General features: G+C 26.3%; 2 protein-coding genes across 3 annotated transcripts; one reads left to right on the top strand and one right to left on the bottom strand.

Moving 5' to 3' along the window:
• Positions 1-26,290: 26,290 nt before the first annotated feature.
• LOC135925562 (eukaryotic translation initiation factor 1A, X-chromosomal-like) lies at positions 26,291-31,697 on the bottom strand. The gene is made up of 6 exons (XM_065460951.1): positions 31,562-31,697; positions 31,437-31,520; positions 31,292-31,395; positions 31,116-31,248; positions 30,921-31,033; positions 26,291-26,462 (listed from the first exon to the last, which is right to left on the bottom strand). The coding sequence occupies exons 1-6, from the start codon at positions 31,575-31,577 to the stop codon at positions 26,457-26,459; spliced, it is 456 nt and encodes a 151-aa protein (XP_065317023.1). The 5' UTR covers positions 31,578-31,697; the 3' UTR covers positions 26,291-26,456.
• Positions 31,698-57,482: 25,785 nt separating this feature from the next.
• LOC135923802 (heat shock factor protein 1-like) lies at positions 57,483-67,704 on the top strand. 2 transcript variants are annotated; one of them, XM_065458750.1, is made up of 16 exons: positions 57,483-57,681; positions 57,727-57,835; positions 57,886-58,010; positions 58,054-58,172; positions 58,216-58,291; positions 58,337-58,483; positions 58,527-58,551; positions 58,601-58,657; positions 58,701-59,430; positions 59,557-59,662; positions 62,947-62,991; positions 65,198-65,239; positions 65,411-65,462; positions 66,751-67,029; positions 67,156-67,289; positions 67,346-67,704. In XM_065458750.1, the coding sequence occupies exons 1-15, from the start codon at positions 57,577-57,579 to the stop codon at positions 67,251-67,253; spliced, it is 2,115 nt and encodes a 704-aa protein (XP_065314822.1). In that variant the 5' UTR covers positions 57,483-57,576; the 3' UTR covers positions 67,254-67,289; positions 67,346-67,704. The 2 variants fall into 2 exon arrangements, with proteins under 2 accessions (XP_065314822.1, XP_065314821.1); XM_065458749.1 differs by having other exon boundaries at positions 67,342-67,700.
• Positions 67,705-72,089: the final 4,385 nt, after the last annotated feature.

Below are 72,089 nucleotides of genomic sequence, written 5' to 3'. Positions count from 1 at the left end.
TGTTGGGGTTAAGGTTAAGGTTAGGATTAGGGTTAGGGTTAGAGTTAGCGTTAACTTAAATTTGATATTTTTGTTAGTGTTATTTCATATATTATATCTATCCTTAATTACTCTAATTAACAGTACTTCAAGTAATTTTTACTATATTCCCAACATATGATTTTTTTAAGTAATATTTATTATTTTCACCGATTTTACAAAATATAATATGCTCAGACATATTTATTAATTATTTTATCTAAGTGCATAGTATGATTTTGGTAGTAATTATATGTCTTACTAACTCGTAAAATAAATTAAAATAATATTGTGAAAATCAAATAATAATTGTGCAAAATCTTATATGATTTTTCAAAAAAATATAAGGAAAACATATAAAATTTTTATCTTTTTTTAAAATTTATTTTGATTGAAGAAATTTAAAGCATTTATGGTTAGGGTTAAGGTTAGGGTTAGTGTTAGGGTTAGGGTTAAGGTTAGGGTTAAGGTAAGGTTAGGGTTAGGTTAGAGTTAGTGTTAGGGTTAGAGTTAGGGTTAGGGTTAAGGTAGGGTTAGGATTAGGGTTAAGGTTAGCTTTAACAGATATTCTGTTAGTCTATTTCAGTGTTATACCTATCCTTAATGTTAATTAGCGGTACTTCAGGTAGTTACAGTATTCAACATATGAATTTTTAAGTAGTATTTATTATTTTTCCGATTTTAGAGAATATAATATGTTCAGGCATATTTATTAGTTGTTTTATCTAAGTGCATAGTATAATCTTGGTAGTAATTATATGTGTTACTAAGATTGAGTAAAATAATTTTGTGAAAGTCAAATAATAATTGTCCAAAAGCTTATATGATTTTCAAGAAATTAGGAAAACAGATAAAATTTTAGCTTTTTTATATTGATTGAAGAAATTTAGAGCATTTAGGGTAAATGTTTTGGTTAGGGTTAGGATTAGGGTTAGGGTTATGGTTCGCGTTATCTTACAATTAGATATCTTAGTTAGTGCTATTTCATATATTATACCTATCCTTAATTACTCTAATTAACAGTACTTCAAGTAATTTTTACTATATTCCCAACATATGAATTTTTTAAGTAATATTTATTATTTTCTCCGATTTTAGAAAATATAATATGCTCAGACATATTTATTAATTATTTTATCTAAGTGCATAATATGATTTTGGTAGTAATTATATGTCTTACTAACTCGTAAAATTAAATAAAATAATTTTGTGAAAATCAAATAATAATTGTGCAAAATCATCTATATGATTTTTCAAAAAAATATAAGGAAAACAGATAAAATTTTTAACTTTTTTAAAAATTTATTTTGATTGTAGAAATTTAAAGCATTTATGGTTAGGATTAGGATTTAGGTTAAGGTTAGGGTTAGAGTTAGGGTTAGAGTTAGGCTTATGGTTAGCGTTAATCTTAGGGTTAGGGTTAGGGTTAGGATTAGGGTTCGGGTTGGGGTTAGGGTTAGGGTTAGGGTTGGGGTCAGGGTTAGGGTTATAGTTATAGTTAGCGTTAGGGTAAGGCTAGGGTTAGGGTTAAGGTTACGGTTATAGGGTTAACTTAAATTAGCTATTTTTGTTAGTGTCTTTTCATATATTATATCTATCCTTAATTACTCTAATTAACAGTACTTCAATAATTTTTACTATATTATAACATATGATTTTTTAAGTAATATTTATTATTTTCACCGATTATTACAAAATATAATATGCTCAGACATATTTATTAATTATTTTATCTGAGTGCATATTATGATTTTGGTAGTAATTATCTATGTCTTACTAACTCGTAAAATTAAATAAAATTATTTTGTGAAAATCAAATAATAATTGTGCAAAATCATCTATATGATTTTTCAAAAAATATAAATAAAACATATATAAATTTTGGCTTTTTTCAAAATTTATTTTGATTGTAGAAATTTAAAGTATTTATGGTTAGGGTTAGGATTTGGGTTAGGGTTAAGGTTAGAGTTAGGGTTATGGTTAGGGTTAGTGTTAGGGTTAGTGTTAGGGTTAGGGTTAAGGTTAGGATTAGGGTTTAGGTTACGGTTTAGGTTAGGGATAGGGTTAGGTTTGGGGTTAGGGTTAGGCTTAGGGTAAGGGTTATAGTTATAGTTAGCGTTAGGGTAAGGTTAGGGTTAAGGATAAGGTTAAGGTTAGGGTTAGGGTTAAGGGTTAAGGTTAGGATTAGGGTTAGGATTAGTGTTAGCGTTAACTTAAACTAGATATTTTTGTTAGTGTTTTTTCATATATTATATCTATCCTTAATTACTCTAATTAAAAGTACTTCAAGTAAATGATTTTGGTAGTAATTATATGTCTTACTAACTCGTAAAATTAAATAAAATAATTTTGTGAAAATGAAATAATGATTGTGCAAAATCATCTATTATTTTTTAAAAAAATATAAGGAAAACAAATAAAATTTTTATCTTTTTTTAAAATTTATATTGATTGTAGAAATTTAAAGCATTTATGGTTAGGATTAATATTTAGGTTAGGGTTAGAGTTAGGGTTAGAGTTAGGCTTATGGTTAGGGTTAGTGTAAGGGTTAGGGTTAGTGTTATGGTTAAGGTTAGGGTTAGGGTTAGGGTTAAGGTTAGGGTTAGGGTTAGGGTTAGGGATAGAGTTCGGGTTAGTGTTAGCGTTAACTTAAAATAGGGTTAGGGTTAGGGAATGTTAGGGTTAGGGTTAGGGTTAGGGTTAAGGTTAGGGTTAGGGTTAGCGTTAGGAGGGTTAGGGTTAGGGTTAATGTTAAGTTTAGGGTTAAGGTTAGTGTTAGGGTTGGCGTTAGAGTTAGTGTTAAGGTTAGGTTTAGGGTTAGGGTTAGTATTAGGTTTAGGGTTAGATTTAGTGTTAGTATTAGGAGGGTTAGTGTTAAGGTAAGTGTAAGGATTAGGGTTAGGGTTAGCTTTAACAGATATCTATGTTTGTGCTATTTCATATATTATAACTATCCTTAATTACTCTAATTAACAGTACTTCAAGTAATTTTTACTATATTCCCAACATATGAATTTTTTAAGTAATATTTATTATTTTCTCCGATTTTAAAAAATATAATATGCTCAGACATATTTATTAATTATTTTATCTAAGTGCAAAATATGTGGTAGTAATTTACTATGTCTTACTAACTCGTAAAATAAAATAAAATAATTTTGTGAAAATCAAATAATAATTGTGCAAAGTCTTATATGATTTTTCAAAAAAATATAAGGAAAACATATAAAATTTTTATCTTTTTTTAAAATTTAATTTGATTGAAGAAATTTATAGCATTTATGGTTAGGGTTAAGGTTAGGGTTAGGGTAAGGGTTATGGTTAGGGTTAGTGTTAGGGTTAGGGTTAAGGTTAGGGTTAAGGTAAGGGTTAGGGTTAGGGTTAGAGTTAGTGTTAGGGTTAGAGTTAGGGTTAGGGTTAAGGTAAGGGTTAGGATTAGGGTTAAGGTTAGCTTTAACAGATATCTCTGTTAGTCCTATTTCATATATTATACCTATCCTTAATTACTCTAATTAACAGTACTTCAAGTAATTTTTACAATATTCCCAACATATGAATTTTTTAAGTAATATTTATTATTTTCTCCGATTTTAGAGAATATAATATGTTCAGACATATTTATTAATTATTTTATCTAAGTGCATAATATAATTTTGGTAGTAATTATATGTGTTACTAACTCGTAAAATTAAATAAAATAATTTTGTGAAAATCAAATAATAATTGTCCAAAATCTTATATGATTTTTCAAAAAATTATAAGGAAAACAGATAAAAATTTTAGCTTTTTTATATTGATTGAAGAAATTTAAAGCATTTAGGGTAAATGTTTTGGTTAGGGTTAGGATTAGGGTTAGGGTTATGGTTCGCGTTAACTTACAATTGATATCTGTTAGTGCTATTTCATATATTATATCTATCCTTAATTACTCTAATTAATAGTGCTTCAAGTAATTTTTACTATATTCTCAACATATGAATTTTTTAAGATAATATTTATTATTTTCTCTGATTTTAGAAAATATAATATGCTCAGACATATTTATTAATTATTTTATCTAAGTGCATAATATGATTTTGCTAGTAATTATATGTCTTACTAACTCGTAAAATTAAATAAAATTATTTTGTGAAAATCAAATAATAATTGTGAAAAATCTTATATGATTTTTCAAAAAAATATAAGGAAAACAGATAAAATTTTTAACTTTTTTAAAAATTTATTTTGATTGTAGAAATTTAAAGCATTTATGGTTAGGATTAGGATTTAGGTTAAGGTTAGGGTTAGAGTTAGGGTTAGAGTTAGGCTTATGGTTAGGGTTAGTTTTAGGGTTAGGGTTAGGGTTAGGATTAGGGTTCGGGTTGGGGTTAGGGTTAGGGTTGGGGTTGGGGTTAGGGTTAGGGTTATAGTTATAGTTAGCGTTAGGGTAAGGTTAGGGTTAGGGTTAAGGTTACGGTTAGGATTAGGGTTAACTTAAATTAGCTATTTTTGTTAGTGTTTTTTCATATATTATATCTATCCTTAATTACTCTAATTAACAGTACTTCAAGTAATTTTTACTATATTATAAACATATGATTTTTTTAAGTAATATTTATTATTTTCACCGATTTTACAAAATATAATATGCTCAGACATATTTATTATTTATTTTATCTGAGTGCATATTATGATTTTGGTAGTAATTTTATGTCTTACTAACTCGTAAAATTAAATAAAATAATTTTGTGAAAATCAAATAATAATTGTGCAAAATCATCTATTATTTTTCAAAAAAATATAAGGAAAACAAATAAAATTTTTAATTTTTTTTAAAATTTATTTTGATTGTAGAAATTTAAAGCATTTATGGTTAGGATTATGATTTAGGTTAGGGTTAGAGTTAGAGTTAGGGTTAGGGTTATGGTTAAGATTAGTGTTAGGGTTAAGGTTAGGATTAGGGTTTGGGTTAGGGTTAGGGTTAGGGTTAGGGATAGGGTTAGGGTTAGGTTTGGGGTTAGGCTTAGGGTTATGGTTTTTATATAGTTAGCGTTAGGGTAAGGTTATGGTTAGGGTAAGGGTTAGGGTTAGGGTTAGAGTTAAGGTTAAGGTTAAGGTTAGGATTAGGGTTAGGATAAATTATTATCTTGCTAATTTATTATTCTACGATCATTACGCCATTCCTATCCCAGAAATTTTTGAGGAATCCACGAACGTTAGCCTAAAGATTGAAAATCATAATAAAGGACGCCTCAGAAATAACTCTGCACCGTCAGATAATACTAGAGCAATGTCCGAATCAGCGAGAAATCAACTAAAAGCCGACCTAGATGCAGTCAAAGTACGTCTAGAAACCATAGCTACAGAATCAAGCGGAAAAATGGATCTCATGGAATCTAAGATGGAAATGATTTTGAAAGCACTCCAAAAAATGTCGGGAGATAAAGAAGACAAAGCTAGCTCATCGGGCCTGAATAACTTAATAGGCCCGAGCCTCCAAACTAAGCACACGCCGCTAGTCATCTCCACATTAGTATTGCCACAAATCCCACTGGTTGACCTTACAGCAGAATCAATGGAATGTTTACTAACGGAGGATGAGATCAAGGACCTAAGCATCCCGACGGAAACGGACAAACGCAAGCTTATCCGAGTGGCCAAACACTACGTCAACGCAATGCACTTAGCCGAGGTTACGGCAGGTTACCAAGCCAAAGGCAGGGACGCCCACGAATTCCCTTCATTAAAAATAGCTGTAGAGGAACTCAAGGAAGACATGTCACACAAATTCTTACGTGACATAGCGTCCAAGGCCCAAGTATATGCGAAAGCCATCGCCTGGGGTTGGGAACAAACGAAATGGTAATCTCAATCACAAGTATTCAAATTTCTAGGACCCCCACCTGCCATCACGGAGCAGCCCTTTCTCAGGAACCCAGTCGGAATCGGGCGTAGGACTGGGTTCAACCAACCCCGCGTCGCCCAGCAACAACAACAACAATCCCAGCAGGACGAACCAACAATTACCAACCATGGAAATTACCAAATGGAGTACATCCCAAAAACCAAAGACGCCAAACGAGGAAAGAAACCTCCTACGGGTCGGTGATTTCCTGGATTCACTCCCTCCATCTGCGCTGGACTTGGGAGTAGGGGAGGTCTTGGCTCCATGGGTGGATACCTGGATAACGACCATAGGACGAGATGAACTTCGACTATGGATTCGCGACTTTAGGCGCCAGAAGTTTTCACCCGGACATGGAGCAAAGGACAAGACCATGGATGTAGAAGACGAGGATGACTAGCCATCGAACGACGATGATAACGACAACGATTACTTACCAGATGTCCAGCAATTCGATGTTGGAGTCGACCCCATTCTCATGGCCAACCTCTTCGCGAATAGGGTATCGCCCCGCGACCACGCTATCATGCCCCCGCCAGCGCCAGCGGTCGGTAGCGGTTCGATCGGTAAATTCCACAACCTATTAAGATTGATGGGATACGATACCACAGACAATCTGGACGTAAACTTGTCAGCACGCCTCAACCTTGCATCATCCATCCTCAAGCCCCACCCCAGCCAGTCACCGTTCACCAAGAGAATTGCCCTCAGGGGATTTTGCCCAAAACTAGATAACCAAGCCATCGAGGACAATAGAGGATACTTCAAAAATCGTTTTATTAGATTAGCGAACAAATACCTCCCCATCTTGGCCCAACTAGTCGAAGCATCGGTGATCGAGATGACCGACGATACCTTTTGCTCGCCCCTCTTCCTCATCCCGAAGAGTAATGGGACGCCGAGAATCATATCGGACTTTTCAAACGTGTCGCGCAACTTCATTAAGTACCCATTCAAGCTGAAGACCATACCCATGATCGCTCCGATGCTAGCGTCAGCAACAGTGGCGACAAAAATTGACCTCAAATCGGCTTTTTATTCGATCCCACTGGCCCAGAGCAGGAGGAGGTTCTTCGGCTTCGCGACCGTCAATTCGAAATTCCGGTATAAGACCCTCCCGATGGGAGCGGGATTCTCGCCATACGCGCTGCAAAATATCGTGTTAGACCTATGTGCCAAATCGGTAAAAAAGGCTAATTTCTCGGTATATCTCGACGATATCATCATCTTCCACGCGGACGAACAATATGTCTTTAATGACACCATTGCCCTCCTCGATATGATATCGGCATGGGGACTCAGAATCCATGATTCCAAGTCAGTCCTTTCGCCCACCAACAAAATCTCCTACCTAGGCATAAACATAAACTTCACAAATAAGACGGCAAGTGTGGATAAAGATAATCAATCCCGCCTGAAATTTTGCCAGTTGATACTATACAAACATTAGTTACAATCAATGGCAATAGAACGCAACGTCGCCTTAGAAGTTTTAGGAATTCTCAACCACTACACATACTCGATCACTGGACTATCAAGAGTATTCGCACCTTACTACGACACAATGCTCAACCCGGAAGATCCGCCGCCCATCGATTACCTCAAGGCATATCCGAAGGCAGTAGCAGCAATAAATGCACTAATGAAGCCCTTTCCGTTCACCTTCATTATCAATACAATATTGCATGTCGACGCGTCCTCAACCCATATAGGGGTGTCCGACACCTTCACCACAGGATATTCTTTCACGTTCGACGAAGCGAAACACGCCCTAGGAGTCCCAGAGATGATAACACCTCACATCAACCAAAAAGAGCTCCTAGCGATATGGGTGGGATGCAAATACTCACTCAATAAGTTTAAAACCATCCCAGCCATAGTGACAGATAGCCAAGTAGCGTACACTATCATAAAAAAAGGAGGATCCAGATCCCCCGCATGCTAACACTTGGTCACAAGGATCATCCTATCCCTCGGTTTCTATAACTTTGTGCACTTATCAAGAAATCTGACTTGGATACCCTCGGAAAACAATCTAGGGGACTCACCTAGCCGAAAATGGATCCCCAGCGACGAGGCAACGCTATCTTACACGAGTTAGACACAACAGGCTTACCAAGTATGGAAGAAACTATCGGACGTATCCCCTATGCTTCAACCCCGCTCTATACTACTGACGAAGCTGACGCCAGCGAATTTGTAAACAATTTAGCAAACATGGAGCGAGACTTCGACCCGGGTATGTTCGAAAGAACTCTGGATTTATCAATCAACACCGCCTACGAGGAAGAATCTTCTTTCCCAGAGGAACACCACCCCTCCCAATAAGCCTATATTGCATATATGTATTTTTCAATAAATCGCGAATTGTTTTATCTTACCAATGATACATAAATACCCCCGCGATATGAAATACCTTTATTTTAAATCCCTTTTTTCTAATAAATGTAGATATTTTAATCAACATATTGCATCATAATCTCCCTTTCCCATTAAATATATATTTCTTTCTTTTTAACCCTGGAAAACTCTGGGATATGCGGCCAGAAATAAAGTCCCACGCATATATATATACGGCGATCGGGAATATAAATTATTATCTTGCTAATTTATTATTCTACGATCATTACGCCTTTCCTATCCCAGAAATTTTCCAGGGTCATAATACATCTCATACACCAATTTCGCCATTATATATCCACCATTTTTAATATCAATGCGCGATAATTACAATTGTAAAACTAATAATATTATAGATATATAATACATAATAGTTATAAGGAATATATATAAAACAATAAAAAGATTGGTCCGGCGAGACCACGGGGTCCTCTAACACCTTTTGGTGTTGGGGGGCTAGGGTTATGGTTAGGGTTAGTGTTAGGGTTAGGGTTAGGATTAGTGTTTGGGTTAGGGTTAAGGTTAGGGATAGGGATAGGTTTAGGGTTAGGGTTAGGGTTGGAGTTAGGGTTATGGTTATAGTTATAGTTAGCGTTAGGGTAAGGTTAGGGTTAAGGTTAGGGTTAAGGTTAGGGTTAAGGTTAAGGTTAAGGTTAGGATTAAGGTTATGGTTAGTGTTAGCGTTAACTTAAATTAGATATTTTTGTTAGTGTTTTTTCATATATTATATATATCCTTAATTACTTTAATTAACAGTACTTCAAGTAATTAATGATTTTTTTAAGTAATATTTATTATTTTCACATATTTTACAAAATATAATATGCTCAGACATATTTATTAATTATTTTATCTAAGTGCATAATATGATTTTGGTAGTAATTATATGTCTTACTAACTCGTAAAATTAAATTAAATAATTTTGTGAAAATCAAATAATAATTGTGCAAAATCATCTATGATTTTTCAAAAAAATATAAGGAAAATAAATTAAATTTTTATCTTTTTTTAAAATTTATTTTGATTGTAGAAATTTAAAGCATTTATGGTTAGGATTAGGATTTAGGTTAGGGTTAGGGTTAGAGTTAGGGTTAGAGTTAGGCTTATGGTTAGGGTTAGTGTTAGGGTTAGGGTTAGTGTTAGGGTTAAGGTTAGGGTTAGGGTAGGGTTAGGGTTATAGTTAGCGTTACGGTAAGGTTAGGGTTAAGGTTAGGGTTAAGGTTAAGGTTAAGATTAGGGTTAGTGTTAGCGTTAACTTAAATTAGGGTTAGGGTGAGGGTTAAGGTTAGGGTTAGGGTTAGGGTTAATGTTAGGGTTAGGGTTAAGGTTAGGTTTAGGGTTAGGGTTAGGGTTAGATTTAGTGTTAGTGTTAGGAGGGTTAGTGTTAAGGTAAGGGTAAGGATTAGGGTTAGGGTTAGCTTTAACAGATATCTCTGTAAGTGCTATTTCATATATTATAACTATCCTTAATTACTCTAATTAACAGTACTTCAAGTAATTTTTACTATATTCCCAACATATGAATTTTTTAAGTAATATATATTATTTTCTCCGATTTTAGAAAATATAATATGCTCAAACATATTTATTAATTATTTTATCTAAGTGCATTATATGATTTTGCTAATAATTATATGTCTTACTAACTCGTAAAATTAAATAAAATAATTTTGTGAAAATCAAATAATAATTGTGCAAAATCTTATATGATTTTTCAAAAAAACATAAATAAAACAGATAAATATTTTGGCTTTTTTCAAAATTTATTTTGATTGTAGAAATTTAAAGCATTTATGGTTAGGCTTAGATTTGGGTTATGGTTAAGGTTAGAGTTAGGATTAGGGTTACGGTTAAGGTTAAGATTAGGTATAGGGTTAGTGTTAGCGTTAACTTAAATTAGATATTTTTGTTAGTGTTTTTTAATATATTATATCTATCCTTAATTACTCTAATTAACAGTACTTCAAGTAATATATGCTTTTTTAAGTAATATTTATTATTTTCACATATTTTACAAAGGGTTAGGGTTAGGGTTAGAGTTAGAGTTTGGGTTAGGGTTAAGGATAGGGTTAGTTTTAGCGTTAGGGTTAGGGTTATGGTTAGGGTTAGAGTTAGGGTTAGGGTTAGGGTTGGGGTTATGGTTAGAGTAAGGGTTATGGTTAGGGTAAGAGTTAGGGTTAGGGTTAGGGTTAGTGTTAGGGTTAGGGTTATTGTTATGGTTATGGTTAAGGATAGAGTTAGGGTAAGGGTTAGGGTTAGCGTTAGAATTATGGTTAGGGTTAAATTTAGTGTTAGTGTTAGGAGGGTTAGTGTTAAGGTAAGGGATAGGATTAGGGTTAGTCTTAGCGTTAACTTACATTAGATATTCTGTTAGTGCTATTTCATATATTATACCTATCCTTAATTACTCTAATTAACAGTACTTCAAGTAATTTTTACTATATTCCCAACATATGAAATTTTTAAGTAATATTTATTATTTTTTCCGATTTTAAAAAATATAATATGCTCAGACATATTTATTTATTATTTTATCTAAATGCATAATATGATTTTGGTAGTAATTATATGTCTTACTAACTCGTAAAATTAAATTAAATAATTTTGTGAAAATCAAATAATAATTGTGCAAAATCATCTATTATTTTTCAAAAAAATATAAGGAAAACAAATAAAATTTTTATCTTTTTTTAAAATTTATTTTGATTGTAGAAATTTAAAGCATTTATGGTTAGGATTAGGATTTAAGTTAGGGTTGGGGTTAGAGTTAGGGTTAGAGTTAGGCTTATGGTTAGGTTTAGTGTTTTGGTTAGCGTTAGCGTTAGGGTTAAGGTTAGTTTTAGGGTTAAGGTTAGGGTTAGGGTTAGAGTTAGGGTTAGGTTTAGAGATAGGGTTAGGGTTAGGGTTTTAGGGTTAGGGTTAGGGTTATGGTTAGGGTTAGGGTTAAAGATAGGGTTAGGGTTAGGGTTAAGGATAGGGCTAGGGTTAGGATTATGGTTAGGGTTAGATTTAGTGTTATTATGAGGGTTAGTGTTAAGGTAAGGGATAGGATTAGGGTTAGGGTTAGCGTTAAATTACATTAGATATCTCTCTTAGTGCTATTTCATATATTATACCTATCCTTAATTACTCTAATTAACAGTACTTAAAGTAATTTATACTATAATCCCAACATATGAATTTTTTAAGTAATATTTATTATTTTCTCCGATTTTAAAAAATATAATATGTTCAGACATATTTATTAATTATTTTATCTAAGTGCAAAATATGATTTTGGTAGTAATTTACTATGTCTTACTAACTCGTAAAATTAAATAAAATAATAATTGTGCAAAATCTTATATGATTTTTCAAAAAAATATAAGGAAAACAGATAAAAATTTTAGCTTTTTTTAAAATTTATTTTGATTGTAGAAATTTAAAGCATTTATGGTTAGGATTAGGATTTAGGTTAAGGTTAGGTTTAGAGTTAATGTTAGGGTTAGAGTTAGGGTTAGGGTTAGGGTTAGGGTTATGGTTATGGTTTGGGTTAGGGTTAGGGTTAGTGTTAGCGTTAACTTAAATTAGGGTTAGGGTGAGGGTTAAGGTTAGGGTTTGGGTTAGAGTTAGGGTTAGGGTTAATGTTAGGGTTAGCGTTAGGGTTGGCGTTATGGTTAGGGTTAGGGTTAAGGTTAGGTTTAGGGTTAGGGTTAGGGTTAGATTTAGTGTTAGTGTTAGGAGGGTTAGTGTTAAGGTCAGGGTAAGGATTAGGGTTAAGGTTAGGGTTAGCTTTAACAGATATCTCTGTAAGTGCTATTTCATATATTATAACTATCCTTAATTACTCTAATTAACAGTACTTCAAGTAATTTTTACTATATTCCCAACATATGAATTTTTTAAGTAATATTTATTATTTTCTCCGATTTTAAAAAATATAATATCCTCAGACATATTTATTAATTATTTTATCTAAGAGCAAAATATGTGGTAGTAATTTACTATCTCTTACTAACTCGTAAAATAAAATAAAATAATTTTGTTAAAATCAAATAATAATTGTGCAAAATCGTATATGATGTTTCAAAAAAATATAAGGAAAACAGATAAAAATTTTAGCTTTTTTTTAAATTTATTTTGATTGTAGAAATTTAAAGCATTTATAGTTAGGATTAGGATTTAGGTTAGGGTAAGGGTTAGAGTTAGTGTTAGAGTTAGGGTTAGAGTTAGGGTTAGGGTTATAGTTATGGTTTGGGTTAGGGTTAGGGTTACGGTTAGGGTTAGGGTTAGCGTTAGGGTTAGGGTTAGGGTTAGGATTAGGATTAGGATTAGGATTAGGGTTAGATTTAGTGTTAGTGTTAGGGGTTATGTTAGGGTTAGGGTTAGGGTTAGGGTTAGGGTTAGGATTATAGTTAGGGTTAGCGTTAACTTACATTAGATATCTCTGTTAGTGCTATTTCATATATTATATCTATAATTAATTACTCTAATTAACAGTACTTCAAGTAATATATGATTTTTTTAATTAATATTTATTATTTTCACCGATTTTACAAAATATAATATGCTCAGACATATTTATTAATTATTTTATCTAAGTGCATAATATGATTTTGGTAGTAATTATATGTCTTACTAACTCGTAAAATTAAATAAAATAATTTTGTGAAAATCAAATAATAATTGTGCAAAATCATCTATTATTTTTCAAAAAAATATAAGGAAAACAAATAAAATTTTTATCTTTTTTTAAAATTTATTTTGATTGTAGAAATTTAAAGCATTTATTGTTAGGATTAGGATTTAGGTTAGGGTTAGGGTTAGAGTTAGGGTTAGAGTTAGGCTTATGGTTAGGTTTAGTGTTAGGGTTAGGGTTAGCGTTAGAGTTAAGGTAAGTTAGGGTTAAGGTTAGGGTTAGGGTTAGGGTTAGGTTTAGGTTTAGAGATAGGGTTAGGGTTAGGGTTTTAGGGTTAGGGTTAGGGTTATGGTTTGGGTTAGGGTTAAAGTTAGGGTTAGGGTTAGGGTTAAAGATAGGGTTAGGGTTAGGATTATGGTTAGGGTTAGATTTAGTGTTAGTGTTATGAGGGTTAGTGTTAAGGTAAGGGATAGGATTAAGGTTAGGGTTAGCGTTAAATTACATTAGATATCTCTGTTAGTGCTATTTCATATATTATACCTATCCTTAATTACTCTAATTAACAGTACTTAAAGTAATTTATACTATATTCCCAACATATGAATTTTTTAAGTAATATTTATTATTTTCTCCGATTTTAAAAAATATAATATGCTCAGACCTATTTATTAATTATTTTATCTAAGTGCAAAATATGATTTTGGTAGTAATTTACTATGTCTTACTAACTCGTAAAATAAAATAAAATAATTTTGTGAAAAAATATAATAATAATTGTGCAACATCTTATATGATTTTTCAAAAAAATATAAGGAAAACAGATAAAAATTTTAGCTTTTTTTAAAATTTATTTTGATTGTAGAAATTTAAAGCATTTATGGTTAGGATTAGGATTTAGGTTAGGGTTAGGGTTAGAGTTAGGGTTAGGGTTAGGGTTATGGTTAGGGTTACGGTTAGGGTTAGGGTTAGCGTTAGGGTTAGGGTTAGGGTTAGCGTTAGGGTTAGGGTTAGGGTTAGGATTAGGGTTAGGGTTAGATTTAGTGTTAGTGTTAGGGGTTATGGTTAGGGTTAGGGTTAGGGATAGGGTTATGGTTACGGTTGGGGTTAAGGTTAGGGTTATGGTTATAGTTATAGTTAGCGTTAGGGTAAAGTTAGGTTTAGGGTTAGGGTTAGGGTTAAGGTTAAGGTTAAGGTTAGGATTAGGGTTAGGGTTAGTGTTAGCGTTAACTTAAATTAGATTTTTTTGTTAGTGTTTTTTCATATATTATATCTATCCTTAATTACTCTAATTAACAGTACTTCAAGTAATATATGTTTTTTTAAAGTAATATTTATTATTTTCACATATTTTACAAAGGGTTAGGGTTAGAGTTAGGGTTAGGGTTAGGGTTAATGATAGGGTTAGTTTTAGTGTTAGAGTTTGGGTTAGGGTTAGGGTTATGGTTAGGGTTAGGGTTATGGTTAGGGTTAGGGTTAGAGTTAGGGTTAGGGTTAGGGTTAGAGTTAGGGTTAGTGTTAGGGTTAGGGTTAGGGTTAGGGTTAGGGTTAGGGTTAGGGTTAGGGTTAGGGTTAGGGTTAGGGTTAGGGTTAGGGTTAGAATTATGGTTAGGGTTAGATTTAGTGTTAGTGTTAGGAGGGTTAGTGTTAAGGTAAGGGATAGGATTAGGGTTAGTCTTAGCGTTAACATACATTAGATATCTCTGTTAGTGCTATTTCATATATTATACGTATCCTATATTACTCTAATTAACAGTACTTCATGTAATTTTTACTATATTCCCAACATATGAATTTTTTAAGTAATATTTATTATTTTCTCCGATTTTAAAAAATATAATATCCTCAGACATATTTATTAATTATTTTATCTAAGAGCAAAATATGTGGTAGTAATTTACTATCTCTTACTAACTCGTAAAATAAAATAAAATAATTTTGTTAAAATCAAATAATAATTGTGCAAAATCGTATATGATGTTTCAAAAAAATATAAGGAAAACAGATAAAAATTTTAGCTTTTTTTTAAATTTATTTTGATTGTAGAAATTTAAAGCATTTATAGTTAGGATTAGGATTTAGGTTAGGGTAAGGGTTAGAGTTAGGGTTAGAGTTAGGGTTATAGTTATGGTTTGGGTTAGGGTTAGGGTTACGGTTAGGGTTAGGGTTAGCGTTAGGGTTAGGATTAGGATTAGGATTAGGATTAGGGTTAGATTTAGTGTTAGTGTTAGGGGTTATGTTTTGGGTTAGGGTTAGGGTTAGGGATAGGGTTAGGGTTAGCGTTAGGGTTAGGGTTAGGGTTAAAGTTAGGGTTAGGGTTAGGATTAGGGTTAAGATAAGTTTTAGGGTTAAGGTTAGGGTTAGGGTTAGGTTTAGAGATAGGGTTAGGGTTAGAGTTTTAGGGTTAGGGCTAGGGTTAGAGTTATGGTTAGGGTTAGGGTTAGGGTTAGGGTTAGGGTTAGGGTTAGGGTTAGGGTTAGGGTTAGGGATTTAGGGTAAGGGCTAGGGTTAGGGTTATGGTTAGGGTTAGGGTTATGGTTAGGGTTAGGGTTAAAGTTAGGGTTAGGGTTAAGGATAGGGTTAGGGTTAGGATTATGGTTAGGGTTAGATTTAGTGTTAGTGTTATGAGGGTTAGTGTTAAGGTAAGCGTTAGGGTTAAGGTTAGCGTTAACTTACATTAGATATTCTGTTAGTGCTATTTCATATATTATACCTATCCTTAATTACTCTAATTAACAGTACTTCAAGTAATTTTTACTATATTCCCAACATATGAAATTTTTAAGTAATATTTATTATTTTCTCCGATTTTAAAAAATATAATATGCTCAGACATATTTATTTATTATTTTATCTAAGTGCATAATATGATTTTGGTAGTAATTATATGTCTTACTAACTCGTAAAATTAAATTAAATAATTTTGTGAAAATCAAATAATAATTGTGCAAAATCATCTATTATTTTTCAAAAAAATATAAGGAAAACAAATAAAATTTTTATCTTTTTTTAAAATTTATTTTGATTGTAGAAATTTAAAGCATTTATGGTTAGGATTAGGATTTAGGTTAAGGTTAGGTTTAGAGTTAGGGTTAGGGTTAGAGTTAGAGTTATGGTTAGGGTTAGGGTTAGGGTTATGGTTATGGTTTGGGTTAGGGTTAGGGTTAGTGTTAGCGTTAACTTAAATTAGGGTTAGGGTGAGGGTTAAGGTTAGGGTTAGGGTTAGAGTTAGGGTTAGGGTTAATGTTAGGGTTAGCGTTAGGGTTGGCGTTATGGTTAGGGTTAGGGTTAAGGTTAGGTTTAGGGTTAGGGTTAGGGTTAGATTTAGTGTTAGTGTTAGGAGGGTTAGTGTTAAGGTAAGGGTAAGGATTAGGGTTAGGGTTAGGGTTAGCTTTAACAGATATCTCTGTAAGTGCTATTTCATATATTATAACTATCCTTAATTACTCTAATTAACAGTACTTCAAGTAATTTTTACTATATTCCCAACATATGAATTTTTTAAGTAATATATATTATTTTCTCCGATTTTAGAAAATATAATATGCTCAGACATATTTATTAATTAATTTATCTAAGTGCATTATATGATTTTGCTAATAATTATATGTCTTACTAACTCGTAAAATTAAATAAAATAATTTTGTGAAAATCAAATAATAATTGTACAAAATCTTATATGATTTTTCAAAAAAACATAAATAAAACAGATAAATATTTTGGCTTTTTTTTAAATTTATTTTGATTGTAGAAATTTAAAGCATTTATGGTTAGGCTTAGATTTGGGTTAGTCTTAAGGTTAGAGTTAGGATTAGGGTTACGGAAGATACCACAGAAAAGTAACAATTGTCATAATCATTATTTGTAAACTTTTTTGAATTTTTTCAAAGAAAATAGTTAAAAATATATATTGTAAACATGTTATATCGATGGGTCTATTTATCGCTCGGCTGGAAAGTGTCCCTCAGCTAACCACATAATAAATAATTTACTAATAATAAATATAGCTCGGTCGTTTATTTATGTATTATATTTTTAATCATATTACAGTGGGCTTTCAATTTCCTAATATTAATTGAGAATGAATTTATAAATAAAAGAAATTTTAGACAAGTATAAAAATTATCTTTTAGATATTTTAGCTTCAATACTTTTATAAAATTAAACTTACTCATAACATTTTTTAAATTTAAAAAAATATATAAAATAATATTCAATCCGCTAGATGGCGTCTTTATATTTTTAAAATTTTTATCATAAAATATAAAAATAATATTTATCAAATATTTCTAGAATATCGAATATATTTCATCAATATATTATATCAGGACTGTGAATTCTACTACTAAAAAAATGGGTTCGGGTTTGGAGACCAGAAGAATAAAGACTTATATAAATTAGTTAAAATCAGGGACCCGAACAGTTATTTATAACGGTTCAGTTTGGTTACGGTTCAGCATGTAAAGAATTATAATGGTTAGGTTAGGTTACGGTTCTTAAGAAATAATTTATAAAGGTTTGGTTCGGTTCAGGTAATTGTAAAGGTTTATAATGGTTCATTACGGTTAGAAATTTTTTTTACTTTAAGCAATACTAACGTCTAATTTATTTTTATTAAATATAAAAAAAATATAAGATTCAAAATAACTCATCTTTAAACAAATTATTTGAACGCAGAAGTAATATATTTTCTAATATAAATGCACTCATATTTGTTTGTTGTGACGAAAACTCAAATTTAACACCGAAAAGGCCCTTTCTACAAAAACTTGTGTTGCGGGAATCGCCAGTACTATAAGAGCAAGTTTATATAATCCTGGATATTCAAATTTTTTCGATTCCTTAAATATAAAAACTGAACTTATTTGAACCGGTTTAACTTTTTTTTATAAGGGTTCTTTTTCCTCTAAAAAATAATTATATCGGTTCGGTTACGGTTACGGTTACGATTACGGTTCAGATATTTATAACGGTTTATAATGGTTTAACGGTTCGTTACGGTTCACTCCGGCTCCCTAGTTAAAATAACAGAAACATCATTTTAAAAATTTTTTTATTTTAATTAGTATTGCCATAAAAATAATTTATCATCATAATTATAATATATTATATATATATAATAATACTACAATATTTAATGTAAATTTTAATGATGAAAATGATCGTTTAACGCTAACCATATCAGGGATTTGAACCGAACCCGTATCCAGAGAAGAAAACCCGGGTTATTGAAAAAATCTGAACCTGAACCGAACCGGAACCTCGTTTTTCAAATCACCGAACCGAACCTGAGAATTTTATTTGAACCCGGGTTCCATCGGGTTCAGTGTATTGTTTAAAATCATATAATAAGATATTTGTATAATTGTAAATACAAATATTAATAATTTAATTAAAATTTTATAATATCTTCAAATTTCCATAATAAATTTTAAACAACTTTTTAATTTATTCTCAAAGATTGCTATTGGAGTAATAAATTTTTAATTAAATTCATTTATGCCATTTATTTTTAATTTTTAACTTATTGTCAAAGATTAAAATATTATAAATATAAAATAAATATACATAACAAAAAAAAAAGTAAAAAGATCTTATCGCGTAGGTATCGGCCCAATCCGATATTTTTGGAAAACGCTAAATATCGGTGCCGATCTTGGCACAGCCCTATTAATGATTTATGTTTTCCCCATAATTTCGTTAAATGAGCTCTGATAACCTCTTCCTAATCAATGGTTAATAGGAATTTATATCCTGGGTCGAAATATAATGATGCATAAAGAATATTATTATTTAAATAATTATCCTCTTTAAATCTCATATGCCCTAATATTTCATTGGAAAATATCATGGTCTATTTTTTATTATAATACTACATTTTAAATATGAAATCTCTTATAAAGAATATTGTATTTTTTTTAAAAAAAGTTTGAACTCTGACCCCTAAGTTTTAAAATAGGGTTTGGGTTCCGCGAAATGTCGAGTTGATTTTAAATAAAAAATAATAATAATAATTAACGATAGGAAATATGGCTAATTCCCGGAATGAAATAAATGATTTTCAGAAAAACTTAAAATAAAATATATCAATTGAAGCGTCAAACAAGTTTATTTCAAAATAAAATCATTTATGACATATCACCAATTTTTTTCGAATATAGATTCAATGGAGGATGCTATATTAAGGTTAAATTTACTCTTCATATTTTCTTTCTCTATGAAATGATTTATAAATTTTATTATGGTTTTTACTTTTCATTCAAATAAATATACATAGTTTGTTATAGGGCTTTCAACCCTCTTAAAAAAAGGTTCTAGTTTAGGCTACAAAAAATATCTGAACCAGGTTCGGATTCAGGTTCCATGCCCAGAAAAATAAAGACTTGTAAGTTAAAACAGATACATAATTTTACTTTAAACCAATAGGCTCAAAAAAACCACATCAGCGACGTCAAATTAAAGCAGAAAGGACTCGAAAAAATATTTTAATAAATTTTAAATCCCTATTTTTCCCCATTATTCTTCTGCTTATTCTTATATTTCTAGAATATTAAATATATTTCGTCATTATATATAATTTTATTACACTAAATTTATATTTAAATCTTCTCTGCCGAACAAATTATAATTTATGAACTCAATAATTATATTATAAACTTATTATATCAACTTATACTTAAGTTATTAATTTATCTGATTAATAAAAATTGAAAAATTTAATAAAAAAGACTACTAATTTTTTACTAAAATATAGATATTGCTATTTAAAAAAAATCGTAAATATTTTAGTCATCATGATAGAATATGGCAAAATTTATTAAACACATTTTAAAATATTATTTTTATATATTATAATAAAAATTGTAAAAATGCCATCTAGCGGATTGAATATTATTTTATTTACTTCTTTAAATTTAATATTGAAGCTAAAATCAAAATTTTATTTATTTATAAAAACTAATTAATTCTCAATTAATATTAGGAAATTGAAAGCTCACTGTAATATGATTAAAAATATAAAACATAAATAAACGACCGAGCGATATTTAGTAATAAATAATTTATTACGTAATTAGCAGAGCGTATTTAAATAATAAATGATTTATTATGTGGCTAGACGAGCGGTAAATAGACCCACCCGTAAAGATGTACCGTAAAAAGTGACAATTGTCATAATATTTATTTTTAAACTTTTTTGAATTTTTTTAAAGCAAACTGGTAAATATATATATTGCAAACATGTTAAATTAAAATTTCAGTGAAGATACCACAGAAAAGTGACAATTGTCATAATCGTTATTTTTGAACTTTTTTGAATTTTTTTAAAGCAAACTGGTATAAATATTTATTGTAAACATGTTAAGTTAAAATTTCAGTGAAGATGTATCATAGAAAAGTGAAAATTGTCATCATATTTATTGTTAAACTTTTTTGAATTTTTCTAAACAAATTGGTAAATATGTATATTATAAACATGCTAAATTAAAATTTGAGAGAAGATACCACAGAAAAGTGACAATTGTCATAATCATTATTTTTGAACTTTTTTAAAGCAAAATGGTAAAAATATTTATCGTAAACATGTTAAGTTAAAATTTCAATGAAGATGTACCATAGAAAAGTGACAATTGTCATAATTTTTATTTTTAAACTTTTTTGAATTTTTTTAAAGCAAATTGGTAAATATATATATTGTAAACATGTTAAATTAAAATTTCAGTGAAGATACCACATAAAAGTGACAATTGTCATATCGTTATTTTTGAATTTTTTTAAAGAAACTGATAAAAATATTTTCAAATTTTTTTGCTCAAATGATCTGGTTTTTAGCCCACGCCCTTCTATCTAATTGGGCGGACTATCTAAATAATTTTAAAAAGTCTTAACGGAACTTTGAAAAATTTTAGCAATGGGCGGGCTAACAAACATTTAACTTTTATTTGATATTAAAAATTATTAGGTAAACATTAAAAAATATATGCTTCATAAATTTAAACTTGTTGGATTTGATTTGCAATTATAGGGTCGAAGTATTTCGTCCTATAATTAATCATATTATAAATCAGAACAGTTTTATGTGTATAAATAATAGTAAAGGTATTTCTGAAAAGACCTTGGAAAAACTGACACAATTGGCAAATATATTGAGTGTTAAATTACATAACGAATTGTGTTCAGTTGCCTGTGAATTCAAAGATTTAATAGCAGAATTAAATGAAACGGACAATGATATCGGATGTGCAAGTGAGAAGTCTAATGAAAAAGTACAATAAGATAATAACTCAGAATGTGAAATGTGATAATAAATGTTACAATTGTTTAATATGCGTGTATAAAATTAAATGTTACAATTGTTTAATATGCGTGTATAAAATTCTTAAGATCACTAAGTAAAGTACATACGCAAATTTATTTTTGACATATGAATACATTTTAACTTTCTCATTTACACAAGTTAATTGCCAGAGAACATTTAGTAAATTAAAAATTATAAAAAATAGGATGAAAACTAATAAAGACGAAGAAAAATTAGGATCGTTTTCAATGTTAGTTGAATGAGAACTTTTAGTGGAGATTACAATATATATATTTACCAATTTGCTTTAAAAAAATTCAAAAAAGTTTAAAAATAAAAATTATGACAATTGTCACTTTTCTATTGTACATCTTCATTGAAATTTTAACTTAACATGTTTACAATAAATATTTTTACCAGTTTGCTTTAAAAAAATTCAAAGAAGTTCAAAAATAACGATTATGACAATTGTCACTTTTCTGTGGTATCTTCACTGAAATTTTAATTTAACAAGTTTAATATACATATATTTACCAATTTGCTTTAAAAAAATTCAAAAAAGTTTAAAAATAAATGTTATGACAATTGTCACTTTTCTATGATACATCTTCATTGAAATTTTAATATAACATGTTTGTAATAAATATATTTGCTTTGAAAAAATTCAAAAAAGTTTAAAAATACAATTGTCAATTTTCTGTGATATCTTCACTGAAATTTTAATTTAACATGTTTACAATATATATATTTACCAGTTTGCTTTAAAAAAATTCAAAAAAGTTGAAAAATAAATAATATGACAATTGTCACTCTTCTATGGTATATCTTTACTGAAATTTTAACTTAACATGTTTAAAATAAATATTTTTACCTATTTTCTTTGAAAAAATTTTAAAAAGTTCACAAATAAAGATTATGACAATTGTCACTTTTCTGTTACATGTTCGCTTAATTTGTTGTAATATTGTATATTTAAATACTTCTTAAATATTTCGCTTATTCAATTTGTTGTATTTGTATATTTAAATATGTTCATATTATCTTTTTATTCAATTAAATTAACATGTATATAAATACATCTCAAGGCGATTATATATATATATATTGATATATATTTTCATTTTCTAACACCACTTGTTTTCTTTTGTATAACCATATTATAAAATAAAAAGACCACATCAACGTCAATATTATAATAATATAATCAATAAAGACTATCATTTTTCTTCGATTGAATTTAATAAAGTGTCTTTTTTCTGTCTAATTTTTATCCTGTGCGACCATCCTAATAACCGTTCAAGATTAAATCTTCAAGCATACCAATTTCGCTTTCATTATATGGTACATCTTCACTGTAACTTTAATATAAAATGTTTACGGTATATATTTTTATCTATTTACTTTAAAATAACTCAAAAAACTTCAAAAATAACGATTATGACAATTGTCACTTTTCTATGATACACCATAATTTAAATTTTAATTTAACATGTATATTTTTGCCCATTTGATCCAAAAAAATTAAGAAAAACAAAAAATTATTAACGAATATGAGATTGGGTTTATCCTCTGATATCTAAAGTAGTTGAAAGAACTAGACTAACCACGACTATACAGTGGTCAGGTTCGGTTAGGCTCAAAAAATTGATTTAATTAATCGACTAAGCATGTAGATTAAATGGGTCTAAGCTGACTAAATAGATCAACTTAGTCGACTATATGAGTTGTTTTAGTCGACTAAATTAGTCGTAGTTGAAAGAACTCAACAATTAACAACACTAATCACATGCTTCATCAAATTCAGCACTTGTAAGATGCTCCCCACGATATTGGGGGGTCAATAAATATGCAGCATTGTGAGCACATGTATTTAGATCATTTTTTCTCTTTTCAAACATAACTTTAATTTTATTTTCTTCAGATGGAGAAAAATAGAATCATGGCATGATTGTATTATGTGTTTTTCCAAATTTATCATCTCATTTTTTACGTGGGCCAAAGTACATTTATCTCTTTGCACTTTCAACAATGAAGTAGCTAAAGGTTGAATATAGCTATAAATTTTAAATTTTTCGTCCAAAATATTTCTTTTAATATATTATTGGTAATTTTTATGGGACAAATATCTCATACAGATCTTCAACAACTGATGCTTTCTTACATATTTGTATTTGCTCTATACATTTTATTGACGATGCCCATCTTTTTTGGTTTATACCATGTTGATTCTTATTATGGGAAAATACTGTAGCTGGTATGTGTTTATTTTTGAAAAATTTAACAATTTTTTTAATTATTGAAAAGTCTTTCAAAATCGTGAAAGAATAACTGCAATGTATGCGCTGCACAACCATAACATTGTATATGATGATTATAAATAGATTCAGATTTTAGAATTCTCCAGGCTGCTTTCATGTTAGCGGCATTACCTGATTCACATGAATTACATTTATAAATTCCTGGGCAATATAATCTGCCATATGGCGATTTTCCTCAGTATTTAAAAATTTGTAGAATACTGGAACAGGCGTCATCACCATCAAATTAATAATACTCACGTTTCTGATGTTGCTCCAGCCATCTGATACAATTGATAAGTGTGGAGCTTTATCTATTATATCTGCAACTCTCGCCTCCATATCTCCTGACGCTTTGTTTAGAAAATATGCCAGCTGTCTTTGCCTGGGTAAAGTGTAGATAGGACGTATTTTTTTAAAGAATTCTTGGATGTAGGGATTTTCAGTGATGTGGAAAGGTAAATTGCTCGCATATGCAGCCTTTGCAAACAATTGATCGAGCTCACTTTTTTCTTTGGGATTCATTCTATCTATGAAACCGATTATACAAGATTGAGATTTACATTTAGTAGCCTTGGTTGTAGATTGATCAGAGATAATGGAATCAAATGAGTCATTAGACACAATATTGTCAATTTGATAATCATTCTCACTAATTTCACCCAATTCTTCGTTAGAGCTAGAAATATTACAAATTACATTTATGTGATTTTTTGTAGAGGTTGATATTTTGGAATTTGTATAAAAATTTTCTTAAATTATGACAGGACACGTAGTACAGCTGCTTAATAAATGCTTGACCACTCTATCAACGTGGGTAATATAATAAATCTTGCAAAACCTGCATACCGCTTTAACTAATTTACCATAGTGTACTTCTTGAAAATGTTCCAAACTTGATGCTTTGGTTTGACCATAATCCCCTATATATTAGAATTTAACTATAAAATTTTTTGATTATTGTAAAGTTAATCAATCATTTTTACGACCAAAAAATATAATATAATTTATAACTTTTTACCAGAATTGAATAAATTATTTTGTAAATCTGACCAGAACTAAAGAGAAAATTTATTAATTTATTCAAATTTAGACAGTGGAAGTAAAATAAAGGAGAATTCATATGATTAATACTCGACTAAATATTTAATAAAATTTCAATTTATTAAAAAAATAAATCATGACTTATCTAAATTATCATATTTATTTATTTTAGTAATAAAAAAGTTCTGTTTTTATATTATAAAATTTTGATATAAAATTATAATTAAAACGATTCCTTCATGATACAAATATATTTTAAAATAATTTGTAACCATAAGATTGATAAACATGCTTTTAATGCATACTAGTTAATTATATCAAAATATTTATTCTCCAATAATATTTTAGAGTATTTGACGGTCAATTGGCCGACATGCCAACCCTATTCTCAAGTAGAACCTTTTTCCTTTAATATCTACTCGATAGCACTCAAGTAGCATATAATTTCTCCTCTCATATTTTAATTATATATTTTTAATATATTTGGTCTTGGCACTTCAATATATTTTTTGCTACTTAGTGACCATCTTTTTACATTAATATTGGATGAACACTGACAAAGGATGAAATGACGTGCACAAGCTTATTGTCATACCATTTGACAATTATTATATTATCTTTATTTATCAACTTTACATATATAAATTTACTCTCCCCGCTCCCACGACCTTCTTTTTTAAAGTCTCTATCGCATTTTAATTTGCAAACTTTCCAGTTACTTCTAATAGCCCCTACCATAAATATACCGATTTCTTTTAATTTTTTATTGAAAACTATACCACCACTTATCCCTAATTCGGATGGTGTCAGATTAGTTTGCTTTCCCGCATAAATCTTAAAAGCATGTATAGGATCCGGCTAATGCAAAAACTTTGATCCCCATTTATGTGGTTTTGATTTTATATATTGTTTTAAAGGACTCTACCCTTTGAAAATGGTGATATATTCATCAACACATATTTTCTGGATCTTCTATCTCGACTTGAAGATTATTAGATGTTGGAGTTGATGAAGAAGAATCATCGTAAAAAATGTACAAAATATCTTCCACATTGTCTGATTCATCGATGTCGGCTTCCGAAATGTCTCTTGACTGTATTAAAATATTTGGCATCTATAAATTTACAGAATCATTTTAAAAAATAAAATTATAATAAATGTAAAATTATAATTTGCAGAGGACATAGGTCTTATGAAAACGTCAAATTCAAAATTGGTGTCGTTTGATTGGATGTAGAATAGATTTTATGGCAAAATATAATTATAACTATATAAAACCTAAATATAATATAAAATAAATGTTTAAAAATAGTATTCTAAAATCCTAATGACTAATTTTGGCATCATACCCTTTAAGTTGATATAAAAAGAGCATAGTCATTTTTAATAAAATAATATTATACTCTTACCTTTAATAATTAATAAAAATTTAAGAATTATTGAATATCATCCACAGAATTCGTTATAAAATCATATAATTCAGTAAGATAAAATTAAGAATATGATTGGATCAAATTTAAAAATAAAACATTATTAGTTAATAATAAACTAAAAGTCAAATAAAAAATAGTGAAGATTTGAATTATTAAAAAACACTTTTTGTTTTTAGGGTTTTCTTTAAGCAATACTACACATCATTACATAGAGAATATTAATCATCATTTTAACAATATAAATTATTTTATTGAAAGTAAATGAAACATTAATAAATAATATTAAAATATAATTTTGTAATCATCGCATTAAAAATTTTACATCAAATAAGATATATATTTGGATATAACAAATGTGTTTTTTGTCATCATGTTTCAAATTTTAGTTTACAATACACAAAATAAATCATACGTAATTTAACAAACTTTATTTTCCGAATTGGAAACGTTTTTCTTTATATCTTGGATACTATATCTATATAATATTTTTTAAATAGAAAATATAGAAGTCATATAGGTAAGACATTTATTATTATAAAAATAATTGAGAAATTCTCATGAATATAAACACATGTGGCACATGACAAAGTATCTATAATTTGACCTCAGCCTGCACAACTGTTCGATTTTAGTTGGTATAAAATAAATCTTATCTTTATTTATTAGTCTCATTAAAATTAAACAGAAACTATTTGAGGACACCATGTTAAACAATGCTTTGTTATGAAGGTCTGCTAAGACATCCTTTGATTTACAAAATGATTGGGATGCTGTAATCGTGTCACGCTCCGTCGATTACCTACTCGAGCAATGACATACTGCAGTGCACTAACCTTCGTTTATTGGTAATGGATAAATCAGGTCACGAATGGTTAGAAGCTTATCCAGGCATGTTAAAAAATATCTTTTGACAAATAAGGAATTTAGTTATGCTTTGGCTATCAGACTTGGCCTAGACATATCTCTACCCTACTACTGTAAAAGGTATGGGGTAATGAGGCCAATGTTCCTTCTTATCTCGAACCAAGGGATACTTCAGTTATTCTCCCTGCTTGGTGGACATACATTAACCTTCTGGGATATAGGGAAACGCATGTATTAGGACTTCACATGTATAGACATTTTCGCCCTATCCAGACGCGTACGCAGGAATTTGGTCTGGGGGGGGGGGGATAATAAAATTTTTTAAGAAATATTATTGTTAATTAAAAATACTGAGCATAAATTTATTAGGACTAATAATTTTTCTAATACACAATTTTAAATTAATGTGAATTATAAAAAAATTATATATATAAACCGGCATTGAAAAACTATAAAATAAATGTGAATTATAAAATATCAAGTGAATATAACCACGATATGAATCACTTAAATGACCCAAAATTGAAATTTGAATTTTTTGAGCCTTTAAAATATATAAAGTATAAAAAATTTAAATGTTGGAAATATAAATTAATACACAAATAGTTTCTTAGGAATAATTGTATTTTGTATGTTTTGAGCTAATTTTTCAATTATCTATCCTTGCTTGGCGTTAAATGCCTATGAATATTCAAAAGATCCAAATCATTCAATCTACTTTCAGAAGATGTATTTCATAGGTATGTTTTTCAGAGACTTGCAGGTCCGGCCCCCGAGCCGGACAGTATTTTAATTTTTTTAATTATACCCGAGCCGGGCCCGAAATTATTTTAAAAAAAACACCCGGGCTGGGCCTGAAAATTTTTAAAAAAATATATCCGGGCCGGGCTATATATTTTAAAACCAAATATTTGAAATCGCCATTATTAGCTATAAAAATAATTTATTTTTGAAAAATTCGGGTCAGGCCTGAATTCAAAAAGCCGGGCCGTGACTAAAAAATTTTTTTTTTAAAAAAACCAGGGCCGAAAAAATTTTGAAAAAAAAAATCCGGGCCATGCTCTGCAAATAGAACATCTGCAGGGCTCTGTTATTCTTAAAAAGAGAATTCTCATTAGTTTACTAATGGGAAGTATATATATAACCATTTTAATACATTGGAAATGTAAACTAAAATGTGTTTGAAATAATGCAAAGCATCCATAGCATTTTTTGGGATTGTATCAACCATAGTTAATCTTTTAATCATAGTTATTCAGCTAATAAGGTATCATAAGATATTTTAACATCTTCATGATAAAAATCTAAGAAATATTTTTTTTCTTTTCTATCACCATCTGAAAAAGGTTGGAAAGGCTTTTGTGGAAGTAATATCTGCTGATTGGTAAGCACTGCATGATGAATTATCATTCATTTATTTGGGCTATAAATATATCTAAGAGAGGGGGCATTTGTTTTATAATACTTTTCTACTATCCTATATTAATGTTTTGACAATGAGCTTGCTCGCTGCAAGTGGAGGGAAACAAATATTAAACACGTATAACTATGCTTTTGACTCAACAATAACATATAAAATTCTTCATCAACATTACTCTAATTTCCTTGAGTTCTAATGAAATGCTCTCCGCTATTCTCATCTTCTTAATCAAGTCAATGTCATGTTTTTGAAAAGTAGTACATAAAATAGTTGTATAATTAAATAACACATTCTAATAAAAAATTTGGAATAAGTATTGAATCTAATAATTTTCTTGCTTCTGAGGAAATATTTTTTTCAAGCCATTGAGATATTTCAGTAATAGCATTAATAATCGGCTCTTCTAACTCCATAAAAGCTGTTACTGCTTGATGGTGGAGACTCGATCTCGTTGGACAAGCTAGCAATTTCTTTCTCCCTGTTAAGGAGTTTCAAATATAATTATTATCTGACTAGAAATTTAGATAAATAATATGACACTAAAATTTGAAAGTAATAGGTAAATTACGCCAAGGAAAATTTTGATAAAATAACTTAGTAGATGAATGTGATAAATAAATGTAATTAAATATATATATGAGATAGGAATAATATTTTTGAAAAATATAATCCGGCATCTGCATTTTTTGGCTTAAGGGGGGGGGGGGGTTTGGTCCCCCCCCCGCTGTTCACGCACCTGGCCCTATCAAATAATAATTACGATTCCATTGGGTATAGCAGAAAAAAGGATATTACAAAATATTTACATCTAGCCGACAACAATATATTTATGATCAATGTAGTTTTAACAAATTGCTCATTTGGGTAAGAGGCTAAATCCCTAATCAAACTAATTAGTCATAAGAGCCATAAAACAACAATCTCAAGGGCAATTCTGATTAAACAAGTTTCGAAACATTATGTTATAATTTTAAATTATTTAAATATTCATGGCTGACATCAGAGGAGGATGACTATTTTTAACAAAATTTTATTTTTTTTCTTCTAAATATGTTATCATATATGCAGTTTACATATTATTATAATTACTTTAAATAATTTCGATTATTAAATTAATAAAATGGATTACATTACAAAAAAAATGAATCTTATCTTTATTTATGAGTCTCATTAAAATTAAACAGATTTTTACTATAAAACACTGCTATTGATCTTTAGGTAGTAAAAATTTTTTTTTTAAATAAGTTCCAAATTGGCATAATTTATGTTGTCTTTCAAAAATATTAGGGCAGAGTGCATCCAAATTGGGGTGGAATTTTACAAAAAATAATATTAAAGTTCAAATATATTTCCTTTATTTAAACACAAACTTAGATTAGAATAACACCCATTTGAATAAAATAAATGTTTTGCAATTATGAATTTACATATAAAATTAAGTATTTAAATAATCTGTATCTGACCTACAAAATTTTTAAGCTGAGTTATTTTTATTTTTTTGGCCTGGTCCAAATTTTGACCTTTAGTAATATTTAATAGTATATTAAATTAATAAACCATATTGTTATGTGTTGATCAGTATTAAAGTTATATTTTGGTGTGATAAAACTATATATTTATTGGAAAAATTATATTGTATTTTTATATAAAAATGGTATATTATTTACTTTTATAATTATGGAACCTTAAGTCCACTTCTAGATGTCTGTTTTTTAAGACGGGTTTCTTAAGCTTTTTTTATTTCCAAATTAGGTTTGTAATTTGTGAAAATAATTTAATATTATTTTAAATTAATAACCATTTAATCATTAACAAAAAATAAATGTTTTTTTATTGATGGTGGCAAATTTATATTATGCACAAATTATCATTCTGGATTAAAAAAAATTGCTGGAAGAATGCCCAGAAAACCACTTTGAAAAAAAAAGATGCCTGGAAGTGGCATAAAAAGTCAATAATTTGGCATCAGCAAAAATAAAATGCTAATACCAATTTTCTCTGATTTTAGTAAATGTATTATATTTAATTATATTTATCAGTTTGGAACCAAAACTCTTTTAAAATTTGTAGGAACCAGTTTATCAAAGGTGCAAATAATTTATATTATATCTTTTAAAATATTTGGTGATCTATTTTAAAAAATTGTTTAATATTTTTGATTACTTAAACATTTTTAACTCCGTAAACAAAACCACCACTTATCAAATTTTGAAACTGAAGCCACCTTTTTAAAAAATATTTAGAAATAAAGTCCAGGTCCCAAATTCTGGTATTTACGTCTTTTAAAAAATCGGTCTAGTTTTTTAGGTATCGGTTTGATCTTTGTAAATCAGCTCAGGGTCATCCCTTGACTATTCTAAGAAAATAATTTTTATTTAATATTTCTAAATATATTGCAAACTGGACTATCTTGGCATGATTCAAATTAATTTTAAATCAATTTTGTTTCAGTTAAATAAATCACTAAATTTTAACAATAATTTAGCTATGTTTAGATGTTTGAAGCTAGAAAATATCTTTTAGATAATATTAATTAAAGCAACAACTTACATGTAGTAAATTGATCTCTTCTTATTCAAAAAATGACTTCAATCATTAATTATATATTTTCTATCTTATATGTCATTCAGTTATCAATTATAGACTTACATCATCAACTTCATCCTCACTATCATCATCCTCATCTTCCTCCTCTTGATCATCAAATTCTATATTGTCATCCTCAGGCTGAGCCCCAAACATATCTGTCTCATTTATTTTTGCTTTATTCATAATTAAGAGCATATTATAGTATTAATATAGGCACTATTTATAATATAAATGAGTATAAGATTCGATTTTTACCTGACATAGGAAGTTCACCATAATTTTTTAAATTCCTGGCTTCATTTGCATTGTATTTTAATATTACATCCGCTTTGGTATCTTGGTAATCCCGCAAACCAATAAGGATAATATCACCTTGACTAATCCATACCTTAATTAAAATTTTACCACTAAATATCAAAAAAAATATACACTTTTTTCCTTAGTTTTCCACGTATGTGACACAATCTTTTAACACCATCAAAGCATGATGCCTCTAGCCTCCCATTTCCGAGCATTTTGGTAACTTGTGCATATTCTAATTATCATTTTCTATATTTGAAAAAAATAAATTAATACCTTGGCCATCTTCCTTAAATATAAGCTCTCGTTTTTCGGTATCGTTTTCATTTTTACCTCTTCTTCTATTTTTACCACCCTTTCCTAAAGTAAATTTTAATTAATAAAGTAAATAGTTAAGATACCTTTATTTTTAGGCATTTTAGAGTTTTTAAAGAGTTATAAAATCAAATGGTGCTAACTAGCACAGTTATCGAAAAATGATTTTAAATAATAAATATTTTTCCTGAATTAAATACTTAAACCTGATATTACTAAAACTTTACTAAATGATATTATTACAAATGTTAACACATATTCTACACTCAGTTTGTTAAATTTCTAATAAATTAAATGGAAAAAGGAAATTTTCATTGATTTAGCAGCGGAACTTTTAAATGAGACACCCTTGAATAGGCAAGAGGAGGTCGTATGTGGTAGTCTACCCATGTTTTTATTAATATAATATAGTAAAACAATTTTATTATTAATAGTATTATGTATTCTAATTATTATGATTAATTTTACATGTAATATAGAACATTACTAAACATATAACATAATTAAAGTTTGTAATTCTATATTAAAAAATTAATTCAAATTGGATAAAATTACCCGTGATATACTTAGTGATACTGGAGGTTATAGTGGAAATGTTGAGAATGATTTTGTTCAGATCAAATTGAAAAAGTATGAAATAAATTTTCATATTATTCTTTATTATAAATGTTTGAAAATAATTAATTCGATAATCAAGGAATTAAGAGATTTTTTCTTATCTTATCATTGAAATTGTAATATGGCAAATATAAAAAATTAAGCTCTTCCACGAAAACTTGAACTCACATTTTGGAAATTAAAAAATTATAAGAGGTATGGACTTTAATCGTGGCTGTGATGCGAATTAGGCTACTAATTTATTTTTGATTTTTTAGACCCTTCTAAATTGAAAGAAGCTGTTTTTTTTAACAAACATTCATTTTATTTATTTAAAAAAAATATATATTTAAAATAACATGTAAACTATTTGTAAAATAAAATTTATATAAAAAATATATTAAATAAAATAATAATTAAACATTTAATTAGGTATGATCGACGGGGCTTAATGACCGATGTATGGATATGCAATTAGAACGACAGATTTCAGTTGAGATTCTCCGAAGGTAGAAACCTTCTTTTGGATCACCTGTGATTAAAAGCTTTGCCCTATTGTTTTGAATAATTTTAGGGCTTGGCGTCCAAATGATCCACAGGCATCTGAGACTACCGGAACAAACAAACATTATTAAGGTTGCAATATTTGTTTGTTTTTGTGTTTTCGACTTTCGTGATAGAGTTGGAAGAAAAAGATCTGGCAAAACGATCCACGCAAGTATAATCCCAGGCGAGAGGTAGATCTTGTTTCCAAGGGACTAGCGTCATACCATCTGGTCTGGTTTGATTGTCGGGGCTGAGGCCGGTGGTTCCAGGGTAGAGGGAATATTTGAGGATTTCAAGGTTCTGTTGATGATTGAATTGATAGCATGGTGTTTGGGTAATCTGCCTTTTGAGAAACAACAGTGAAGGGGGTGGTGTCCAAGACTATCGATGTATGTTTCACATAGGACGCATAATGTAGGTGTTACGATTTCACATTCTAAGCGAAGGCCTATGGCTATTCTGAGTTCTTCGTTTGGATAATAACAAGCCCAGTTTCTAACCATTCATATTATTGTTATATTAAAAACAAATTTTTTTATCATTTTATCTTTTTCATAGCCACACACACACACACAGAGAGAGAGAAGATAGAGTAAAGTTTTCAGTATTTTTCTTTTTTCTTTTTTCTTTTTAATATTTATATTTTATTATTAACTAAAACTAGTAGAAAGCCTGTCAAAAATGATGGGGAATGAGATTTTTTATTCATTTTTTACGATAGATGTCATGCCAGGTTCAAGCTCACAATTTTAGGAAGCATCCAAGATCTTATAATTTTAAAAAAGTTTATCAAGACCAGCTCAACCTAATAATTTGTAAAAGATATTCTCAAGTCAGGTGCAAGCTAATATTAATTTTGAAGTTCCAAGCCCAGTCCTACCCATTATAATTTTGAAAATTTTTTCCCACCTCGGAGATAGTTAAATTTTTATGCTTGAATATGAGTTGAATTAAGAATTGAATGATATTTATTTTTTGATAAGCCCATCTTTCGGCTGGAGTGTATAGCATGAGGTAGGGAAATGAGAGAAAATTAAATGGAAAGAAAATAGTGAAATTAAAAGGGAAAGGAAGGTAAAGAAAAAGAAAATTAAAAAGTGAAAGGAAAGGGAAATGACGAGAAAGGGGAAGATAATAAAAGAAATTAAAAGGGAAAGAAAGGAAAGGAGAATTTTAGTATTTTTTAAATTTTGATTTTTCCCATATTATTTGAGACTGTTGTTAAAATAATGAATTTTAGTGATATGTTTAGTAGGGATACATATGTTGTCGGCATAGCATAATCAGTCTACATTTTGTATGTTACTGAAAACTATTTTTGAGTTAAAATATATATTTTATAAAAATATTTACACAAGACCAACATTTAACATTAAAAAATAAAATCCCAATCTAGGTTCAAGCCTACAATATCTGGAAAAAATATCCAAGCATCCAAGATCTCAATAATTTAAAAAGATTTTCTCAAGCTCATTAATTTTGAAACCAAGCCCAGAGATATTAAATTTATAATTAATGAAGGGGAAATCTCTAATTTACCAATATGTCTACATGTAAAATATATTACTTTATAAAAATAATAACATAAGACTAACATTTAACATTAAAAAATCCCAATTCAAGCCTACAATATTTGGAAAAAATTTCCAAGCATCCAAGATCTTAATAATTTAAAAAGATTCTCTCAAGCCCTTTTCAATCCCTAATAATTTTTGAAAACCAAGCCAATATTATTTTTGAGAAATATTTTTTAAGCCCAGTCCAACCCATAATAATTTTGAAAAAATTTTCCCAAGCCTAGAGATATTAAATTTATTGAATTAACTCAGTTAAAATTTAAGTTATAGTATCATCTGTTTGTATAAAATAAATAATGTATTACTTTTTGGTTTTAATATGGACTCCTACAGTTGCATAGAAAATTTAAGTTATAGGATCATCTGTTTGTATAAAATACATAAATAAAATTAACAATAGTAAATAATGTATTACTTTTTGGTTTTAATATGGCCTCCTACAGTTGCATAGAAAATTTAAGTTATTGGATCATCTGTTTGTATAAAATAAATAAAATCAACAAATAAAAAATAAATAAATACGTACCGATGACATGACGTAGTAAGGACATCGGAAAATTATAATATAGATGACAATTTAGATTTCTCTAATCCTAACTATTTTTTTTATTGATACATTATAAAAAAATTACAGGCTGAAAAAAGGTAGAAAAAATATTTTTTGATAATATTATTCATATTAAATATTAAAACAAAGTCAAATAAAAAAGGTAATGGATAGAAAAAAAATGCAACTAAAAAAATCGTTCAGCGTTCATTGACAAAAATCGAACGCGTTCACGTTCAAGTTCATGTTCAAAAAAAAGGAACGCGTTCAAGTTCATAAAACCGTTAAATATTATAAATTTTTTAAATTTAATTTAATATAAATAAACTTATATTTTTTAATATAATATATTTTAGCCATGTTAAATATAATATAGTTTTATTTTGAGATAATAATTATAAATAAAATATAATTAACGAATAAAAAGATATTTTTATTTATAAAAAATTTTTCTTATTAAATTTTAATAACAATTGTTTTCAAAATATATCTGATAGACAGGAACACTTGGCAGTTAATACGGCATTATCTATATTAAAAACGCGCTCTACAGGGGCAGATGAGGGGATTGCGGTATTATAGTTAATAAACAGCTCTTTTAACGTGGAGAATTAATTAAAAACATTGTTTTGTTATTTGCAAAAAATTGAGATAAGTTATCCTCCTCCAATCTATTCTCTACTCTCGGCAAAAAAAAAGGGTATCTCGAAATTTACAGTTCTCTAGGGTTTTCAAAGCATTTTTTTCAATAATGTTATAAGTGTATTTTTAATAGGTTCGTTCTGTGGAAGTTTATCCATGGCCATTGAAGTTTGAATGCTGGATGTATAATTAGAGAAAGAACATATTGGTCCTTTAATATATGTTCAAATCTTTAAAATAATAAAATATATGTAATTAATTGAGAGTGATAGGTTTAATACCTTTTATTAATCCCATTTAATACGGCGTCTATCAATGGTTGACCATATTTGAGGGCACTAATTTTTTTAATTTTAAAATAACTATATTGTTGGGGTCAAATATCCCAAATGTATTATTTCTTCAAATTTAATGATTTAACTTAGTTATATCATATAAGATCAAATCAAATAATTATTAAAATCAAATGTCATTTTAAATTGGAACCTGAAGATTTTGACAATATAATACTTTTTGACCACATTTTACACTTGGTAAGCATTGGATTAGTTCCTTCAATATAGGATGTTAATGTAAAACATTTATCATATTTAGCCATAGTAATGATAATTCATCTGATTTTGGATTTTCAGAATCAGATGATGAGGATTAAATAATAATATCCATGTTTATACTAATCTATTAAATTAAAATATAAACAATAATATTCAAATTAATAAACTATGTGTTAAAAAAAATTGAAATGTGAAAAGGAAATACACAGCCGATTAAATATATAAATAATACATTTTTAAAAAATATAAATAATACATTTTTTAAAAAAATATAAATAATACATTTCTTAAAAAAATATAAATAATACATTTTTTAAAAAAATATAAATAATACATTTCTTAAAAAAATATAAATAATACATTTCTTAAAAAAATATAAATAATACATTTTTTAAAAAAATATAAATAATACATTTTTTGAAAAAATATAAATAATACATTTTTTGAAAAAATATAAATAATGGGTAGGTCTATAAGTCGAAAGGCTGCATGATACGAAAGGCTAAAAAATAATATTGAAAATAAAAATAACAAAGAAAATAATTAATGTGTAATTTGATTGATTTATTACTTTTTTTACGAGAAAAATATTATAATAACATTACATTATAATATATTAAAAAAATGGAAATTTTAAGATCTTTTCAATTTTTTTATTAATTCTTTGAAATAAATTGCGGTTTTAATTTTATTAATTTTATTAATTTTTAATTTATATTTTTAATTAAATTATATTTATTTATTTAAAAAAAATGGAATATAATATATTTAAAAAATGGAAATTTTAAGATCTTTTCAATTTTTTTATTAATTCTTTGAAATAAATTGCGGTTATATTTTTATTTTTATTAAATTTTTATTTTTAATTAAATTATATTTGGTTATTTTAAAAAAATGGATTATAATATTTCAATTTTTTTATTAATTCTTTGAAATAAATTGCGATTATAATTTTATTTAATTTCATTAATTTTTAATTTATATTTTTAATTAAATTATTTAGTTATTTTAAAATAATGGACTTTTTAAAATTATATGTATATTCTATTTAAGTTTTTTTTCAAAACTAAATTGATAGTAAGTATAACGATATTGTGAGTACTGGATTAGGGAAAAGGCTAACATCTTATATGCAATTTTGAATATTTTTATATCATTATATCAGAATTAAATTTCCTATCTAAATATGCTTTGATGTATTTTTTCACGTTATTGGTTCAAAATAAATTTAAAAAATTTTTTTGTGGTAAAAACGTTGGAAGGGAAATAGCTAACATCTTATATGCAATTTTGAATATTTTTATATCATTCTACTCAGAATTAAATTTCTTATCCAATTATGCTTAGATGTATTTTTTTACGTTTCCGGTTCAAAAACCAACATTTTTGTCGCGAAAACGTTCGAAGGGAAAAGGCTAACATCTTAAGTTTAATTTTATAAATTTTTATATCATTGAACTCAGAATTAAATTTCCTATCTAAATATGCTTTGATGTAATTTTTTACGTTATCGGTTCAAAAAATAAAATTTTTTTGTGGTAAAAACGTTGGAAGGGAAAAGGCTAACATCTTATATGCAATTTTGAATATTTTTATATCATTCTACTCAGAATTATATTTCCTATCCAATTATGCTTAGATGTATTTTTTTACGCTTCCGGTTCAAAAAATAACATTTTTGTCGCGAAAACGTTCGAAAGGAAAAGGCTAACATCTTAAGTTTAATTTTATAAATTTTTATATCATTGAACTCAGAATTAAATTTCCTATCTAAATATGCTTTGATGTAATTTTTTACGTTATCGGTTCAAAAAATAAATTTTAAAAATTTTTTTGTGGTAAAAACGTTGGAAGGGAAAAGGCTAACATCTTATATGCAATTTTGAATATTTTTATATCATTCTACTCAGAATTTATTAAAATTTATTTTTTGAACCGATAACGTAAAAAAATACATCAAAGCATATTTAGATAGGAAATTTAATTCTGAGTTCAATGATATAAAAATTTATAAAATTAAACTTAAGATGTTAGCCTTTTCCCTTCGAACGTTTTCGCGACAAAAATGTTATTTTTTGAACCGGAAACGTAAAAAAATACATCTAAGCATAATTGGATAGGAAATTTAATTCTGAGTAGAATGATATAAAAATATTCAAAATTGCATATAAGATGTTAGCCTTTTCCCTTCCAACGTTTTTACCACAAAAAAATATTTTAAATTTATTTTTTGAACCAATAACGTAAAAAATACATCAAAGCATATTTAGATAGGAAATTTAATTCTGAGTTCAATGATATAAAAATTTATAAAATTAAACTTAAGATGTTAGGCTTTTCCCTTCGAACGTTTTCGCGACAAAAATGTTATTTTTTGAACCGGAAACGTAAAAAAATACATCTAAGCATAATTGGATAGGAAATTTAATTCTGAGTAGAATGATATAAAAATATTCAAAATTGCATATAAGATGTTAGCCTTTTCCCTTCCAACGTTTTTACCACAAAAAAATTTTTTAAATTTATTTTTTGAACCAATAACGTAAAAAAATACATCAAAGCATATTTAGATAGGAAATTTAATTCTGAGTTCAATGATATAAAAATTTATAAAATTAAACTTAAGATGTTAGCCTTTTCCCTTCGAACGTTTTCGCGACAAAAATGTTATTTTTTGAACCGGAAACGTAAAAAAATACATCTAAGCATAATTGGATAGGAAATTTAATTCTGAGTAAAATGATATAAAAATATTCAAAATTGCATATAAGATGTTAGCCTTTTCCCTTCCAACGTTTTTACCACAAAAAAATTATTAAAATATATTTTTTGAACCGATAACGTAAAAAAATACATCAAAGCATATTTAGATAGGAAATTTAATTCTGAGTTCAATGATATAAAAATTTATAAAATTAAACTTAAGATGTTAGCCTTTTCCCTTCGAACGTTTTCGCGACAAAAATGTTATTTTTTGAATCGGAAACGTAAAAAAATACATCTAAGCATAATTGGATAGGAAATTTAATTCTGAGTAGAATGATATAAAAATATTCAAAATTGCATATAAGATGTTAGCCTTTTCCCTTCCAACGTTTTTACCACAAAAAAATTTTTAAAATTTATTTTTTGAACCGATAACGTAAAAAAATACATCAAAGCATATTTAGATAGGAAATTTAATTCTGAGTTCAATGATATAAAAATTTATAAAATTAAACTTAAGATGTTAGCCTTTTCCCTTCGAACGTTTTCGCGACAAAAATGTTATTTTTTGAACCGGAAACGTAAAAAAATACATCTAAGCATAATTGGATAGGAAATTTAATTCTGAGTAGAATGATATAAAAATATTCAAAATTGCATATAAGATGTTAGCCTTTTCCCTTCCAACGTTTTTACCACAAAAAAATATTTTAAATTTATTTTTTGAACCAATAACGTAAAAAAATACATCAAAGCATATTTAGATAGGAAATTTAATTCTGAGTTCAATGATATAAAAATTTATAAAATTAAACTTAAGATGTAAGCCTTTTCCCTTCGAACGTTTTCGCGACAAAAATGTTATTTTTTGAACCGGAAACGTAAAAAAATACATCTAAGCATAATTGGATAGGAAATTTAATTCTGAGTAGAATGATATAAAAATATTCAAAATTGCATATAAGATGTTAGCTATTTCCCTTCCAACGTTTTTACCACAAAAAAATTTTTAAAATTTATTTTTTGAACCAATAACGTGAAAAAATACATCAAAGCATATTTAGATAGGAAATTTAATTCTGATATAATGATATAAAAATATTCAAAATTGCATATAAGATGTTAGCCTTTTCCCTAATCCAGTACTCACAATATCGTTATACTTACTATCAATTTAGTTTTGAAAAAAAACTTAAATAGAATATACATATAATTTTAAAAAGTCCATTATTTTAAAATAACCAAATAATTTAATTAAAAATATAAATTAAAAATTAATGAAATTAAATAAAATTATAATCGCAATTTATTTCAAAGAATTAATAAAAAAATTGAAATAATATAATCCATTTTTTTAAAATAACCAAATATAATTTAATTAAAAATAAAAATTTAATAAAAATAAAAATATAACCGCAATTTATTTCAAAGAATTAATAAAAAAATTGAAAAGATCTTAAAATTTCCATTTTTTAAATATATTATATTCCATTTTTTTTAAATAAATAAATATAATTTAATTAAAAATATAAATTAAAAATTAATAAAATTAATAAAATTAAAACCGCAATTTATTTCAAAGAATTAATAAAAAAATTGAAAAGATCTTAAATTTTCCATTTTTTTAATATATTATAATGTAATGTTATTATAATATTTTTCTCGTAAAAAAAGTAATAAATCAATCAAATTACACATTAATTATTTTCTTTGTTATTTTTATTTTCAATATTATTTTTTAGCCTTTCGTATCATGCAGCCTTTCGACTTTTAGACCTTGCGATAAATAATACATTTTTTGAAAAAATATAAATAATACATTTTTTGAAAAAATATAAATAATACATTTTTTGAAAAAATATAAATAATACATTTTTTGAAAAAATATAAATAATACATTTTTTGAAAAAATATAAATAATACATTTTTTGAAAAAATATAAATAATACATTTTTTGAAAAAATATAAATAATACATTTTTTGAAAAAATATAAATAATACATTTTTTGAAAAAATATAAATAATACATTTTTTGAAAAAATATAAATAATACATTTTTTGAAAAAATATAAATAATACATTTTTTGAAAAAATATAAATAATACATTTTTTGAAAAAATATAAATAATACATTTTTTGAAAAAATATAAATAATACATTTTTTGAAAAAATATAAATAATACATTTTTTGAAAAAATATAAATAATACATTTTTTGAAAAAATATAAATAATACATTTTTTAAAAAAATATAAATAATACATTTTTTAAAAAAATATAAATAATACATTTTTTAAAAAAATATAAATAATACATTTTTTAAAAAAATATAAATAATACATTTTTTAAAAAAATATAAATAATACATTTTTTAAAAAAATATAAATAATACATTTTTTAAAAAAATATAAATAATACATTTTTTAAAAAAATATAAATAATACATTTTTTAAAAAAATATAAATAATACATTTTTTAAAAAAATATAAATAATACATTTTTTAAAAAAATATAAATAATACATTTTTTAAAAATATTCGGAAATATTAAATTTTTCTAATAAATAAAATAAAAATATTTTTAAAATTGAACGAACGTTAAATTCGAACGCGTTCGTCATAAAAAAGGAACGCGTTCAAGTTCAAAGTTCGTCAAAAATAAAAGGAACGCCGTTCATCATTTTTTTCAAAAAAACGAACTTCGTTCACGAACAACACTTTTCGAAATCTCAAAAATGGTAAAATTTAGGTCTTTATACGGATATATTTTAAAAAGTATCGAATAAAAATCTCTGAAAATTGGTGATAGTGTTAAACCTATATTTCTTTATAAATATACTAATTTTTATAATTTTTTATCGATTGGTTTTTGAGAAAAATAGTAGAATTTTGTTTTGGGGGTCTTAAGTTTTCAATTTAAATTACTATCAAAATTATTAACTTTAGAAGATAAATTTTATATAATTTTGCTTCAAATATGCTCAAGATTATATATTAATTCTAATTATGTTTCAAAAGTACTCTATGCCTTAAAAATTCAACCAAAATCTATAAATTAAAAAAGTTGGTACAGATATTTTCGAACTTTTTAATTTGTACACTTTTATTGAATTTTCTCTGCATAAAGCATTTTTAAAGCAAAATTAAGGTAATATTTATCTTTTTTAGTTGTATTTAGTAATATTTTATGCATTCATTATCAATTTATACCAAAATCAGGTATCTGTACCCACTTTTTTAATTTGTACTCTTTTTGAATTGAGCATTTTTGAAGCAAAATTCATTTAAAATGCAATAATTGGTAATTTTTTCATATTTCATATTTTATATTAATATTTATCTTTTTTAGATGTATTTAAGAATATTTGTTTTTTTAATCAATTTATATCAAAATATATGATTTTCCAATATAGTACCTTGAAAATGTAGTATGGGCAATAAATAATAATGCCAAATAACGAATAGGAAGAAAGGAGAAGAATTATTTTTTTTCGCGCTTAATTTTTCATAAAAATTTAATTTCTTTCATTAATTTTTTTTAAAAATTGGAATTTAAATATTATTCAAATTCCCTCCTTATATAATATTCTACAAAAAATTAATGCCGAGGTCCCCTTGTTTAAAGTGTGTCTTTAAATTTTGTTACATCTGTGCGGGCTAAAAAATGTCCAATTTCTCCAATCATTCAAAGGATTTATGAAATTTATTACAATATTCCACTCTGCGATTTGGATAAACCATTTGCCCCTAATTTCATATGTAAAACATTTTATAATTCTTTTAATTCATGAATAAATGGAAAACGGTCATACTTGCCTTAATCGAAACCTGCATTTTGGCACGTAGCAAGAAATCATTCGTGGGATTGTTATTTTTGCTCGATTAGTACATTTAGGTTTAACAAAAAAATAAGAGGAAAATTCGTTATCCTGAAATTTCGTCGGTTGTTTGTCCGGTAAAATATAATATGCATACAACAGTTTCTTTTTTTAATAGTTCGCAGCTGGAAAAATTACGTTGCCAGGACAATGACAATATTGATCTTAAGTATCATCGCGAAGAGGATTCGCCATTTATGTCACAAGAGCAACTAAATGACATAACCAGAAATTTACAACTTTCAAAAAGAAAGTCCAAATTTTTAGCCTCAATGCTTAATGATTTTAAAATTTAAAAAAATGGTTGGAACTTCATACCTATTCCGTGGAGCATCGTTTAAAAATTTATTCTCTTACGAAAATTTTTTATATTATTCCAACAATCTAGGTCAACTTTTTTACAACTTAATATTGAATTGGTGCCCGATGAATGGCGCTTGTTCATCGATTCAAGCAAAAACAGCTTGAAAGGTTTTGCTTCATAACGGAAATTCTAAGCCATCAATTCCCATCGCCTTCCAACCAGTTAAATGAATCATATGAAAATATGAAATATTTATTGTCAAAAATAAATTATTCCATACGAATTTAAGATATGCTGCGATCTAAAAATGATAGCAATCCTGACGGGCCTTCAGTTAGGCTACACCAAGCATTCGTGTTTTCTTTGTCTCTGGAATTCCAGAGAAACTCTTAAACATTATACAGTATCTGAATGGGAGGATCGTCCCAACGTTCTTGAAAAAAATCGCGTAAAGTAAGCTATATTAAAAAAGATTTTATAAATAAAGGTATATTTAAAAATTATAGGTTGTTTAAAAATTGAGTTAGGATTTTATAAAAAAAAATGTATAATAATAAGGAAGGTTTGCTGCAAAAATTAAGATATTTTTTTAGTTGTAGGGATTATTAGAATCGAAGTTATAAACCTTCAAAAAGTGCTAAAAATGACCTTTTTGGCCACTCTAACCTAAAATAAATAAAGAACCTGACGTGCAGAAAAAAACTGACAGCGGATTTAGCATATGCATAAAAAACTGTCTTAAAACATGTTTTATTTATTTTCTCCCGAAAAATCAAATCGAAATTTGTCATACAGTGTAATAGATCCATAAAATTACTAAATAATATAATATATCATATATAATTTTTTATAAAGTGAGTAATTTTAATTTATTTATCTTAATAAAAGTAAAAATAGCGAATTATATATTTTACAGAAAACTATAAAATATTGATAAGGACATCAGAAAATATCTATTAAAGATATTGTAGAATGAATAATATGAAGATTAATTTTATTATCCTTTTTTTATTAAAAATAAATAGATGGCGTTAAATAATTGAATGCAAATTGTTGCTATATTTATTATCAAGAGCATTGATAAGTAAAATTTGTTAAAATATTAGTTGTAATATTTTCTCTAACTGTCAAATATGTCTATAAAAGTGGAATTTTACCTAGTATTTTGTAACTAATTCTATATAATAGAAGAATATCAACTATATATAGGCGTAGCTATGGGGGGGGAGCAAGGGGAAATCCTCCCCCCTCTTCAGAAATTTATGACTTTTTGTGAATATCATTTTAAGCTAATAAAAAATATCCCCCTTAGTCCTCCCCCACTCCCTGACCCTCAAAAATAAATGCATAAATCTTAAACAATAATTTGAAAGAAAGAATGTAAAAGTTTGTTGATCGATTGATTTTTTATTTAACTTAAATTGTTTTTTATAGCCTTTAATATGATATTTCGTTTAAATTGTTTTTTATAATACATATATATATATATATATATACCTTATTTTATATTTGAAAGTAACATTTTTAGTTTTAGAATAAAATTATTATTAAAATCTCCACCGCTAACTTTCACCACTGTTATCACCTATATAACATGGTGCCCCGGCTCCGAAACGATAACTCACAATGATATATAAAAAAAATCTCATATATATTGTGCATATGCCGATCAATTGGGAAGGAGAATGACTAAACTTAATATCAAACTAGACGAATCTATTATGGATAATGGAGTTGTTATAAATGGAAATGATCATTAAAATTGGGTATATGAACTTAGAAGAACCAATATGATAGTTAGACAATAATTTATGAATTCTATGTAGTAAAACCAATGGTGAATTATAAAATATTCTAAATCCACGTAAAAAAAAATATAAAAAGTTTAAAAAAAGTTATTATAAAATTCCAATATAACTTAATAAAATAATTTAATAAAAAATTTAAATATAAATCAGTCATAATGAACATTATGAATACTTAGATAACCTTAGATAACCTTAGATAACCTTAGAAAATATTTACTTAATAATGAATTAACAGTTAAATGTATTGATGACCTACCCATTGATATTTTTCGTATTTTTGATTTGGGATTATGACCAAATGTGGGAATTAACTGAATTACCTAAAGATAAATTCTTAGCTATAATTAAAAAATATTATGTAGATAAGCCATATTTAATTCAATTCCCGGATCATTATAGATTTCATATTGACAAAATTCAGTCTAAAAAAAATTATAATACTAGTCACATAGGTTATTATGAAATAATAGAAATAATAATTATAACAAAAGAAATTACAACGATTATAAACCTAATGAGCATTTTAAAAACAACTTTGGGCGAAACTTTGTTAAAAGATATGATATTAATTATAAAAAAAATTGCAATAATAATAATTTTAGATATTATGAAAATTGTAATTGTAGAGACTACAGAAATTTTAACTTTAGATGTCATAACTGTGAATCCATGATAAGAAAAATGTTCGTAATAAAAATTTTAATAAATCTAATAATGAGAATTATTATGAAAATAGTAAATTAGACAATAAATATGATAAAGAAACACATTATAATAAAAAAATTATCATTGTAATTGTAAATCTCTTAGTAAAAAAAATTGAAATATATTGAATTAGAACCAAATATTCAAAATGAAAGAGATTCTAAACTAAAAGAGATAAATTATATAATAAAATTTGAAATATTCGTGATTATAGAAAATAAGGAAATAAACATTAAAGAAAACAATGAAACAAAGATTAAAGAAAATAATAAAATTAAAAAAACTCTTATAAGTAACACTAAATGCGATAAAAAAAATTGAGACTATAAATTTGAAGACAATTAAAAGTATCACTAAGAGAAGTCATATAAAAACTAAACGTTTTCATCCTAGAATAATACTCAATGATGTGATGAAGAGATCTTATTCTAAAAATTTGAGGCTCAAAAAATTATTTTTTACTAAAAGCAATCTTATGAATAATTATTATTTCAAAATACTTTTTAAATTAAAAAATAAGGGCATAAAGTTTAAATTTCTGAAGAGAGAGATGGATGTACAGACGTACATATCATCTTTTATTAAAAAAAAATACATAATATAATATTGATTTTTAAAAAAAAAACGCGTAATTAAAAATAAATGATATATTAGGAAATCTATTTATAAAACGCAAAATTGAGAAACGTAAAACTCTATTATCTAAAACACAAAATATATATAATATAAAATAAAAATAAAACGCGACCAATTATTTATTTTATTTATATTCAATATTTGATAAATTTATTCTGATTCAATTAATCTTAATCTAAAAGAAAGTGTTTTAGATTTAAGAAACTATTTAAATTAATTCTTTTTTAAATCAAATTTTATTATATATATTATTTCTTTTTAGTATCTATATATATAAAGTTTTTAACATATTAAACAATCAACGTTAATATATTTTAAAAATAAACAATATTCAAATAAAACTAAAATTAACTATTCAAATTTAAATTTATTTAAATATATAATCAATCAACATTCCCCCTCTTCTACAAAGAACTAAGCTTCTTCTCAGCAGTCATCGAGAGCTTGTTGTCCCAGAAGTTTTTTCCCGTTTAGATTGTACTCGGTTTCATCTTGGTTAGCGCATAAGTCTCAAATGTTCTCGTAGGCTTGATTCTATCACGTAGGTTTGATAAAATCGTTTATTAGAGTTGCGTGAGTTTGTACGTTTTTTTTGTAGGCTTGAATCAATCGCGTAGGTTTGATAAAATCGTTGAACGTTATCGTTGGCTTGATATCCTTATCGTATGTTGTTCACATTTCTCAAAATTGTTATTATCATGTTTCATAATTAATCCAGTCGATTATTGGAATTTGGAATAAATCGGAATATGTAATTTGGAATAGTTGATCAAATATATGAATAATATGCACGAATAAAATTTTGAATTTCGGAAAAATATGTAATAAGGAATGATAATTTATGGAATAAGGAATAAAATAAGGAATGATAAATCATAATGATTATTATATTATTTTTTATTAATCATAGCGTTTTATATTTTTAGCGTTTTATATTTTTTGAGTTTTATATTTTTTGCGTTTTACATTTTTTACGTTTTACATTTTTTGCGTTTTACATTTTTTTGCGTTTTACATTTTTTAGCGTTTCAATATTTAATTAGTAGCGTTTTAATATTTAATTTATTTTTATTTATTTTCAATCTCCGAGGTTAAAATATGCAAATATTATGCACATTTCCCTCTCTTAAAAAAAATTTAAATTTCACACAATATTTTTCTAAAATAATGATGTTTAATTTTTACATAACCTTTTGTCTTCAAAAGCTTTATTTCAAAAACATTTTTATCATATTAAATATTACTTATAAGGGTTATTTAAATCAATTCCTTTTAATTCATATGTTTTAATTACACTTTAATATATTTAAAATTAAAGTTTTATCTTCTTGTTTAGGATTTATAATTATTTATATTTAATTATATCTAAGAATTCATTTTTAGGATTAGTTGTTAATTTACAACAATTGGTCATCATTCAAGAAATCAAAAAATAATATTTCACTAAGAATTTAAGTAAAAAATTTTTTAAAGGCTTTTTGTGTGTTCAAATATATCCATTATAATTTAACATTTTAGTGATTTTTAAAAATTTATAACATGCCTTTATCCTGGCATAAAATTTTAATTTTTAATAACTTTTCTTCTTAGTCATCTCCATAGGTTACGCAGTCTCCATAGGTTAGATAGTCATCTCAGTAGATTAGGTAGTCACAATAGATAAGGTAGTCATAATAGGTAGTCATCTCCATAGCTTAAGCAGTCTCCTAGGTTACGCAGTCTCCATAGGTTAGATAGTCATCTCAGTAGATTAGGTAGTCACAATAGATAAGGTAGTCATAATAGGTAGTCATCTCCATAGGTTAAGCAGTCTCCATAGGTTAGATAGTCACCACAATAGATTAGGGAGTCACAATAGATTAGGTAGTCATAATAGGTAGTCATCTCCATAGGTTAAGCAATCGTCACAATAGGTAGTCATATAAATAGAGTCATCTCAATAGATTAAACAATCGTCACAATAGGTAGTCATATAAATAGAGTCATCTCAATGGATTAAACAATCGTCACAATAGGTAGTCAAATCAATAAATAAGGTAGTCATCAATTTCAAATTTAATTTAATTTATACTTTTTTATTTTAATTTTAGGCAAATTTTCTATATTTTATTCTTCTTTTTTTTTACAAAAACGTAACAGGGCGCCATAAAAGAAACAAGAAGTTAACAAGTTATATTTATTCTAAATAAAATTTTTTTACCTTTTATAATTTTGTAAATTTGGATAAAATTTTGACTATCGAAAAGAAAAGTCAAAAAAATTTTATATGTCCTTTTATCATCTCCAATATCGAACGACGAATTTGATAAGTAATTCCATTACCTTTTATTTTTACAAAAGAATTCAAGGTAAGGATATTTTAAACTTTTATTATTTTACTTTGTTTTATATTTTTTTTTAAAAAAAAAGAAAGAAAAACGAAAAAACGTACCACCGTAACCGGGGCACCATAAAAGAAAGTGTTTTAATTTAAGAAACTATTTAAATTAATTCTTTTTTAAATCAAATTTTATTATATATATTATTTCTTTTTAGTATCTATATTTATAAAGTTTTTAACATATTAAACAATCAACGTTAATATATTTTAAAAATAAACAATATTCAAATAAAACTAAAATTAACTATTCAAATTTAAATTTATTTAAATATATAATCAATCAATCATAATCAAATTCGTTATTCGTTAAATTAATTCTATTTCGTTTACTCGAAGAATCTTATTCTATAACGACGTTATTCAATAATATCTATATTCTAAAATCATTCAAAATCTTCATATATATTTAATAATAAATAATGATTAACAATTTTAAAAAATTGATAATGATAACCACTGAGATATGAAGCTTACGATTCAAACAAGCCAACGATTAAGACGACATATGCAACAACTTGACAATCAAAATGATAAATCATTTGGACGACAAGCTCGCTATGACAGCTCAGATGGATTGTGGGAATGCTTTTCAGAAGAAGGGGAATGTTGATCGATTGATTTTTTATTTAACTTAAATTGTTTTCTATAGCCTTTAACTATGTATTTCGTTTAATGTTTTTTTATAATACATATAAACATATATATACCTTATTTTATATTTATTTTAAAAGCATCATTTTTAGTTTTAGAATAAAATTATTATAAATAAAAATCTCCACCGTTAACTTTCACCTGCTATCACCTATATAACAAAGTTGATATTTTTTTATTAAACTATTATTCATCATAATTTATACATTTTTAGAAAAAAGCATTTTTATATATAAAAAGTGAACCAAAAATGTTTTTTAAGAAATGGAATATAAGCCAAAGATAAGTCTTAAGACATAAGTGAAATCTATTATAAATATTAATAATAGATCCATATAATTACTAAATAATATAATATCAAATATAATTTTTTTTATAAAGTGAGTAATTTTAATTTATTTATCTTAATGAAAGTAAAATATAATTATAAAACTATTGATAAAATTAAATCATAAATTAAATCAAAAAATTAAAGCCCAATAAAAACATTGGAATATTATATGTCGTAGATTTACAGTATATCTAATTTTATCAATTATCATATGACAATCAAGTAATTTTTACCAATATAGCGAATTATATATTTTACAAAAAACTATAAAATATTGATAAGGACATCAGAAAATATCTTTTAAAGATATTGTGGGATGGGATGAATAATATGAAGATTAATTTATATCATTTTTTATTTAAAATCAAAAGATGGCGTTAAATAATTGAATGGAAATTGTTGCTATATTTATTATCAAGAGCATTGATTAGTAAAATTTGTTAAAATACTAACTGTAATATATTCTCTAACTGTCAAATATGTCTGTAAAAGTGGAATTTTTCTTAGTATTTTGTAACTAATTCTATAAGTTATAATTTATGTGGATTTACCATAGAAAAGTGACAATTGTCATAATCGCTATTTTTGAATTTTTTTAAATTTTTTCAAAGCAAATAGGTAAAAATATATATTGTAAAGATGTTAAAATAAAATTTCAGTGAAGATGTACCATAGAAAAGTGACAATTGTCATAATCGTTATTTTTGAACTTTTTTGAATTTTTTCAAAGTAAATAGGTAAAAATATATATTGTAAAGATGTTAAAATAAAATTTCAGTGAATATGTACCATAGAAAAGTGACAATTGTCATAATCGTTATTTTTGAACTTTTTTGAATTTTTTGAAAACAAATAGGTAAAAATATATATTGTAAAGATGTTAAAATAAAATTTCAGTGAAGATGTACCATAGAAAAGTTACAATTGTTATAATCGTTATTTTTGAACTTTTTTGAATTTTTTCAAAGCAAATAGGTAAAAATATATATTGTAAAGATGTTGAAATAAAATTTCAGTGAAGATGTACCATGGAAAAGTGACAATTGTCATAATCGTTATTTTTAAACTTTTTTGAATTTTTTCAAAGCAAATAGGTAAAAATATATATTGTAAAGATGTTAAAAAAAATTTCAGTGAAGATGTACCATAGAAAAGTGACAATTGTCATAATCGTTATTTGTGAACTTTTTTGAATTTTTTTAAAACAAATAGGTAAAAATATATTGTAAAGATGTTAAAATAAAATTTAAGTGAAGATACCACAGAAAAGTTGCAATTGTCTTAATCGTTATTTTTGAACTTTTTTTAAAGTAAATAGGTAAAAATATATATTGTAAAGATGTTAAAATAAAATCTCAATGAAGATATGCCATAGAAAAGTGATAATTGTCATAATCGCTATTTGTGAACTTTTTTGAATTTTTTTGAAAATAGGTAAGAATATATATTGTAATGATGTTAAAATAAAACTTAAATGAATATGTACCATAGAAGAGTGATAATTGTCATAATCGTTATTTAAAATATTTTCAAATTTTTAAAAGTTCTAACGGATCTTTGAATTTTAACAATAGGAAGGCTAACAAACTTTTAACTTTTATTTTTCATTTAAAATTCATTAGATAAACATTAAAAAATATATGCTTCATAAAAAATTTTTTAAATACCAGATTATCGATAACTGTTTAGGATGTTATCTTCGGAAAATTAATGAGTTAATAAAAATACTTGTAAGATTTGATTGCAATTATCGGGTCGAAGTATTTCGTCCTATAATTGATAAAATTATAAACATCAGAACGGTTTTTTTCGGCGAAAAGAGAACTTATTTTGGATAAAATATTTACTTCATACATTTTTATGAAAAAAATAGTAAAGGTATTTCTGAAAAGGCCTTGGAAAAACTTACACAATTGGCAAATATATTGAGTGTTAAATTACGTAACGAATTGTGTTCATTTGCCTCTGAATTCAAAGATTAATAGCAGAATTAAATAAAACGGAATATGATATCGTATGAGCAGGTGAGGAGTCTAATGTAAAAGTAGAATAAGATAATAACTCAGAATGTGAAAAAACTTACTGGTGCCATCAAGGCGCTCTAATCATTGAAATTTAAAATAATAAATATAATATAAATAATACATTTTAATGAAATAATTTAAAGAACCAAAAAATCTTGCTAAATTATTGTTACAAATTTTAAATAACATTGGGAGAGATAAACGTAGGAGGGATTTATCATTTATTTTCTAAAATAATAAATTAAAGAAATGTACAAAAAAATAATGGTGCTAGGCCTTAAAAAATCAATAACCTTACTTTAAAATTTAAATGGTTATGTAATTAAAAAGTGTGCTTTCCTCTCATAACCTCATCTACTCTGATGTTGTGATTTAATCTTGACGTGGATGCTACCTATTTCAAACAGTGCATTTAAAATTTAATAATTAAATTTTCTTTTCTTTTGGGCCACAGGTGAAATCATATTTTTATTCACGTCGATTTATATTCATCCATGCAAATAAAATTTAAGTTGTTTTTTAATCTCATAAGCTTTTCCCACATATAACATCCACAATTATTATTTGTACTTTGGACAAATGTTAAAATTTTATGAAGCATATATTTTTTAATGTTTACCTGATAAATTTTAAATAAAAATTAAAAGTAAAAAATTTTTAACCGGTCCGCTCGTAATTTTTGATATTATTTAGCAAGCTCGCCCAATAAGATAAAGGGGCGTAGGCTAAAAGTCTGCTCGTTTCAGCTAAAAAGTTGAAAAAAAGACAATTGTTACTTTTCTATGGTACATTTTAACTGAAATGTTAACTTAACATGTTTACAATAAATATTTATACCTATTTGCTGTAAAAAAATTCAAAAAAGTTCAAAAATAACGATTATGGCAATTGTCACTTTTCTGTGGAATCTTCACTAAAATTTTAATTTAACATGTTTACAATATATATTTACCTATTTGCTTAGAAAAAATTCAAAAATAACGATTATGACAATTGTCACTTTTCTATGGTACATCTTCACTGAAATTTTATTTTAACATCTTTACAATATATATTTTTACCTATTTGCTTTGAAAAAATTTAAAAATGTTCACTCATAACGATTATTACAGTTGTCACTTTTCTATGGTACATCTTCACTGAAATTTTATTTTAACATCTTTACAGTATATATTTTTACCTAATTACTTTAAAAAAATTAAAAAAAGTTCAAAAATAATGATTATGACAATTGTCACTTTTATATGGTAAATCTTCACTGAAATTTTATTTTAACATTTTTACAATATATATTTTTACCTATTTACTTTAAAAAAAATTCAAAAAAGTTCAAAAATAACGATTATGACAATTGTCACCTTTCTATGGTACATCTTCACTGAAATTTTATTTTAACATTACAATATATATTCTTACCTATTTACTTTAAAAAAATTCAAAAAAGTTCACAAATAACGGTTACGACATTTGTCACCTTTCTATGGTACATCTTCACTTAAATTTTATTTTAACATTTTTACAATATATATTCTTACCTATTTACTTTAAAAAAATTCCAAAAAGTTCACAAATAACGATTATGACAATTGTAACTTTTCCATTGAAATTTTATTTTAACATCATTACAATATATATTTTTACCTATAAACTTTAAAAAAAATTAAAAAAGTTCAAAAATAACGATTATGACAATTGTCACTTTTCTATGGTACATCTTCACTGAAATTTATTTTAACATCTTTAAATATATATTTTTATCTATTTACTTTAAAAAAGTTCAAAAATAACTATTATGACAATTGTCACTTTTCTATGGTACATCTTCACTGAAATTTTATTTTAACATCTCCACAATATATATTTTTACCTATTTGTTTTAAAAAAAATTAAAAAAGATAAAAAATAGCGATTATGACAATTGTCACTTTTCTATGGTACATCTTCATTGAAATTTTATTTTAACATCTTTACATTTTTACCTATTTACTCTAAAAAAAGTTCACAAATAACGATTATGACAATTGTCACTTTCCTATGGTACATCTTCACTGAAATTTTATTTTAACATCTTTACAATATATATTTTTACCTATTTAATTAAAAAAAGTTCACAAATAACGATTATGACAATTGTCCCTTTTCCATGGTACATCTTCACTGAAATTTTATTTTAACATCTTTGCAATATATATTTTTACCTATTTGTTTTAAAAAAATTCAAAAAAGTTCACAAATAACGATTTTGACAATTGTCACTTTTCTATGGTACAGCTCACTGAAATTTTAATTTTTACAATATATATTTTTAGCTATTTACTTTAAAATAATTCAAAAAAGTTAAAAAAATAACGATTATGACAATTGTCACTCTACTATGGTACATCTTCACTGAAATTTTATTTTAACACTTTTACAATAAATATATTTTTACCTATTTACTTTTCAAAAATAACGATTATTACAATTAATATTTTTCTATGATGGTACATCTTCACTGAAATTTGATTTTCATCTTTACAACATATATTTTTACCTAAAAAATTTAAAAAATGTTCAAAAATAACGATTATGATGTTTATGACTTAATTTAGTCGACTTTATTAGTTCTTTTAGTCGACTTAATTAGTTCTTTTAGTCGACTAAATTAGTCGTTTTAGTCAACTATATTAGTCGTTTTAGTCGACTAAATTAGTCGTTTTAGTCGACTATGTTAGTCGTTTTAGTCGACTATATTAGTCGTTTTAATCGACTAAATTAGTCGTTTTAGTCGACCAAATTAGTCGATAATAGACTAATTTAGTTGCTAAAGTTTTTACGAATTTTTCGACTAAAACTATTAGTTAGTCGTCTGACAACACTACTTATTTGGAATAAATTATTACTATGCTTTTATATTAATGTATATACAAGTATTTTATTATTTATATAAATTAATAAATATATATTTCATATTTGTTCCAGGCTTATTTTTTTTATAAAAATTAACCTCCTATCTTTTAAAAATATTTTATGACTATATATAGATTAAGGTAACCCGACCGAAGGACCAGTTATTTTTTAATCCCCCCTTTAGGAATATCCTGGCTACGCCTATGGTAGTGTTGTTAAACGTCTCGTTTTGAGCCGATTTTTAAAAACGGCTAACTCAATATTTTAGCCAAAATAATATTGCCTAAGCCTTGAGATTTCGCTAATAGATGTCCAAACCATTGTTCCTTCTATAAACAAAATCTTTAGGCTTGTGTTATACTATTCTGGATGAAATATTGAGTTAGCCGTTTTTAAAAATCGGCTCAAAACGAGCCGTTTAAGAACACTGCCTATGAGTGTCATTATTAAATATACAATAAAAGGGAGTAAACAAGGTAATATTTTATTTTAATTGAATACATATGGGACAGGCTTATTTAAGAATAAACGTCATGTTTCAGTTTATATAATAAAAAGAATATGTTGTAGATATATAATTTCTGGTGATAAATGAATATTTTTTTTGATCCTCTTTGAGAATGCTCAAGTAAGATTTTTGAATAAATTCCGTTTAAAATTTTAAATCCTTTTTTTTTGCAAAAACCTTTTTAATTTTTGAAATTTTTTTATAATTTCTTTAATTTAATGTATTTTATTACTATTTATTTCAAAAAAAATATGATAATACTAGAAAATAAATACATAAAGAATATTATTAACATTTATTAAATCATTATATTTGTTCCTCGAACTCGATGATAGTACCTTTTTAGCATAAAAAAGATAACATTAAAATTATTAATACAAATCAATTATGAGGATTACCAAATTAATCAGTTGTCAGTGATAACTCAACTCAAAATAGTTTTTAATGTGATTTCAAAGATTAGTAAAATCACAAGGAATAAATTCATGTAAGAGCTGAATAATATTCCCAACAATTTCATCTCTTGAATTAAGGCGGGGATTGATTGCTCGACATTTATTATTCAAGAATCTAAAAAATTTTTAAAATCAAAAAGATTTAGCTGAAATGAATATAGTGGTAGGTATTGAAATCTACCTTTATAACCATCCTTAAGATTGCTTCTATGGATAGATGTATTATCTATTATAATGTGGGCATCCGGTAGTAAGATACTAATAAGCTCTATCATAGAATCATGGAATAATACCCCACTATAAGCTACTTCGATTTTATTATTTTATAATGGATTATCCCTCCAATTCCAATTATACAAAGTATGCGTATATTTTTACCCTTGGAGGATGGAATTTTTATTATTGGACGGAGATTTATGGCCCCCAGGTGTTACTGGTGCAACATGCAAGTTTATTTCAATTTTATCTAAGAAATATAATTTTTCTCTTATAATATTTAAGATTTTTACACAATAGATTTGACGAATATTAATTGTCCCGATAGTAATTTTTTTATCAGGCTCCTTGCCAGTTCTTTTTTTAAACCAACCTATACTTTTAATATATTTGGTAATGGTTATTTTCATTTTTGGACTATCAGAGGACAAATTTTATATTATTTCCTGGATAGTAAGAGTGTTATTTTCCATTAATAAGCTAATGATGTTTTTTTCAAATATGGAAGAATCTTCTTCTTACTTCCTCTTTTTTTTGAATATTGTATTCTTTTAGAATATCTCTTTACTCGGAATATCTCGCGTCTAAATTTATTAACCGATGCCGCAGACATTTAAACGCATTTTGCGGTCTTTGATTATCACTTGTTGATATTTTTTCCTTGTTACAATATTTGTATATTCTTTTTGGTTTTGAATTCTCGACAGATTAAAGTTTTTATTTTTATTTAAATTGGTAAAATTTGTATTATCATTGGATAATAAAAATTCATCAATAGACATTTTTTTAAAATTACTTTAGAAAAATTAAAAAACATGAATAAATATTTTAACACATTTTTGAATTTGAATTAAATTTCCAACCAACATAATTTCTTTCTATAATTAAACATAATATTTAATCTTAATTAATTGCTTGTCCATATTTAATTTTGATATGTATCAAATTAAAATAAAATCTTACTTTATTTACCCCTTTTATTGTATAAAATAATGACACTCATTTCACTATAAAAAAAATATATTGAGTTAATTATGAGCCTCACAAGATAACAGGGGTTATAGGATTCTTCAGCAAATGTACTCGCATATAATACTACCACACAGTGGCGTAGCCATGGGGGGGGGTTTCGGTTTTGCCCCCCCCCCCCCCAGAGCTAAAAATTTCTCTTTAGATTATACATTCAAAATACTCAAAATTGACTTTATATCAAATAAATACCATGAATATTTATATTTTTCTGGTTTTGATGTTTGTGGAAAGATATTATAGTACTATTGAAATTATTATGGATAGTATTATTATAAAGTCATTGAGATAATCTACTAAATTATAATAACATATTATTTATGCATTTAAAACATATGAAGATATGGTTACCCCAGATCAAAAATAATAATTTGAAATGTATATCAATAAAAGTTATGTCGAAATGTGTTATTTTAATTAAAATTAGTGTTGTTAATGACTCAATTTAAACCGATATGGCTAATTCAATATATTAGCCAGAAAATTATGCAAGCCTGAAAATTTTTCTCATGGATGATACAAAGGTAAAACAAAAGGAGTGTCCTTCATAATTTTTTTAGAAAAAAAGAATTACATTCATTATTATAGTTTAAATATGATTCCTTTACAGATTTTCTTAATTTTCCAAGCAATTTACAAAATAGAACTAAAAAAAAATAAATATAAGGCAAATGAAATTAAAAGATCCAATATAAAAACCCCATTCGGACCAAAATATTTTAAATAATGAATAAAGAGGCGAGCAAATTTTTTTTAACCCTGGCCTAGCTGACATTATTGAATATATTATAAAGTTAAGTGGATAAGCAATTGCATTGCTATTCATGGTATAAATTAACCCTTATCACATTTGTATTTGTTTGTTCCCTCGAATGAAATACTATTTAATATTAAACGATATATCACGATAAATAAATTAGTATCCCGATTTATTTAGATTGTGTTTATCGAAATAAATGAAAAAAATTATATATATTGATCATAAAAATTTATTCATGCGATTATTAATTTAGTTATATTCAAATTTAAAAAAAAAATTCTGTTTATTTTGTTCATTAAAATGCTATTTTCATACTATGCCATAAACGATAAACTTTATGATTAAAATTTTAGTCATAAAATGGTAAACCTATCCTCAAAAATGAGTGGGGTCCCAGCTTTCTTAGCAAAATTATGGGCTTTAGTAGAGGATCTTCAAACTAATGATTTAATTGCATGGAGTGAAGTTAAATACTATATTTTTTTTTTCTGATTTGTATTTTTTAAATAGACTGGAATGAGTTTTAATGTGTTTAACCCAACCAATTTTGCCAAACAAGTCTTACCAAAATATTTTAAACACAATAATATGACAAGTTTTGTGAGACAACTTAATATGTGTAATAAAATTGATAAATATTTTCTTTCTATAGATAATAATGTTTTATAGATGGTTTTAGAAAGATTGCAAGTATAGAACAGGGAAGTTTGAAAACAGAAAATGAAAACATTGAATTTTTTCATCCCTATTTTATTCGTAGTAATCCTCATTTACTGGAACATATTAAAAGAAAGGTAGTATTTAAATCGGTATTTTTATAAAAAATTTATACTTAAGCCTACATTTAAACCTGAAAGTGGGAATTCAACTTCAGCAGTATATGACATGATACAAGATGTTAGCAATATTAAAGAAAGACAAATGGATTTGGAATCAAAAATGGATGATATCAAAAGGTATATCTTCATTTTGTTTAATAAAGTTTAAATTAAATTTCAGAGAAAATACTACATTATGGGATGAAGTCTTATATTTACGACAAAAATATAACAAACAACAGATTATTGTTAAAAAAGTATTTTATTACTTTTATTTAATTATATATGGCTTTAATTTTCAGTTAATCCAATTTTTGCTAGCAATGATAAAGCCTATATCGAATCTAAAAATGAAAAAAAAAATGCCATTAATGTTGAATAATAACACTGATTATACAAGGAATAAATATAAAGCGGTTGTCGAAGAACCAAAATATTACATAAACATGGTATTTTAAAGTTTGTTATATAACTATATATTTTTAATTTTAGAATGATTCAAATTCTTTAGAATCAAGTATATTTATAAGCAGCAATATTTTTGAAATAATTTTTTAAATTTACAGCTGATGCAAAAGATATCACTAATAATAGTATAACTACAGATATGGGCCTACCTTCAGGTTTTAATTTTTTTAAATCATCATATTTTATTGAATTTGATAGATGGATTGTTCAAAGATATATATTTAAACTCAGAAGGATCAAATCACTTTATACATTCCCCTTCAAATTCTTCTATGATTAATGAAAATATAATTGATGATAACAATTTTTTAAAATCCTCAAAACTAATAGATTTAAATGACCCAGTTTTAAACCAATCTCCACTTATGGAGGTAGAAGTTGATAGTTATTTAATGGACATGAATTTAAACCATGCTCAGAAAAATGTATTAACTTCTTTTGGGCAAAATATCCAAGATTTAGAGGATTTGGATTTGATCAAGGATATTATAAATGTTGATGAAAATAACAAAAATAATCATGAATTAAATGCTTTTCACGATATTAAAAAGAATCAAACCCCTAATAAAATAAAATATAACATCGAGGATAATAAAATAACATCAATATCTCAAGAAAAGCAGACTATGAAATATTTACCTATAGCATTAAGAGACCACATAATTGTTGATTATATAGATGATTTGAACTCAAATGAGAATAAAAATGAAGATAAAACAAAGAGTAATAACATTAAACACAAACCCTCAACATCCAATATTTTGAATGCTGTGAGCACAACTAAGCTTGATTCTTATTTAGATGATATTTATGAACAAATTTATAACATAATTGATGATCAAAATTGCTTCAATAACAACAATTATCTTGACAATGGATACAATAATGGAACAATTCAAAATTCCTCCCAAGATTTAGTACCATCTAGGTTGTTTATTTTTAATATAATCTTGACATGAATCGAAGAGCTTTTGATATTGTTTATTTATTTACCCTCAATTAAATGCAAAATTAATTTTATTATATAGATCCATTTTTGAAAAAATATATTTAGAGATCTCAATTACAATTCATTCAATGATTTCAATAATATCGCTGATATGAAAGATATACTAACTCAGGCAAACATATCAATCGATACAAAATTGCTTTTAGATTTAGTAAAAAACTTATATTTATTCTGATTAAATTTGTTGCTTTGAATGACCCCCTTTAAAATACGAAACTTGGCAGCCAACTAAACTAGATCTAAAATTCCTTGTTTTGCATTATTTAGATTTCAGTTTTCTTATTTCCTGTAAAATTAAAAAAATAATTAGATGCCTTAATTAGAAATTATTATTGCCTTTAACTGTTTGATTATAAAAATGGATAGCTACCTTTCATTATATTTAAGGAAAGGAAAGGTATTTTTTTAAATAAACTACTATAGATGGCGCTATATTTTAAAATAATAATGCAATTTTTTTTAATACACTATATTACTGTTGTTTTGTCATATCCCTCTGCTCTATCCAACAAATTCTAATCAGCATTGTAACATTATTCATGCATCAGACCTATTTTTGTTTGGTTAAATATCAATATTCCAAAAATTTTATCGCTAATCATTATCGTTAACGCATTACCGCTAATATAATTTTGCCAAATTAATACTGCTAATATAATATAGTAAGAATATTACTGCAAATGCATCACCGCGAATACATATTAGCAAGTGTGTTAAAGCGAAGAATATCACGTATGTATTGGAAAAATATCACAAATTCATTTTTTACAAATGAATTATCGTGAAAATAGCAAATGTTTTTGGCAATATATTATCGAATGTGCATCATCGCTAATATATTATCGTAAATGTGAGTCCGCCAATCACGAAGTTCTCTAAAATATTAATTTTAACAAAATTTATATTATATATAACCAGCATGCCAAGTTGTTTTGACAATTTTAAAGAGCGTATCCGAATTTTTTGAGATTTGTTATGGAATGACTCAATAATGAATGCTATATGGTGGTAGGGATACATTGGATCTTCCATATTTGGACCTGGTTTTTTTGGATCTGACCTGTTTCTTTTTTTAAATATAATTAATTAACTAGTGTTGTAAACATTTCTAAAAAAAATAGAACGCGTTCAACGTTGATTGTCAATATTCAGACGTATTTGCTTTCTACGTTCACCTTCAAAATAAGGAACGCGTTAATGTTCGTTTATAACTTTATGAATAAATTTAAAAAGAAATTCTTTTAATGTTTACTTTAATATAAATAAATCAATGCCATATATTTCATAACACAGTATATTGACCTTGTTCAAAATTAATAGTTTTATTTTGAAACATAAATATAATAAAATATAGTGAATATAAAAATATTTTCGTATTTTAATTTTTTTTAAATAAACCTGGACCAGACCAGACCTATAATCTTTTTTTAAAAAAATACTCGGGCCGGGCCGTATATTTATAAAACCGAATATTTTGAATCGCCTTTAGCTATAAAAATTAAGAATCTGAATATATAAAATCTGGGCTGGGCCGAAATTTTTTTAAAAAAAATCCAGACCGGGCAACTTGGCATCTCTAATTTTTTTTTTTCTAATATATAAAATTAAAATATAAAAACCCTTGATTCAAAGAATTTTTTAAATATAATTCTAATTAACTATTTTATATCTATATATTTAATATTTAATGATTTTTATTTTATCTATTATATTATTCATAATAATTTAATAAGCCTCTGAAATATAAAAATCTAAAATATATTAACGGGCTACTTATAATTATATTATTTAAAATTATAAATATTACAATCAAGTGTCTCTTTAAATTAGAAATTGAAGTTTTGAAACTGATATACTTTTTAGGACACATTTTACACTTAGAAAAGGTATTGTTGTAGTATTATATATTATAATCTTGTTAATGGTAAATATTATTCAATTGTTATATTCAAATTAGTTTTATAGCCATAATATATTATATATACTTTAGCTTTCAATTGATATTTAAGATCTTCAAATCCCGGCTCGAATGGGCTTCGGACTGGGCATATTTTTTAAAGATAATCTTGGGTTCTGACTAGATCAGGTCTTTTATTTAAAAAAAAATTCTAGCAGAGTCTGGCTTAATTTTTAAATAATGATATTACTCAATTTTATGGAATAAATTGATATTTTAAAAATTCTCGCAGAAACAAGGCGCCAATGTTTTTTATTAATTTTTCGCCAGCTGGGCGGACAAATAAAAACAAATTTTCTGGAATCGGGATGGGATGAACAATTTAAAAAAAAATTTGAGCCAGGCGGACTTGAAAATGTAGGCTCAATGCAGATCACTGATTTATATACCACTTACTTTCGATTTTTATACATACTAAAAAAAGTATTTCACCTCTTAAAATTCTATCTACTTATATGAGTCAATACCCATATTATAGATATTATTATAATTAGCTGTCATAATATCATTACAAATAACGTTTGATCATCCTTATTTTTCACTATGCTGCAGGATAGGGTAATCTATAAAGTATATATAATGTATTTTGTGGCTATATATTTGAAAATTATAATTGAATATTATTAAAATATAAAATAAAATGATAAACAAATTAATATTATAGTAAGATTCTACTGCAGATGGAATAAAGTATTTGAAACGCGTTCTCGTTCAAAGTTCATCAAAAAAAAAGGAACGCTGTTCATCACTTTTTTCAAGAAACGAACGTCATTACATTATAATTAGCACTTTAAAAAATGAAGATTTACGAATTAAAAATTATAATTTTTTTTACTTTAGATTAATAAATGATTGAACACCCTAGATTAATTATATTTGTTTTATGAAATGATGGCATACCCTTTTTTATTAAAAATTTAATTTTCCAAGTTAAGGAGATTTAATAAATATTTTTTTTGGTTCTAAACCTGCCATATCTTCCGAAGAAAGTTCACCCACTTGCCTTAGAATCAGACTTAGGTTAAAAAATTTGGTTCAGGCTTCAGATTAAATTTAAAATAAAAATTGGACCTTATTGAAATAAAATGTTAATTAGAATTTATTTGGGATCAGGACAAAAAAATAATAATCACATTATTTAAGTCATAAGCCCAGCCCATGGCTCATGTATAAAAAAAATAGAGAATTAAATTAAAATTTTAAGTTTGAGAAGAATATCCTAAATTACATTTATAAAGAGTCCTAAACCTAAATAAATTTATCAATGAGCTTCTAATATGCTTGGGCCATAAAATTGAATTTGAGTGATCACTTTAAATAGATTTTAACATGATTAAAATAATATGCTATAATATATTAGTATTAGTCATTTGATTTATTTATTTACTTAATAACAAAGTTGTGATGACAAGCAAATTGAGAATTATACTTTTCTAATACAAGTCCTTATTTTTATTTATTTATTAATTATATTTTAGATGAGAAATATTGACAACAATGACTTTTTGAACCCACCAAATGAGGTTAATTTATACACCTTTATTATGAATGTTAATCATCCTGATATCAATTTTCGATATAAATATTAAACCTAAGGGTGAAACCGAAATAAAACATTATACAACTTTCCGAACCATGACCATGCAGTTATAAGAATATTTCAAAAGAAGAGAACTGGATCGTCACTGTGAATTTCAGATGATTTTGCCATGAACTTTAGAATCACTCTTAATTTGTATTTATTTTTTCTTGGATTTTTCATATAAATTTGAAAATACATAAAAATCTATAGCGGTAATTGTCAGAAATTTAATAAGGTTAGTTCTCTACATATGTTGCAATACATTTCCTATTAAATCGAATTTTGAAAATCGCCCTCGGTATATGATTTAAAATCGAGGGATTCTGTTAAATAATTTTGCGTGTTACATTAAACCAATACAAATCAAAATGTGAATGTAAATATTTAATAAAATTGCTTGTTTTATAATTAAAGAATATGTTAATTAAAGATGGTAGAATATCGTGTTTTTTGTCATATGCGAGGATAGTGCAAGAATTTATATTTCTTCATAGTTCTTTAGGTTGTCAAGATTTTAACTTTTACAAAAGTTATTAATAGCCTTGCATTTGCCCTATAGCTATCTATTTCTACCACAACCCTTTTATAAATTAATTGTGTTTAATATCTGTATTGGTTTATTTGTAATTGGATCATCATAAATGACTTGTTTAATTTTTTTGCGAATATACCATATTATTTAGATTTTGTATTTTAGCTTATTTTGATTTGTTTTCATATAATATTAATAAAAAACAAAATATTAGCTTGAAATTTAAAAAATAATATATCAAAATTTATTGTCCTGTATGCCCCATTAAGAATTTTACCAAAGATCAGAGATTTGCGACGCATGGTCCGATTTTTAATGTATGAATTGCCCGACCCGTTATTATTTTTTGTCAGGCCCGACCTTTTGTAATTTTTTAAAGATCCCTAAAGTTTCAGACAAGCCAAGCCTTGCAGATCTCGAATAATAGATATTAATTAATTTTAGTTTTTATAAAAATTTTACTTTTAATTTGAAAAAATCTTCAAAAAATTTTTGCGCAAAATCTTTCATAATGAAAAACTAAAGTTTTGTTCAAAAAATTTTTGAAGACCTTTTTCAAGCTCTACTTTTAATTCTAGATTTCTATAAAACTGAAATATGAATTGTTAACATTAAAATTGTTTTTATTATGATGTATTAAAATTAGTATAAGTCGGCAAATACAGTAAACAATTATCTTCAATTGGCGATAGTGTTGTCAAACGGCTCGAGTCGAGTTTAAAAACAGCTAACTCAATATCTTACCCAGAAGAATATTAGACGAACCTGAAGTTTGTTCATAGATGACACAAGGTTGGACATCAATTAGCGAAATCTCGAGGTTCAGGAAATATTTTTCTGGCTAAAATATTGAGTTAGACATTTTTAAAAATCGGCTCGAATCGAGCCGTTTAACAACCCTCGCGATTGAAAATAATCAAACTGTTTGTGGCTGGAAATTTTATAATGGTTAATTTTTCTGAAAAATCGAAAGAATTTAAAATTGATAAAATTCGAAAACAACGAAATTGTTTAAATCATTTTTTTAAAAAATTCAAATATTTTTTTTAAATTTGTGAAAAGTTATTGAATTTAATATTTGTTAAAAGTCGGTACATTCGTACTTAATTATATCTTGCTAGTTGTTTTTTTATTATTTTTACAGGAGACTAATTTTTTAAACTTGACTAATACCCAAAAATATTATACCGATCTTTATTTGATTATTTTATATATCGTTTTTTTTTGTTATTTTGTAAATTCACCTTTAATTTATAATATTTCTTTAAAAAAAGCGCTAGATAAATAAATCGATTGCCAAGTTTATAAAGTTTTTTTAAAATCAATATTTAAAAAAATCTTTATGTTTGAATCTGAGATATATATTTTGCGAAATTTTTCTAAAAATAATATATATTTACAAAATGAGAAAAAAATGACTCGATACTTTAGTGCCATATATAAATTTTGCTACTGATGAGAGTGAGGTATTTATAGATTTTGAACCCAATTGATCTCCGTCTAAATCGCTACATCTATTTTTAAAAGAGAAATTGCAACATCTATTTATTGAAAAGAAATTAACAATTGATGTTTTACCTGTATATATTTAATTTAAAAAATTAAAAATGTTTAGCTGTTGAGTATTGAAAATGGAGACATTAGCTACGAAAACGAAGTTATATATAAATATATTTTTTTAAACCTTATCAAGTTAAATTTTTTTAAAATATATTCAGATAGGAATACTATTTATGGTTATAACTTGCATGCCATTTTAAGATTTCTTCTAATTTTTATTTTATAAAACCAAAGGCTTTATAATAAAAAATATATTTTTTTACAATAGATTAGCGATAATGAAGAAAATACGTCAACGTCATTATCAATAAATACTCAAGGTTTAAAAAAAATATATTTATTAATATCTATTTCAAAACGTATAACAAATTTTAGAATATAATATATAATATATTGATTGTCATACTAAAGATAGGGTTGCTTTTAGTCCTTAATACAAATTGATATAATAGTAAACTTTGATGCCTCCTTCTTCTTACTTATTTTGGCAATTTATTTAATATCATATTTATGTGATATTTATTTCAATTATATGCCGTCTTTTGTCTCCCAATAACCAAAATATAAGAAAGAGAAATAAAATTATATAGGAGAATATATATGGATATATATAGTTGAGTATATATTTATTAGTATCTTGTTTACAGTTGATGACTTCTTTTTTTTATTTTTCTTTCCTTGTAATGCCATTTTATGAATCTATGAAAAATCTAGAATGTTCAACGGTAAACATAAAACCCTCTATTTGTTATTCTGTAATTATGATGATATGAATAAGAGGTCTACAAATGAAAATATTTTCAAGCCTAGCCCGATTGGAATTTAGCTTTATCCTGACTCATACCAGATAAATTTGATTCAGCCTAGTTCCAATTTTTTTTTACTAAGGTTTCCCAGCCCAGGTTTTTTAAATATAAGACATATTCTTAAATATATGTAGCTGAAAACCAAAATTAATAACTATTTATAATATTGCGGAGTGGTTAAATTAAAAAAACACTACAATTTATGGATTATCACTTCTTTTAAATATCAGAATTCATAAATAAAGCACCCTATTTTTTTTAATCACCCATCTTCTATAAAATATTTTAGACATTACCCAGCCAGGCTCATGGACTGAGCATTGCACACCTCTAATATGTATTACGATATATAATTAATTAAAAGATGACCATTTTTAGGGTCGTTAAGTCAAGTCTAGTAAAATCTTAAATAAAATTTGCCGTTTTACCCCGTGATGTATTAACCACGAGGCTAATAGGTACTTAAATAGTTTTAGCTATTCTTTTAGATTACCAAGAAACCTTGGCCAAGTTTATAGTATAGATTACATATTAAATTATTAATCAGATATTTTGTAAAATTTAAAAAATATTATTATTCGAAATCAGTGCCTTTTTTACCAGTACACGTTACCGATTCCCTACCCTACAATAAAACATGGGATAGAAAATAGTTATACACCTTTTGGCAAAATTCGAAACAGTTAACTAAAAAGCATAAAAAGTTATTAGGAATTTGATTTTTTACTGATTTCCAAATAAAACCCCTCTCCCCTTTATTTTTTATGATTTTTTAAAGAATAATATAATATTTTAATTTAAGCCTCCACTTCATCTATGCTGTTACCTTATCAACATAAATCTCCTTCACAAACTAATTCTACAAATCAAACCAACCAAAAAACTAAAAAAATTCGCCCAAATAACACAATAGCATATGATCAAAATCATATGAACAATAAAATTGCACTGAACTTACAAGAAATCAATACTCAGGATAAATATGGCAATGGAGATCCACATGAAATGGTCATTTCAAATATATTTGAAGATGAGAATACAATACCTTTCTTGAGTGGTGAGACATTTTCTCCCATAACAAGTTAAATATTTTTTAATAAATTGCACACAATATTATATCAACCCTTTTGAATTTTAATATTTTTGGAAAACATGAATATTTAGAATTAGATTATATTAATACTTACATTTATTTGGAATAATTTAGACGAATTATTCTCGTTTCCGTCCACAGAAACCAATAACAAATTGCTGGCCCCTCACATGAGCCCGCTCAATTTTCTGTTAACCAATGATAAGCCATAATACATAGATACATTTTTGGAGTTACTCAATGAATAGGTTATTATTTAAAATAGAAATATATTTAACAAACTGATTTTTACTTTGACAGATAGTGAGCGGTATGATTACGAAGTCACTTACATACACAAACGAGGAATATTAACAGTCAAAAAATTTTTTTGTGCTATTTAATATTTTAGTCAATAGCTAATTTTCATAAATAAAAAAAATAGTAAAATTATATCATTAATCATACATTTATTATTTCTTTCAACAATTATAAGTTTAGATAGTTTACATTTACAATAAAAATGTTCTCATTTTCAATTTTAAACTAAGCAAAACAATGGATAAGTCGTGATTTCCTTTAAAAAATAAAATCGATTTTTATTGATTTAAATCACATTTCTAATTGAATTTTTTTAAATATTATAAAGCTGTTAAAATATTGAAAATCCAATTCATTATTATTTTTTTATTAATAATGTGGAGAAGATATATTAATAATGTGGAGAAGATATAATTTTTTTATTAATAATGTGGAGAAGATATAATTTTTTTAGAAACGATTTATCTATACATTCAATAAAAACATGGTGACAAGATTTAATCCGATATATATTTTTTTGATTGGATTATATTTTCCTTTTCGACTTCCTCAAAATGCATTTAAAACAAAGATAGATAATCAAAATCAAATTATTATCTTAATTTCTCCAGGTGACATAGTTTTATATTTTAAATTATTTATAATTTAGCATTATTAAATTCCTTGTAGTTGTTAGGTTATTAGAAATTCTTAGTGCTGTAAACATTTCTAAAAAAATCGAACGCGTTCACGTTCGTTCACTTTCAAAAAAAGGAACGAGTTCACGTTCATGAATCGTTCAAAATTTTATCATAAATTTTTTAAAAATTTAATCTAATAGTCTTATATTTATTAACACAATATTAGCGATGTTAAAAAATAATATAGTTTTATTTTGATAATATAATTATAAATTCAATATTATCAAATAAAAAGATATTTATATTTATAAAAAAATTTTCTTATTAATTTTTAATAATAATATTTTTCAAAATTTTCATCTGAAAGACAGAAAAGCTTGGCAGTACGGCATTAGCTATACTAAAAACGCGCTCAAGGGTAGATGAGAGGATTGCGGTATTATACTTAATAAATAACTCTTTTAACGTGGGGAATTTATTAAAACATTTATTGCTTTGTTATTTGCTTCAAAAAATGGTAAGTTATCCTCCTCCAATCCATTCTCTACTTCCTCGACCAAAAAAAGGATTTCTCGAAATTAACAGTTTTGCATTCTAAGATTTTCAAATTTTTCAATAACGCTTTGAGTTTATTTTTAATAGGTTCGTTCTGTGAAAGTTTTATCCATGGCTATTGAAGCTTGAATACTGGATGTATAATTGCAGAAAGAACATATTGATCTTCATATATATGTTCATCTTTTAAAAAAATAAATATATGTAATTAATTGAGAGTGATAGATCTACCTTTTATTAATCCCATTTAATACCTTTTATTAATCCCATTTAATACGGCGTCTATCAATAGTTGACCATATTTGAGGCCACTAATTTTTTTTTAATTTTAAAATAACTATCGTTATTATTGGGGTCAAATATCCCAAATGCATTTTTTCTTCAAATTTAATGATTTTACTTAGTTATATTATATAAAATAATTAATATTACAATCAAATGTCGTTTTAAATTGGAACCTGAAGAATTTGACAATATAATACTTTTTGGCCACATTTTACACTTGGTAAGCATTGAATTAGTTCCTAGGATGTTTCTGTAAAACATTTATCATATTTGGACATGGTAATGATAATTCATCTGATTTTGAATTTTCAGAATCAGATGATGAGTTATTAAATAATAATATCCATGCTTATGCTAATCTATTAAATTAAAATATAAACAATATTCAAATTAATAAACTATGTGTTAAAAAATTGAAATGTGAAAAGGAAATACAGCCGATTAAAAAAATATAAATAATACTTTTTAAAAAAAAAATTCGGAAATATTAAATTTTTCAAATAAATAAAAATAAAAAGTATTTTTAAAATTGAACGAACGTTAAATTCGAACGCGTTCGTCATAAAAAAGGAACGCGTTCACGTTCAAAGTTCGTCAAGAATAAAAGGAACGCCGTTCATTATTTTTTTCAAAAAAACGAACTTCGTAATGAACGCGTTCGTTTACAACACTAGAAATGCTAGCTAGCTCAGTGGTAATAAGGGTGGTTTCCCTTCATCATGAATAAATGGTGGCTTCGATAGTATTAGAAGAAATAAATTCACTAATTTTCGACACGTTCATTTTAGAGTCCTTCCATTATTTAGTAAATTCATTAAGGCAACATAAAAATTTAAGTATAAAAGTAAAGAATAGTTATTTATATAAAATAATCAAAAAGAAAAAAATGACTTTAAATTATTACAATGATGTTTAAAAGTGATAATTGAATACCCCTTTGCATAAATTTTTTTTCATACCTATTCAATTACTTATGTGTTTTATTTATGATAGAAATAACATATAGTACATTTTATACACCCAATGCGAAATCTTAATGGGGCCCAGGGTTAGGCATATTTTCAGAAAATTGTATCCGGATACAGATGCTTCTTAAAATATTCTATTTAAGATACAAAAATATCTGTTTTAAATAATCAGCTTTATATTTGAAGTGCTTAACAACTTTTTGGTAAATATTTTTGAGAATTTTTTGAATTAGTGATAATTCATTGTTCTAATAAATAGACAAGTAAAAAAGGATATGAGAAAACTATAAAATTAAATTTGCTGAGATATTCTTTTTATTTGAAACTTAGGGATTTTAAGGTTAGTGTTTTGCAGTTTTCACAATTTCCCTATTTTCTGTTTAATACTTTATGATTAATTCATATAATTTTAGATGACGTCTATCAATGAAACAAAAAAAGATATTTTTACTATTATACTTTAGGATTTAATAGTTTTTTCAATTCTAGATAATTTTATCGTTAATATAAAAATTTATTTTAAAAATTATAAATTTAGCAAATAAATGAACGATATTGGATATAATAAAAATATATTAGATTACTAAATAAAAATAAGTATATATATATATTATAAGTATCAGAGGGCTCCTAAAAGAGCTTATTTTAATAATGAATATGTACCTAAAAAACAAGTATAATTGTGTTAAAAATTTCTAGGTTTTTGTTTAAAAAATATGGATTCGCGATTTTCATTTTAAAAATTTTCCACGATAAAGTTTTTTAAAAAAAATATGTAGACTGGGGAAAATTGCCGTTAGTTGATATGACTATTGGCTGAAATATAAAGTTATTTAATTTTGAAGTAAGGGGGTTTGAATTAATTGATGAAGGTAAGAGAAGACGCAGGTTGCGTCCCAAATAAGGCCGTTAGACAAGGGGGTACAGGTTAAAACGTCCGGTCTGAGGTCGTCCTGTAATGAAAGGTTGGTTGGTTCGAGGATGTTGGGCATTTTAGCCTTATTAAAAGCGCTATAGATGATTTTATTTATTGCTTTATGCTGGAGATGGCGACCTTGGTTGCGGGTGCAGTTTAGGCCGTGTCGGGCATTAGGTTGAACGGGTATTCAGTTGGTAATTGGTTAAGAGATTATCTAAGGTTTGGCTTGGAAGTGCTTCGAGCCATTCATGCCCGCCATATTTATCGTTGGATTGTAATAGTTGTATATCGGTAGGGTTAAGGCTATTTTGTAGTTTCTTAATTAGGGGTTCGATGATAGATTTGTTGGAAATTTCGGTTGGAAATGTATAACCGTCTGGAATAAGTGGATTCCATCGTTCTATTGCTGCTGTTAGAAGATCATCATTGGGAGTTATGAATAATGAGATCGCAGAATTGAGGGATAGGCGATTTGAGATAAATAAAGAAGGGAATCAGGTCGATACCACCTAGTTTAGCAGGTAATTGGGCAAGGTGCCAATTAAAGGCTGATAATGAAAGGTTGAGGATCCCTTCTATAAAGGTTTTTAAGCGAATATTGTGTTGATTGAAAAATTTTGAGGCGGTGGATGAGGAGAATGAGTGAAAAACGAGATTTTGGGTAGATATAAACACCTTTTTAATAAGTAAAAAAAGTTAATGCGATGGAATATGGTTGATGAACTTTTCCAGGTTTTGCATCTCAGAAAAAATTTTATCTATAATTTTTTATGATATATTATTAAGTAAAATGGAGGTCATCATATCAGTGTAACTTTAAATAAATCAAAGGGTATCTCGGGGTTGAGGGAGCATATTTCTGTTTTGGTTTTGTTTAATTCTAAACCAATTTTAATACATTCTGTTTCAAGGTGGCTAAGGGCTTTGCTTATCTGATATGAATTACCGCAAATTATGCCATCATCTAGTTACCATAGGTTAATGTATTTATTTATCTTATATATTTTTATCAATATATCATTGGTTTTTATATACTGTTTTAATATTTTAGTGTTTTATCATTTTTTTAAAATATAAATATTCAGAAATTAATAAAAAATTTAAGTATTGGATATGAAATGAATATAATTATAAATGTGATTTAAGTAAAATTATATAATATACTTTTAGATCCTTGATGAAATTCAGGGACGTCGCTAGCCTTTACAATCTCAGGGTGCTCAACTAAAATTTTTTATGGGGTTCGCTCCCCATTCCCTTAACTTGCGGCCGGGTTTTATATTAACATATTATACTTTTTTAAAATTTGCTAACTAAACAATTATTCTGAATTTCATATTTTGTCATTTATTATATTTTGCATAGAAAATAAACTAACATATAAATAATTAAAACAATACA

Source organism: Gordionus sp. m RMFG-2023, chromosome 2 (genome assembly GCF_954871325.1).
Source record: "Gordionus sp. m RMFG-2023 chromosome 2, tfGorSpeb1-WG-v2, whole genome shotgun sequence".
NCBI classification, from domain to species: domain Eukaryota; kingdom Metazoa; phylum Nematomorpha; class Gordioida; order Chordodea; family Parachordodidae; genus Gordionus; species Gordionus sp. m RMFG-2023.
This window is presented reverse-complemented; position numbering and strand designations above follow the sequence as displayed.

Coding starts and splice junctions, on each gene's coding strand:
- LOC135925562 (XM_065460951.1), bottom strand. Junction 31,396..31,436: donor ATTTAAGGAAGATGGCCAAG/GTATTAATTTAT, acceptor AATGATAATTAG/AATATGCACAAGTTACCAAA. Junction 31,249..31,291: donor GTGGAAAACTAAGGAAAAAA/GTGTATATTTTT, acceptor ATTTTAATTAAG/GTATGGATTAGTCAAGGTGA.
- LOC135923802 (XM_065458750.1), top strand. CDS start 57,577: ATGGTAAACCTATCCTCAAAAATGAGTGGGGTCCCAGCTTTCTTAGCA. Junction 58,552..58,600: donor TTCAAATTCTTTAGAATCAA/GTATATTTATAA, acceptor TTAAATTTACAG/CTGATGCAAAAGATATCACT. Junction 59,431..59,556: donor CAAGATTTAGTACCATCTAG/GTTGTTTATTTT, acceptor AAATATATTTAG/AGATCTCAATTACAATTCAT.